The sequence below is a fragment of the Mobula hypostoma genome, chromosome 7, assembly GCF_963921235.1.
Source record: "Mobula hypostoma chromosome 7, sMobHyp1.1, whole genome shotgun sequence".
Lineage (NCBI taxonomy): Eukaryota > Metazoa > Chordata > Chondrichthyes > Myliobatiformes > Myliobatidae > Mobula > Mobula hypostoma.
The window spans coordinates 48692159-48764247 of record NC_086103.1 but is presented as its reverse complement, the minus strand read 5'-3'; positions in this window follow the sequence as shown (position 1 = coordinate 48764247).

Sequence of the window (72089 nt, the reverse complement as noted above, 5' to 3'; positions counted from 1 at the left end):
AATCTGCCTTGATGGAAAGGCACAGCAGACCTGATCAGCTTAACTCTGCTCCCTTGTCTGATGGTCTTATGGATCTGGATACGTTTACTGTTGCATTTCACTCCAGTACAAAATAAATTAAGTTTTTGCTACATTCTGCTAGCTAAAAGCACCATAAAACTGAATTTCTGGGCCCTATATTTCTGCAAGGATTGTCCACAAATGGTTATGGGATATAGGACCAGTATTAGGTTATTCAGACCTTGGCCATAACGCATGCAATCAAACATACATTGCTCTTTACAATCATCAATGTCTTAGTGCTTAACTTCATTTAAAAAAAACACAAGGTCCTCAATGTTCTACAAGTGTGAATCTCCTTTGATTTCTAGCACCTCTTCCAGGCATTGCAAGGTGACAATGGGAAGGACAGCTCAGCTCTTACAATCAAGGTCATTGATCCAAATGCTAGATTATACAGAGGAGACTTTTTTGGCAATCAGGTCTGAAATGTAGCTTTCATTGAAAGGAAGAAATAACTACATGCTAATAAATCAAATTGCAGAACTATCAATAGACTGATATCTTCCACGTATGTACCATGTCTTCTCTATTTTAAAAAAGATAATAGGAATTTTTATCCTACAAGTAAATACTGATGAGTAAAACAGACAATAGATTGTTCAGCCATTAAAGAAAAATGGAGTAAGTCTTCTAATGATGCAATTGATTTTAAACTGTTATACATCCATCATTAAGTTTACCTGGACACAAGCCATGACATTTACTCACTGATTTTCCAAGCAGTGTCTCCCTTAACTATGGCTCGAAAAGTTCATTTTAAATTTGTTTCGACTGCACTCAAGAATTGAATAGTATTCTTAACCTTGCCATCCTAAATTGCTATGGTATTTATTCTCAAGGACAACCTTTATACTGGAAGCTGAAGATGGGTAAGCATAGTGTTCATCTTCCAATTAATTAAAATATGATAATACATAGAATTTGAATACCAAGAAGGTTAAGAAAAATATTAGCACTGCTTTTCTTTTATTGGTGATTGCAAAACGAAGGCCAAATTAACTGCACTTGTGGTAACATTTTTCAATGCAATACCTATCAGAATGTATGAAGGCCAGAGAGAACAAAATCACCAAGGCTGAATGGAGTGTTCAATGTCCTACATTAATTCAAGAATGTTGAATTTCCAATGTCAACTACAGTTTTCGCGGAATCTCAGTATAACCATGTCCATCTTTCAAAAGTCTGAATAAAATGCAGTACAAATAATTTACCTCCACTTTCTAATTCACCTTATATGGTTACAACCTTCATTTTCATTTTCTTTCTCAAATTCCATTGAACCTAGCATACAAGACTCAAGGATAACCCAACTACTTCAATGGATCAATTAATATCACTATTGCAGACATTGGAAATCATTCATTTATAGAAGTATAGAAACACCCAAAAAAACAGGAACAGGACCACTTCACTATTCATTACCATCACACCCGATCATTCACTTTTTGTCCTGATGAAGGGTCTCAGCCCAAAACGTCGACTGTGCTTCTTCCTATGGATGCTGTCTGGCCTGCTGCGTTCCACCAGCATTTTGTGTGTGTTAATTCGCTTTTTGTGTCTCTTAGGAATTAAGAATTATGGATTGAATTTAATAATATGGTATTGTTTTTCTTGAAATATCTTTGAAACTTTTAAAATGGAAAAATTCCATGGTTCAGCCCTTTCTTTTCTTTTTACAGAACCCATGCATTAAAATATATATAGCCTTTAGTGCAAAGGAATGATCCCCCTCTGTGATCTATGCTTCCACACCAGAAAGTCTGCTGAATTTATCAGGTGAAGAATCACTGTTGTACATGTTGTGATGTCATTTCCTTATTCACTCCCTATTCAGGATATTGCCAAGAAAAAAAACTGCATCAGCTTGGTTCAAAGTGAGCCCATCACAGTGCCTTCTCAGCCAATCAGGTTTCCATAAGGCTGCTGACCTGCAGTTGCGTGGTGTTGAGAAGCTGATCAGGTAAGGAGCCTTCATTGTTCTTGGACTCCTCCTCTCCTACAAAGTTTATTGTTATGTTTTATAACTCCAAAGCATTAAAATAATTAAAAGGAAGAGACGGAGAGTCAGAAGTGCAAGTGTTAATTTGTACTTACTTTAACTGAGGCATGCATATATCATGTGGGAGCAAGATGACATTGCAATTCATGTATATATATATATATACACACACACACACACACACCTCATAATGAATTATTTAAACAAACGTTTAATCAACAAATATACACACACACACACACACACACACACACACACAAGATTACTCAAATATCACTGAAATATTAAATACACAACAGTTATGATTCCCATCCAACACACCCAACAAATGCATGACCACATCCCAACACCCTCCAGTTACCCACATCACCTGAGTACAATGATCAGTCAAATTCGAAATCCTTGTCTCAACCAACCCGAAACCCCCATCATCAATCCCTTAATCTGACCTTTCCCCAACCATTTGTTGACTCATTGACAAATCTCCAACTTCACCTGACAGAGAATCCTGATACATTGACAAACAAAAGAAAATTTGCAGATGCTGGAACGCCAAGCAACACACACACAATTCTGGAGGAACTCAGCAAGCCAGGCAGCATCCATAGAAAAGAGTAAACAGTAGACATTTTGGGCTGAGACCCTTCATCAGGATTTCCCTTTGATGGGAGTTCAGTGAAACCCTCTCTCACTGCTCCCCCTTTGTGATCTTTGTTTCGTTCTAATGAAGGGTCTCAGCCCGAAATATTTGACTGCTTACTCTTTTCCATAGATGCTGCATGGCCTGCTGAGTTCCTTCAACATTTTGTGTGTGTTGCTCTGATATACTGACATCCTCCCCTCTTCCAGAAGCTGATCACAGATTCATAATCAACCACCTGATGGAATCCAATTCTTGTCCCTCATCACCATCCCATTGACTTCCCCCACAGACTTGCAGCCTCTTCCCTGCAGTTCTTGGACCTTCATAAAACCATGATACTATTAAATTTACTGGTGCTTGACCTATGAACAAAGCCAATACTGAAATGTCGTGCAGTTGTCAATTACGTGTCTCTATACACTGTGCTAAATGTTTTCAATGAAAGATATCAAACTGTGCAACACAACAGTTGCCAATTCCTTTCAGAATGTTTCCCCGGTGTCGGAGAGCTGGTCGGAGGCTCGAAGTTTTCGGATGGACTCAGCGTTGGACTGTGGTCGGATGCTTCCGGGATGCTGCATCAGCAAGTTTGCGGCGCTGGAGGTTTACCACCTGCGTGAGATGATGCGACTTTCGAGAGACTTTGAGACTTCACCATGCCCATGGTCTGTTCTTATCAAATTACGGTATTGCTTTGCACTGTTGTAACTATATGTTATAATTATGTGTTTTTTGTCAGTTTTTCAGTCTTGGTTTGTCATGTGTTTCTTTGATATCATTCTGGAAAAACATTGTATCATTTCTTAATGCAAGCATTACTAAATGACAATAAAAGAGGACTGCGTGTCCTCATAATCTAAAAAACACCTGACGACTAATTAGCAGAACAGAACATCAAGTTCAGAAGAGAACAGTCATATTTTCCAATCCCACCAGATATCAATTAGTGTGGTATTTAAATACATTACACAGTCACATGAACTAAGCTTGTGGACAAAGTGAGAACGCTAATATGCACAATAAAAAAATAGATTACTGAAGACAATATACTATGCCATGGGTTTTACAAGGTACTGCAATCAGTAGTAACAATTTGCCAAAAGATAATGTTAACCACACAACCTCATATAACATCTACTTGCGTGACATATTGTGGGCTGGGAACAGAGGGATATCCAACACAAAAAACCCCAGGCACAAAGTTACCTTACATTCACAGAAGTCTGGCCCTGATATGTTGTTACTTTAATTAGACTTCATGGTATGTAACAGTGGATTAAAGATTAATCTAATGATGGCCCTGTACATGTACCCAATGCTTGAATATGAATACTTTATTTCTGCACCTTAAAGTGTTGAATTATTAATAGCTAGACAAGAGTGATAGTGTTCATTTTGAGAGAGCATACCAATTTTACTCCAGATACACAGTTAGTTCGATGTCCTAAATTTTATAACTATTGAGGTTACACAAAAAGAAAACATGGCAAACCTGCAATTTAGGTCCAGACAGTGGCCCATTTTTTGAAAGGAATACATGACGGTGAAATAGGTCTGTGCAATTTAATTTAATTCGAAACTTTTAAATAATCGCAAGCTCTTGTCCTCAAGGGACATCGAAACCAAAGTGGAAATAAATATTTCCAACTCATTGGTGCTTTTTTGCTTTCTCCATAAAACCATTCAATATAAATAATTCCATTAAGTTCACTGAACAAAATGGCATCTAAAACATTGCAACAAGCTCTTAGAGTTGATGTTTCATTATAAAGCCAATTTCCAATTCTAATGGGCCAACCTTGTTTCAATTAAATAATGAATACTGCATGCCAAGAGTAGGTAATTCTTGGAAAAATTTTCCAGTTTACTTGGTTGATGCTTAGAAGATTTTAAATTTGGTTAGAAATGTACAGTAATTTCATAAAGGGTACAGAGGGAAAGTAGCTGCATCATGGATTAGCCATTAAATAATGGAAATAGTTCAAGAAGATGAAACACCTAATAAGATTTCAATGTTCCTTTAGTGTTTATGATTTTTTCTTACTGATCAGCACTTCGGAAAAAGAGAGCTACCAAAAGTACAGAGGTGTGTAGCAACCTCAATACAATAAAGTGTCATTACAGTGTGGATCAACAAAAAAATGACACAGTCATGATTGCAAGTACCTGCAAATTTAATCAGGGAATAGAATTCAGAAAGCTTCTTACAGATGGGGAGACAAAAAGGTTTAGGAAATGAATTTTGTAGCTTCAAATTGAGGCAGCTGTTGGTGTGGTTGGTTATCAATAATGGAGCAAAGAACATCAAATATTCTGAGCAGATGAGAATCCGGGGAAATGGTGGGACCAAGAGCTGCAGGCTTAAAACATAGGAGTAGATTTAGGCCATTCAATGCCATCGGGTCTGTTCCGACTCCATCATGGCTGACTCATTATCTCTTTCAACCCCATTCTCCTGCCTTCTCCCCCATAACCGTTAACGTCCTGACTAATCAAGAAAATATCAAACTCTGCTTTAAATTCACCCAGTGACTTGGCCTCCACTGCCATCTTTGGCAATGAATTTTACAGAATCACCACCACCCGGCTAAAGAAATTCCTCCTCATCTCTGTTCTAAATGGATGTCCCTCTATTCTGAGGCTGTGCCCTCCGGTCCATAATTCTCCAGTGCTTTTTGACCAAATGGCTTATAAAACCTCAGTATTATATTCTTGCTTTTATATTCTAGTCCTCTCAAAGTGAATGCCTTCCTTACCAATGACTCAAACTGCAAGTAAAATTTCAGGGAGTTCTGCACAAGGATCCCAAGTCGCTTTGCACCTCTAATTCTTGAATTTCTTCCCTTTTAAAAAATAGTCTATGCCTTTATCCTTCAACCAAAGTGCATGACCATACATTCTATTCCATCTGCCACTTCCTTGCCCATTCTCCTAATCCGTTTGTCCTTTTACAGACTCTGCTTCCTCAGCACTACCTGCCCCACCACCTATATTTGCAACGTCCACAAATTTGGCAACAAACCCATCAATTCCATCATCCAAATCATTGACATACAACGTGAAAAGCAGTCCCAAAACTGATTCCTGCAGAACACCACTAGTCACCAGCAGCAAACCAGAGAAGTCCCCTTTATTCCCATTCTTTGTCTCCTCCTAGTCAGCCAATCTCCAGTCCATGCGAGTATCTTTCTTGAGATACTACAGGCTTTTATCTTGTTTAGCAGCCTCATGTGCAGCATCCCATCAAAGACCTTCTGAAAATCCAAGTAAACAACATCTCCTGTCTCTCCTTTGTCTATCCTGCTGGTTATTTCCTCAAAGAATTCTAACAGATTTGTCAGGCAAGATTTCCTCTTAAGAGACTTTGGAGCATTTTATCACGTGTCTCCAAGTACCCCAAAATCTCATCCTTTGGAAGTTAAAGAAAGAGCATTTGGAAACAGGCATTCCAGCCCAACTGGCTGCCAATCTGGTAAGCACAGAATCCTGCTGAGATTAATGCATGGTTGTGGGCAGCTAGATGACAAGGTGCAAAGTTTTTCTGAAGATCATTGTTGACCACATGCTGTATCTCGAATCCAAAGACATAAAATATTCCCCTGCCAAATTCTGTGTCCCCAGGTGACAATGTGGGGAGGAAGCTTCAATTTACAATCCAATAGTGCAGGAGATGTAAAGGGTAGGTCTGGAGTGGCCTTGACACCCGGGGAAGGCAGCCATCTTTTCACCAAAGCTCTTTTCATTTCCTTCAGCTGCAAGGCTTCTTGCAGGCATGGTATCTCAGCTAGACAAAGCAGCTTTATAAGAGATTGCCAGCTTTTAGAAAATTTGAGTATGCCAGCCTACCTCCTGGCAGCACACCAGACATTCTTCTTGCCTGGTCCCATCTCCATGAAACACACTAGATAGATAAAGCTCGAAGTCAGGCTTGACATCTTCTCAAGCTTTGATGCCCGACCCCAACCCATAACCGCTGGCTTGGAAATTAAGATTCACAGCATCTTAAAATCGTTAAAGCATGGAAAGGGTCTATCCATCTATGACAAGTTAAAAGCAATCAAAATGGTCCCATTCTCCACCGTTTATTCGTCCTTCACATATTTATCTACTGTCATTTCTGTAGTGACAATTCTATTGCTTCCACCACTCATTCAGATAATTAATTACATGTCATAATTACTCACTGCACTACATTCTTCCCCTTAAGTTACTGCTCATCTATGTCCAATTGTTTTAAATTTGCACCCATTGGTTCTTGACCATTTCACCAATTGGGCACCAATTAAATAATTAATTACATACATTCATTCTTGCCTGCACTAACTCATTTCTCCTTGTTTCTTTTCCATAATCACATCCCCTGTACACTCTCACTAGCAGTTGGGTTGTATGATCCATCACATTCCCCAAAAGCAGAACAAGATTGCTTTCTTACCTAAGCAGATGTACTTATCAAAGATGTTTCTCTGAGCTAAAAGATTAGCTTTCTAAGTTGCATGTACATTGAAATATACGGTGTCAAATCAAAGGAGTGAGGATTGTGTTGGGCAGCCCGTCAAGTGTAACCAGGTCTCTGGCACCAACATACCATACACCTACCTCACTAGCCCAAACTGTACATTTTTGGAATGTGGGAGGAAACCTATGCAATCACGGGGAGAATGTATGAAACTCCTCAGAGACAGCGGCAGAAATCATACCTCAATCTTACAGCAGACAGCTGTAAAGTGTTACACTAACTGCTACACCATGGAACTGCCCCAAGCTTGCTTCATAAATCCTTCCTTTCACCGTTTGTGCTACAAATGCCTCACATTGCATTAGAATAGCTTATTATTATTGCTCAATAGTTCTCTAACTTCCCCTATATCTACTTCACCCTCACTGGCCTCTGGAATACACCAGCTGTGTAACCACACAGCAATATTTTTTTTTAAATTTGATCATGTAAATTCTGTCCTTGACCACCTCCGTCCCCCCACCCCCAGAACTCCAAGTCATCCAATACTGTAAAATTCTCTTCAGTGTTGCTACACAATCTCGATTTTATTCTTTCCAATTCTTGCTAAAACATTGTGCAGCTTAGAATATTTAGCAGCCAATCTGCCCTTTCTGATCCAGATGTTGAAGCATTATAATCTAATATACTACTTCAGTCAGCAGCTCTTCGATTTATTTACTGAAAGAATTCTTTCCCACTTATAGAACAAAAGAAATGGGAGGTGTCGGTTAGTTTACCCCACAAGTTTGCTCCACCATTACATGAGATTACTTGATCCAACCTTGCCATCAGCATCACTTTCCTGCTCTATCTCCATATCCACTGCCTACAAATCCAGAGCTCGTTGTGGATAGCGTAGGGGACTGGCAAAGGACACAGCAGAATATAGATCCCTTTCAGATTTGGGCAGAGAAATGACACATAGAGTTTAACCTGGCCAAATGTTAAGAGCTGCACTTTAAGAGTACAAATGTAAGTAGTCTGTACGATTGTTAATGGCAAGACCCTTATCAGTGTTGATATGCAGAGGGATTTTGGGGTCCAAGCCAATACCTCACTGAAAGTGGCTGCACAGGCTGACAGGGTGTTAAAGACAGCAGACAGCATGCTTGAAGACATTTACCAAGATGGGGTGTATTAATGGACCTTCCCTGATAGAACTCCTCAACTCATCCTCTGCTATCTTGATGACTGCATTTGTGCTGCTCCTTAAACCCATGCTGAGCTCATCAAGTTTATCAACTTTGCCTCTAACTTCCAACCTGCCCTTAAATTCACTTTATCCATCTCAAACACTTCCCTCTCCTTTGTCGATCTCTCTATCTCCATCTTTGGAGACAAACTGTCAACCAACATCTTTTATAAACTACTGATTCCCACGGTTATATCGACTATACCTCTTCCCATCCTATTGCCTGTAAAAATGCTATCCCCTTTTCTGTTTCTTCACCCCCGCCGCATCTGTTCCCAGGATGCAGCTTTCCATTCCACGACAACAGAGATGCCCTCCTTTAAAGGATGAGGTTTCTTTCCCTCTACTATTGATGCTGCCCTCACCTGCATTTCCTCTATTTCCTGTACATTCACACTCACCCCATCTTCCCACCACCTTACCACTGATAGCTTTCTTCTTGTCATTACCTACCAGCCTATGAGCCTCCACATCCAACACACTATTCTCCGCAACTTCCGCCATCTCCAAAGGGATCCTATCGTTAAATATATCTTTACTTTCCACCCCCTCCCCACCCCCCAGCTTTCTGCAGGGATTGCTCCTTCTGCAACTCACTTGTCCATTCGTCGCTCCCCACTAATCTCCCTCCAGGCACCTACCCCTGCAAGTGGCCCAAAAGCTACACCGGCCCACACATTTCCTCCCTCATCTCCATCCAGAATGGCAAACAGTTACTCTAGGTAAGGCAACACTTCACCTGAAAATCTGCTGAGGTCGCCTATTGGGTCCAGTGCTCAAGTGGTAAATACAGATTTCTGGAAGGAAATGGACATTGTGTAGGCAGAGTGGATTAGTTTAGTTGGGCAAATGATAACTAATTTAGTTAGTTTGGTACAACATTGTAGTTCAAAGAGCCTATTCCTTTGCAGTACTGATCTATTTTCTGTGTTATAGCAAGAATTAACTCTGAATGTCCATTAATGCAAGAATCCACCCTTCCTTAAATAAGGATTCCAAAACGGTATGCAGTACTCTAGGTGTCAATATTCCTGGACTATACCATGCAAAAGTTCCATACTTTCATACTCCATACCCCTTGCAATGTAGGTCATTTCATTAAACTTTGCAAATTACTTCCTCTACCTTTTTGCCAACTGTTTACTTGGAATCCCAACTCCTTTTGTCCCCACACTTTACATTTCACTCTAGTGAAATAGCAATTTTGGTTTCATTCTTCCCTCCAAAGTGGGAAAATTCATATTTTCTCACTTACATTCCATCTTCCAAATTCTTGCCCTCTCTCTTAAGCTATCTCTATCTCTTTGCAGACTCGCTATATCCTCTTTCACATCTCGCTAACCTGCCCATCTTTGTATCGTCATATCAAGTAACAACAAGTCTAGATTTCTGCAACTATTGAAAATGAACTTATGATCTAAATTTTCTTGGTCCCACTTGGGCACCAGAGGGGTGATGGCTCACATCATGAACTATAAAGACGACCATCCTCTGCCCAATTAACACTTAAAAACAAATTTCCATTTAGAATCTTCTCTTCAATGGGAATAGGAGATTTTTGTTGAAGGCCATGGATCAGTCACTTGGATTTAAGCTCTGGAAAACCTGTTCATTATTTATTCTAAAGGGCACAGTGCTGGATGCAGTCTCAAATGGCACCAAAAATGAAAAGAATTGTTTTTTTGCATGAATGTGCTGATCACTTCTACCTGTTGCAGGTCAACAAACTGCTCACTCTTAGGTCAACTTGCATTCAGCCCTGATGGTTACAGACCTTGCTTGGCTCGGAATTTACTATTATTACCCTATAGCAGTACACAGAAACACTCATGCTGTTCCACTTTTACCTCAGTCTCTCTGCAGTACTACAAAACTTTAGCATGGGAAAAATAAAACAAATATCTCATTACTTCAGATAGGGCAAAAGATGTACCTCTTGATTTTTGCAATTTCAAAAATCTATCACCGTTTTCGTATGGAGCTGACGGTGTTTGAGCCTCCATAGACCTTGGATAAGCAGTTTCAGTGATTCACTTCCCTCTGGGTAAAGAACCTGTTCTTCATCACGTCTTGAAAGGCTGATATCTTGCTTTATCCATCCAGCCTGTGGTTCTACATGCCATGCAGTGTGCATCTATCTATTAAAACCCATAATAACATTATGTACACTAATGAGCTTGCTTCTCATTCATCAAATCTGGAAATCAAATGGCCAAGGTTACTGAATTTCTCATACAACAATACTCCCTATTTCAGGAGACAATTTGGTAAACCTTTACTGCACTCCTTAATATTGCAAGGATATCCCTCCTTGGCTTGGGAGACCGGAACAAACATAACATACCAGGCATTCGGAATAAGGTAGACGAACTCGTGGTGCAATTAGAGATTGCTCGGTATGACAGTGCGGGCACTACTGAGTCATGGCTGAAAGAAAGGCATAGTTAGGAGCTTAATATCAAAGGATGCTTTGTATTGAAAGGACAGGCAGAAAGACATTGGCGGTGGTGTGGCTCTGTTGTTAAGAGATGGAATTACATCTTTAGAAAGAGGTGACATAGGGTCAGAGAATGTTGAATCTTTGTGGTTGGAGTTAAGAAATTGCAAGGGTAAAAACACCATTGTGGGAATCATACAAAGGCCTTCAAATAGTAGCCAAGCTGTGGGGTTGAGATTGCAAAGGGAACTAGAAAAGGTATGTAACAAGGGTACTGACAGTATTGTAATGGAGAATTTCAATATGCAAGGGGATTGGGAAAATCAGGTTGGTATTGGATCGCAAGAGAGGAAATTGGTTGAATGCCTACAAGATGGCCTTTTAGAGCAGCCTGTGCTTGAACCTACTCAGGGGAAAGGCTATCTTAGATTGGGTGTTATGTAATAACCCAGATCTTATTAGGGAGCTTATTGTAAAGGAACCCTTAGGAGGCTGTAATCATAATATGATTGAATTCATATTGCAATTTGAGAGAGGGAAGCTTCACCTACGTGTATCTGTATTGCAATGGAATAAAGGGAATTGCAGAGGTGTGAGAGAGGAGCTTGCCCAGGTGGATTGGAGGAAGATACTTGCAGGGCCGATGCTAGAGCGGAGATGGCAGAAGCCTGGGATTAGTTCACAAGACTCAGGATAGATATGTCCCAGAGAGGAAGAAGTTCTCAAATGGCAGGGGTAGGCAACCATAGTTGACAAAGGAAGTTAAGAGCTACATAAAAGCCAAGCAAAGGGCATATAACGTAGCAAAAGTGAGTGGGAAGTTGGGTGATTTGGAAGATTTTAAAGTCCAACAAAAAGCAACTAGAAAAGCTATAAGAAGGGAAAAGACGAAATATGAGGGCAGACTAGCCAATAATATAAGGCAGGATACCAAAAGTTTTTTCAGTTATATAAAGAACAAAAGGGAGGTGAGAGTTGAAATTGGACCATTGGAAAATGATGCTGATGAGGCAGTAATGGGGGACAAGGAAATAGCAGATGAACTTAGTGAGTACTTTGCCACTGTCTTCACTGTGGAAGACACTGGCAGTGTGCCAGAGGTCTGTGAGTGCCAAGGAGCAGGATTGAATGCCATTGCTATTACAAAGGAAAAGGTGCTTGGCAAACTGAGGGTCTTAAGGTGGATAAGTCACTTGGACCAGATGGACTACATCCCAGAGTCCTGAGAGAGACTACTAGAGAGACAGCGGATGCATTGGTCATGATCTTTCAAGAATCATGTGATTCTGGCATGAACCCAGAGGACTGGAAGATTGCAAATGTAACTGCATTCTTTAAGAAGGGAGGAAGGCAAAAGAAAGGAAATTATAGGCCAGTTAGCTTAATCTCAGTGGTTGGGAAAGTGTTGGAGTCTATTACTAACGATGAGGCTTCTGGTTACTTGGAGACTAATGATAAGATAAGTCAAAATCAGTATGGTTTCTGTGAAGGGAAATCTTGCCTGAAATTTGTTAGAGTTCTTTGAGGAAGTAACAAGCAGGGTGGACAAAGGAGAGGCAGTGCATGTCATTTACTTGGATTTTCAGAAGGTGCCACAGATGAGGCTGCTTAACAAGGTAAAATCCTATGGCGTAACAGGAAAGATACTGGCATGGATAGAGGAATGGCTGACAGGCAGGAGGCAGCAAGTGGGAATAAAAGGGACCTTTTCTGATTGACTGCTAGTGACTAGTGGTGGTCCTCAGTGTCAGTATTGGGATCACTACTTTTCACATTGTTTGTCAGTGATTTGAATAATGGAATTGTTGGCTTCATGGAAAAGTTTGTGGATGATACGAAGACAGGTGGAGGGATGAGTAGTGCTGAGGAAACAATGCAATTGTAGCAGTACTTCGACAAATTGGAAGAACGGACAAAAAGGGGTAGATGGAATAGTGTTGGGAAGTGTATGATAATACATTTTGGCAAAAGGAACAATAGTACGGACCATCATCTAATGGGGAGAAAGTTCAAACATCAGAGGTGGCGAGGGACTTGGGAGTCCTCATGCAAGACTTGCAGAAAGTTAATTTACAGGTTGCATATGTGGTAAAGAAGGCAAATGCAATGTTGGCATTTATTTCAAGGGGAATAGAATATAAAAGCAAGGAAATAATACTGAGGCATTATAAGACATTAATCAGGTCGCACTTGGAGTATTGTCAACAGTTTTGTGCTCCATATCAGAAAGGATGTGTTGTCATTGGAGAGAGTCCAGAGGAGGTTCATGAGGATGATTCCAGGAATGAAGGGGTTAACATATGAGGAGCTTTTGGCAGCTTTGGGTCTGTACTCACTGGAATTTAGAAGAATACGTGGGGAACTCATCAAAACCTATCGAATGTTGAAAGGACTAGATAGGGTGAATATGGAGAGGATGTTTCCTGTGGTGGGGGTATCCAGAACTAGAGGGCACAGCTTCAAAATTGAGGGGGTGACCTTTTAGAACAGAGGTAAGCAGAATTCTTTTTGCCAGAGAGTAGTGAATCTGTGGAATGCTCTGCTACAGACTGCTGTGGAGGTCAGGTACTTGGGTATATTTAAGGCAGAAGTTGATCGCTTCCTGATTGGTCATGGTACCAAAGGATATGGTAAGAGGGCAGGTGTATGGGGTTGAGTGGGATCCGGGATCAGCCATGATGGAATGGCGGAGCAGACTCGATGGGCTGAATGGCCTAATTCCGCTTCTATGTCTTGTGGTCACACTATTGCCATGTATAATTTCAGAGGCAGCATGCACGGCCTCTCCGGTGAATGATATCTGTAATCTGTCAAGTAGGGGACTGTGTACAATTCTGATTTGATGGAGACGGACATGAGAGTATGGAAGAACATCTGGAAAACTTCTGAAATGCCCGCTCCGCCGCTGCTACTACTGTGTGGTAACCGGAATCTCCGGAGCAGAAGGCCCCGAATCCTTGGCTTTGCTTGTTTCAGCGGCCAGGGCTAGGTCGATGGCGCTCAGGAGGCTGTATTGGAGGGGCGGGTCGAAGGCTCAAAGTTTTCGGACGGACGGACTCAGTGTCGGCTGTGGTCGACTGCTTCCTAGGCATCGGCAAGTTGACGGTGCCTGGAGGTTTATGGCAAGGAGTTTCTCCCTTTTGTCGCCCGCTATCGGGGACTTGGGAGTCGATCGACTCGGGGACTTTGAGACTCTTTTTACTGTGCCCATGGTTTGTTCTTCATCAAATTATGGTATTGCTTTGCACTGCTGTAACTATATGTTATAATTATGTGGTTCTGTCAGTGTTAGTCTTCGGTTTGTCCTGTTTTCTGTGATATCACTCCAGAGAAATATTGTATCATTTCTTAATGCATGTATGCATTTCTAAATGACAATAAAAGAGGACTGAGTGTTCTCATAATCTAATCTAATACTGGGAAATAGCATGGAGGCAAAACATTTTATTGAATAACACAACAGTTATAATTGTCAAGTGATCAATTCCGGCTTCTATTGCTAACATCATGATGATTTTAACCTTTTATGTTTGATTCATCCTTGAAAGCAACTTAATCCATTGCTGCCCTTAGCTTTGCCATTTCATTTGACCGCAGCCAATTGGATGATAAATAGATGGGTTCCACAACCATCAGATGATAATTGGTTCCAAAACCATTTCAATTATGGAACAATGCTTATATGACCTCCTTAGCTTCCCTGCTCATTCTAAACTCCTTTGCCCTTGTTATCACTCCAATTTGCACAAAGCCAAAGTTTTGAGTGCTACTTGAATATGTAGAGAACCTTCTACAATACATGTGCACTCAGCCAAGATAAAACAAAACTCTGCGGCATATCTAACTCTTCTTGCATGTCAAGCCTTCAACCTCACTCTCTCACCACCAATTCTTTCTCTTCAGTTTTCTTCTTTTCCTGGTTACACCATCTCAATTCTACAAGAGTTTCTCAAGCTTTTCTCTATGGCTTCTTCCAAGCTGAACAGATGCACTGCTTCTGCTCTGAGTCCATTATTCAAAACTATTTGTTCCTTCATGACAATGGAGGTCTCAAACCCCCTCAGTCTTAAGGTTTTTAAAATCTATTTGCCATGTCATCTCATCATTAATACTTGAATTATTGAGTCTTCTCTAACCTTATATGTGTTCTGCACTGTGAACCATGACATTTGTTCTGAATGTGTAGAACAATCTACCACCCATTACTTCTACCTCTTTCCCATCCATATGAAAGTAACCTCTGCTCCACTGTTGCCAGTGTGACAGTGCGCAAATATTCAAAACACATTTCTTTTCTGAATTATACGTAATTTAAAGATTACCTTAAGTAATAATTTTACAGTTAGTACTCCTAAGAGAACCGCGGATGTGAAACTGAATGGTGCACTGGGATCAGAATACAGAATGATTCTGTTTGGCTCAGTGAAAAGGTTAACACTGCAATCTCATTAACATAATTTTAGTGTCCAGTGTTTAGTAGGCAGTGGGGACCAGCATTAGCTCAAGTGACCCAATGATAATAAAAGCCAAGCCATACATTAAATAGGAGGGGATCTGTAGCTGCAATTGTTTAGGGAAGTCGTTCCTCATGGTTTAGCAGTTAGCTTGAAGATGTGATGGGCTACATATGGAGGGACAGGGCACAATTACCTTTGAGAAATATTTTCTTATCCACTCCAAAGGGTTTGGTTGAAAAACTTCTCAATCCATGTCAAGCAGGAAACTTTCTGGCATCAGATGTGAACTATGTATTTCTAAAGCGCACACGCTCAAACTTTGTTCTCACAGTACGATCCAAAAACCCACAACAAGGCAGGGATCAGTGGAAGCAATGCCAGAGCAGCAAGTCAGCAACCGAGATGACATTACATTACTCAGTCTAACACACTCAGCCATCTGCTCTGAGGACCATACTTCACATGATGTATGGTTTCATTTAGTCGTGGGATCTGCATATGCACAGACACAGGGATGGAGAACTCAGGTGATTACTCCCCAAATAGAGAAATCACAAAAATCTCCAGAGGGGAAGGCCCTGAGTCCTCGCCTTTGCTTATTGCTGGCAGCCGGGGTGGGGTCGAAGCGCTCGGCAGAGGATGGTGCTCGGTGTCGGAGGGGCTGGTCAGAGGCTCGAAGTTTTCGGACGGACTCAGAGTCCGCTGCGGTCGGGTGCTTCGAATGGTGCTGCATCGGCAAGTTTGCAGCACTTGGAGGTTCATGGCAGGGAGAGTTTCTCCCTTCTGCCGTCTGCATGAGATGATGAGGCTATCGGGACTTTGAGACTTTTTTTTTACCGTGCCCATGGTCTGAGCTTTATCAAGTTATGGTATTGCTTTGCACTGTTGTAATTATATGTTATAATTATGTGGTTTTGTCAGTTTTAGTCTTGGATTGTCCTGTGTTTCTTGTGATATCATTCTGGAGGAACTTTGTATCATTTTTTAATGCATGCATTTCTAAATGACAATAAACGAGGCTGAGTGTCCTCATAATCTAATCTAAAATCCTGGAATAGATGTGAACTTGTCATATGGACTTGCTTAGTCCTTTAGGGTAAGAAATATTGCTTATATTTAACTCCAGACCCAATGAAATATGCTTGTTTTTTATTTAAAACAAAGCTGTGAAACTATTAGATTAAAACAAAATAATGAGAAAACCAGACACTGGCACTGACCTACATACCCTGTTCAGATTAAGGTAATTTCATTATCAATCCTCCACTCCTTGCAAAGTCCTCTTCGTAAATACTTGGGGGTTGATTTAGAAATTGGGAGTGCTGTTCCACAAAATACTCCACATAGTTGCACTTACAAACTTGTACCTTACAACCTGCTCCATCACAACCTACATATTTTATTTGATCAGTTTGTAGATGCAGCATGGAACAGACCACCACAGCCCTTTGAGTCGTGCAGCCCAGCAACCCACCTAGCCGCATCACGAGACAATTAATAATTACCAATTAACCTACTACCTGGCAAGCCTTTGGACTGTGGAAGGAAGCAGAGCACCCGAAGGAAATTCACGCGCACACGGGAAGGAACGTACCGACTTGCTTACAGAGGGCGTCGGAAAATTTTCCTAACATATGCTGGTGATATTAAACCTGTTTCCGATTCCGATTCTGAACTGAACTCCAAACTCTAATGCTCCAAGCTGTAATAGTGGCGTGCTAACCACTACGCTACCAAGGTGGCACAATACGTCCTGTCCCACCAGCAAGTCGCATCCACCAGGGGCAGCTGTACAACAACATTCAAATACAAGGGTACAGCCATGTGATTCCTTCAAATTTGACTTAAATACCATGAAATCTCACAACATCAGGTGAAACATGAGCAAAGTCACCTCGAATATTACCAGCTACAGTCTCTCAGTTGCTAGGGCATTATTCCTCCATGTTTAAAATTTGCATTTCTGAGCAGCAAAGGTACAGAAAATATGCTGGGTGAAAGACCAAAACTCACGACAGAACCTTGGTTTGGTAGCACATCCACTGTTCAGGCAGACATTGTCTAGAAGGACAGAGAAGCCAGACTGAATCTGTGACAGGCAGCAAATGAATCAACGAGGAAGTGCATTGTCTTGATATTCAAAGTTTTTATGTTGTTTTACGTAGTCTAGGGTAGCCTTGTGCTGTCTCACATAGTCCAGCGTAATTTTGTGTTGTTTCATGTTTCATGTGTTTCAGGATCCTACAGGAACGTTGTTTCGTTTTTACCGTGTACTGTACCAGCAGCTTATGGTCGAAATTACAATAAACTTAACTTGGAAAAAAAATCATATATTGTAGATGCATAAAAGAAGAGACAGCAGAGCCGAGCACTCAGTCCTGTCTCTGTCCTTTGTTACTTAATGTGGAACCATCATACTGCAAAACTGGATAAAGTGAGAAGGAAGAAGAACCCTAATCTAAGAATCCATGAGGTAGCAGCATCAACAACACAAGCCCATTTCTTCAGACAATGCTGAATTCTGTGTCGTGATATATCCTACACTCAACTGTTAGAAGCTGAGGGACCATTCCTGACTCAATGAACAATGCATGCATGCTTTCTGGAATACCAAAAATTAAGTTGACAACCTGGAAACATTGTACGTCATTTTAAATGTTTGAGCAGCACAACAGGGGTAAATGATTCTACCGTGCTTAAACCAAACTCTCTTGTAGTAGCCTTGCCACACTCAGGCATGCATAGTGGCAAATAATTACAAAACAATCAGGAAAAGATAAGCCAAAATCAATCCCATTGTGGTTTGGTTTCTGCCATCATCAACAAGTACGAAGGACAACATTCAAGGATTTACACCAATTCTCAGCCAGAAGCTTCAAGTAAATTTATCTGTTCCCTCCTGGAATTTTCCACCATCACAATTGCAATATTTGGCCAATTTGATTCTCCCAAGTGATACTGAGAATAGCAAATTAAGCAAACACTAAAGGACCTAAAAGCATGTGGCTGTAATGTTGAAGAGCGTCTCCCTCAAACACAAAAATCCACCCAGTGATGTGGAAAATTGCCCCAGACACATTCTGTCCACATAGAGGATAATTACAATAAACCAAAAAAACCCTGATCTTACCAATGACATACAAATCCTATGAATAATTAAAAGAAATAACTTGAATATATTGATTGATACACGTTACGTCTACTGGAATCTATTTATTTTATAATTACAGATAAACTGGGGAATTTTGCCTTGCATTTTCAAAAGCAAGGTTGGGCAGATAATGTGTTTGTACAAGGTACAAGTGGATGAGGTGGCTATCTAGATCTCTAGCATGTTATGAATATCTATCAGATCAAAATGCAGTGTATTATTAGCACGTGCAAACCCAAATATAGATCTCAACAACATTGTAAAAACATAATATTATCTTCAAAACTTAAATGGTGAAATAACACATCAACAGATTGTCCTTGACAGCATTAACACAATGGAACAATTATTTAATATATCATCACCTAAACCAGACATAGGATCTGCATAACTACAAGTAGTAAGCTGGAAAAATCCATAGGTACATGAGTCAGCAATGAAGAGAAGGATCTCGTCCAAGTGCAGGTACTCGGCACCAGTGTAGTTTGGAACAATGACTGGCATTGCATGGTGGGCTTGTTTCTGTGCTGTTGGTCTGCATGGCTCTCGCAAGCATAATATCTGCCTCACCCTTTTTACAAAAACGTCAAGCAAAATTTCACCAGTTTAACTACCTGTAACTATAAAAGAAATGGAGATTTCAGCAAACATATGCACACCAATCAATATACTCAGTTCTTTTTTTTCTTATTCATACAATGTGAATGCTACTTCAATGGATGTGAATCCAGAATGATTGAATACAATACCACTGCTGTAAAATATTTCACATTCACAGATCACATAATCATTTCAGCTGCATCAAACACAGGCGGAATTTAAATCTGAACAGCTGACTGTTTATTGGTACTTATCCGAGGGCATGTGTGCCTGCTATTTTTTTTTTTGCCTTTTTTGCATTATAAAGAGACTGTACACAATATATTGCAGTTCATAATTAAACTGCTAAATTGGAACCAAAAACAAACACGTCCATTTACCAGTTTTCAAAACACAAGATTTTATTCAATTTATTATGCAAACAGAAGTGCAAAACTGATGCAAGAAAATTACCTTTAATTGGTTGTAACAAAAATGCTGTTAATTGGATAGACATAAGGCACTTAAATGTAGCATCATGCATTCAACTGATGTGCACAAAAACCCCAATGGCCCCTAATGTCATTCCATCAATGGACCTGATCAAACATCCCATTAGTAGTGACACGATCACAAAGTGTCCTCAATTTTTTCAGCTAATGTTTATAATGATTAAAATTGTATTTATAATGTTAACTCTAACTTTCTACAGGAAAGTGATTTAAAAAAAACTATTACAAGTCTAATTCATAAAACAGATTTTGAGGAATTTTGGTGCTTTTTCTGGCAGATACTAAATTCTTATGAATTATGTCATCTTGGTGTATGCCAAAGGTTTGCATACTCTACTATCATTATTTCTTTTAATAGGTAAAAAAAAATTAATTGGGTCCAACTCATGTTTTACCTATAACGATTTGCATTTAAATAAAACAATCTACTAATTCTCTAAAACCAGTTTCCATCTTCTACAGTTTAGACATTTGTTTTAATCCTGTTGTTCAGTTTACCTTTAATATAGATAGTTTTACACTGTAACTCAGTTCCCAAAATTTTCCCAAACTGTTGTACTTCAGCGAAAGATGCAAAATGAAAACTAAAATGGTCAGTTCAAGAATCAGAAGAAGTGGCTCTGAAAGGAGAAAAGAGATTACCACAAGACATGGAAGCTATTTTAAAGATAATTTTTTTAATGTAGTACTGAGCAATTCAAGCTGCAGCTGCGAAGGTAGAAGTTGCATTAATGTTTTAAGTCAATGAACCTTTCAGCAAAACTGGAAAAGATTCAAAATGTTTCAGGTTTTAAGCAAATACACAGATAGATAAGGAGAAATATAAGGTAAGAACAAAGAGAAACTGAATGCCAAGGTGCAATGCGGACGAGACAAAATGACAAAATGCATTACAAAAGATGACAAATAAGGAAACAAGAGATGGGTCTGAAGAAGTGACTCACCACTTGGGCTTCACAGTCATTTCAGGAGGTTGTGGATACTAAAGATTACTGGGAGTCTGTGAGCCTTTAATAATACTGGAAACATAATTGGAAATTTCACAAGTAGAATTAGTGCTTGAGAAGTTAGTGAAGCTAAAAGCCAATAAGTCCCAAGGACTCAATAATTTATATCCCAGAGCTATAAAAGATAATGAATTGGGGTCATTACAATTCCTTCAAGTCTGGAAAGGTAGCAAATACGTATGTCCACTATTTAAGAAGATGAAAGAAAAAGAGCAGACTACCGACCAGCTCACCCAATATCAGTAGCAAAGAAAATTCTAGAATCTGTTTTGAAGGATATAATACAAGATATCTATGCTAATACTGGTCAATCCTATCATTCTCTTCAAGGTGTTAAGGTAGGAAAATCATGCTTGGCTAATCTAACAGAGTTCTTTGAGGATATGACTGGTTGAATAGATAAGGGAAGACCACAGGAAATGATTTCCAGAAGACTTTTGATAAGATCCCACACAAAAGGATGGCCAGTTAGGTTAAAGTACACATATTTTGGAAATATTATGCTGACTTGCAGAGAGAACTCCTTAAAAGACAGAAAGCAAAAAAAGTGGAATGTAAAAGAAGTTGGCAATCTGTGACTAATATAGCACCACAGAATTTAGTTATTCATGAGCCTTACCATTCTTTTGCCTGCTGGAACAAAATGGCATGTATTTGCTGATGATATAAAGCAAGGTGGGTTTGTGAATGGTGAGGAAGGTTTGTCAAGCCTACTTGTGGATATAATCTTCAAATAAACAGAAAACTACATGGCACAGGTAATGTAATAAAATTATAATAAAAAGGAGCAGGTCATCCAATCATTTGAAATTCTTTATGGTCATTGCATTCTATCCCAAAGCCACGTTACGAATGAACAAAATGACGCAACAAGTTTAATGGGCTCAAAAGCACAATCATGGAAGCTATCTGTTTTCCTTGCAATTCTGGTCAATACGTAAGAATCCTTCCCACCCTGAAGATATCCCCTGAACTTCTAAGCACTGTTCACATCCTGTTAGCACATGAATATTTACTTAGGATGCCTACGCAACTCTTAATGTCTGCCCTTCACAGCATTTGGCCCAAGGTACAAGAATATGCAACTGTTCTTACAAACCATTCTGTCCAACCAATTCCAAATGGAAGAACGTACAGTATTTTTGGCATAAGTTAACCTCCCAACATTTGACCTCTGACTGCTTATAAGAAATACTCTGAATTGATATAATCAATCCTCTTCAGGTTAGAAATGTGAGATGATTAAAGTCAAGTGCATCTTCGCAGACAGCATGTCATTAACCTCATTTTCCATTAAGAAGTGTAAACATACTAATTTATTTTTATGTTTCTTCAAAATAAACATTTTTGGTGTCTTATGAAATTCAGCAGTTTACATAATGGATCAACCATCTACATGATCAGAATTACACAAAGACAAGGTAAGATCAACTGCACCACATGAATCAGAATCAAGAAAACCAGTTCAGTACAAATACGGCAGTTCTCTGTAAAGGGTACTGTCATGAGCCATATTTCCTGATTTTTCTCCACTCCATTTGCTTTTGAAACTTTTAAGTCAGCCTACGTCCTAAAAAAACATAAAAAATATTTTCCTGCCTTTTTAAAAATTTTGATGATGGACTTTATATTACGAATTCCATGATTTGATGAAATGTTTTATCCCCAAACGTATTTATTAATTATTTTATACCTGAACCAGAGGGAGAACCAACATCCTTGTGGGTAGGTTTGCTAAAATCTGCCTGGGAGGGTTTAAACTAATTTGGCAGGTGAATGTAAACTGGAGTGATAGGGCCAAAGATAGGGTAGCTGGGTTAAACACAGAGGCAGTGTGTGGTGAGACTGCTAGCAAGGAGAGGCTGATGAAAGGGCAAAATTGGAGTCAACAGAATGAGTTGCAATGTTGCAATGTTAAAGGAGGACAAAATTGGAAAATGTGATGAATAAGTACTGAAGGTATTATATTTGAATGCACACAGTATACAGAGTAAAGCAGATGAACCTGCAGCAAAATTACAGATTGGCATGTATGACGTCGTGGGCATCACTCACTCCTGGCTGAAAGAAGATTACAGCTGGGAGCTTAACATCAAGGATACACATTGTATTGAAAGGACAGGCATGTTGGCCAAGGGGGTGGGGTGTCTCTGCTGGTAAAAAAAATCAAATCGTTAGAAAGAGGTTATATAGGATTGGAAGGAATAGAATTGTTATGGGTAGAGCAAAGGAACTGCAAGGATAAAAACACCCTGATGAAAGTTAAATAGAGACCTCCAAAGAGTAGTAAAGGTGCGCTGCACAAATTACAACAGGAGATATAAAACGTATATCAAAAGGGCAGTGTTACGATAGTCATGGGAGATTTCAATGTGCAGGTAGACTGGGAAAATCAGTTTGACGCTGGAACCCAGAGGAGGAATTTCCAGAATGCCTAGGAGATGGCTTTTTAGAGCAGCTCATGGGTAAGCCCACTAGGGCAGTGGTCCCCAACCTTCAAGCCGCGAAGAATGCAGCAGTGGCCAGAACGCACCCAGCGCATCTTTAAGAAAAAAGCCTAATCAATTTACTTGTTTATTTCGGCTTTTTTCTTAAAGATGTGCTGGGTACGTTCCGGTCACCGCTGCACTCTTCGCAGCCCGGTATCAGTCCACAGCCCAGAGGTTGGGGACCACTGCACTAGGGGATCAGCTGTTCTATATTGGTTGTTGTACAATGAACCGGAGTTGATTGGAGAGCTTAAGGTAAAGGAACCCTTGGGGTAACAGTGATCATAATATGATAGAATTCACCCTGCAATTTGAGAAGTAGAAGCTGAAGTCAGATGTATCGGTATTACAATGGAGTGAAGAGAATTACAGAGTTGATCAAAATTGATTGGAAGGGAATATTAGCAGGGATGATGGCAGAGCAGCAATAGCTGGAATTTCTAGGAGCAATTCAGAAGGTGCAGGATAGATTCATACCAAAGAAGCATTCTAAAGGCAGGATGACACAACTATGGCTGACAAGGGAAGTCAAAGCCAACATAAAAGCCAAAGAAATGGCATATAATAGAGCAAAAATTAGTGAGAAATTAGAGGATTAGGAAGTTTTTACAAACTAACAGAAGACAACTAAAAATGTCATAATGAAACAAAATATGGAAGATGAAGGTAACATATCAAATAATATTAAAGAGGATACAAAAAGTTTCTTCAGATATATAAAGTATAAAGGAGGGGTGAGAGTAGATATCGGACCAATGGAAAATGATGCTGGAGAGATAGTAATGGGGGAACGAGGAAATGACAGATGAACTGAAAAATTATTTTGCATCACTCTTCACTGTGGAACACACTAGTAGTATGCAGGAAGATCGAGTGAGTTAGGAGGTGGAAGTGTGTGAAGCTGCCATTACTAGGCAGGTATTTCGCAAAATGAAAGGTCTAAGATAAATAAGTCACCTGGACCAGCTGGTCTACACTCCAGGGTTCTGAAAGAGATGGCCGAAGAGACTGTGGAAGCATTACTAATGATCTTCCAAGAATCAATGGATTCTAGCATGGTTCCAGGGGACTGAGAAATTGCAAATGTCATCCCACTCTTCAAGAAGGGAGAGAGGCAGAAGAAACGAAATTATAGGCCAATTAATTTAACTTCAGTGGTTGGGAAGATGTTGGAGTCAATTGTTAAGGATGTGGTTTCAGGGTATTTGGAGGCACATGATAAAATAGGCTGGTCAGCCTGAAAAATCTGTTGGAATTCTTTGAAGAAATAACAAGCAGGATAGAGAAAGGAGAATCAGTAGATGTTTTGTACTTGGATTTTCAGAAGGCCTTTGGCAAGGTACCACATGAGGCTGCTTAACAAGTTAAGAACCCATTGTATTACAGAAAAGATACTAGCACAGGTAACACATTCACGGATTGGCAGGTGGCAAACAGAGGGAATAAAGGGAGCCTTTTCTGGTTGGCTGCCAGTGACTTTTTATGTCCCACAGGAGTGTGTTCAGATTGTTTCTTTTAACATTATATATCAATGATTTGGATGACGGAATGGACGGCTTTGTGGCCAAGTTTGCAGACGATACGAAGATAGGTAGAGATGCAGGTAATTTTGAGGAAGCAGAAATGCAACAGAAGGACTTAGATTAGGAGAATGGGCAAAGCACTGGCAGGTGTTATAGTGTCAAGAAGTGCATGGTCATGCACTTTGGTACAAGAAATAAAAGTGTGGCCTATTTACTAAAGGAGAGAAAATTCAAACCTCTGAGGTGCAAAGGGACTTGGGAGTCCTTGTGCAGGATTTCCCAAAGGTTAATTTGTAGGTTGAGTCGGTGATAACGAAGGCAATTGTAATGTTTGCATTCTCTTCAAGAGGACTAGAATATAAAAGCAAGGATACAAAGCTGAGGCTATATAAGGCACTGGTGAGTCCTCACTTGGACAATTGTGAGCAGTTTTGAGCTCCTTGTCTAAGAAAGAATGTGCTGCAACTGGAGAGGTTTCAACGGAGGTTCACAAAAGTGATTCTAGGATTGAAGGACCCTTATCATATGAGGAGTGTTTGATGCCTCTGGGCCTGTAATTCAATGGAATTCAGAAGGATGAGGGTGGGGATCTCTTTGAAACCAATTGAATGTTGAAAGGCCATGATACAGTGAATGTGGAGAAGATGTTTCCTATGATAGGGTGTCTAAGACCAGAGGACACATCCTCAGAATAAACGTACGTCCATTTAGAATGGAGATGAGGAGGATCTTCTTTCGCCAGAGAGTGGTGAATCTGTGGAATTTGTTGTCACAGGCATCTGTGAAAGCAAAGTCATGGGTATATTTAAGGCTTCTTGAATTGTCAGGGCATGAAGGCAGGAGATTGAGGCTGAGGGGGATATGGATCAACCGTGATGAAAAGGCAGAGCAGACCTGATGGGCCAAATGACCTAACTTTGCTCCAATATCTTATGATCTTAATATTTTAGCCATCTCTTTTCAATCACATCTGGCTTTCTTCTGATGAAGCAAGTTATTACTTCTCTCGTCTTCAGCCTCAGAATCAAATGCTCTTAGCTTATCATTATTATGTCTTTTGTTTCTTTTTCTGTAGTTTTGGCTTCCTAAACAGTGATCTTGACATATTAATTCTACCCAAGGTTGCACACTTTTTCATTCCTTTAATTATTATTTAAAATAGAACAAATATAAAGGTTGCAGTTCTCAACTGTAATATTATGTACAATTTACTCGTGTAGTTTTTTATGCTTTATGCTTCTGAGCATTTATTGCTCTTTATTATTACCAGAAGTAAGTTTATTTAATGGTAATCAAAAAAGATTGTAAGCACACAGAAGGACGAGGGATAAACTGAGTTAGTAATCAGGAAGGTCAGTTTATGTAGAGGGATCGGGTGGTAGTTTTGCTAATATAATGAAGACGATATGGGGCAGGTTGATCAGTTCAGTGATGAAGATTGAGGAGCCTACAATCACATAAGAGGATGGGAGCAGGTCAAGTCAATGATCTGGCAAGGAGCTTGCCATTAGTGGGATGCAGGGATTGAGAGCCCTTTCAAGGTCCTTGGTGGAACAAAGGGTTTGGCGATCTGAATCCATGTCCTGGGAAGCTCAAGTCAACTCGGAGGTTTGTTGATAACTAGGGAGTGGAAACAATTCGTACTATAGGAGATGCTGAAAGGATAAGGGCACAAATATGGATAGTAAATACAAAGAAAACACGTTTTATCCAGGAAGTGATTAATGACCATAATTCCTGTACAACTGTGCTGTTAATTATTAATGCTCTACTCTATTTTAACATCATTTTATCTACATCTGACTTTAGGTGGACAAGGGAGATTCACACCAGAATATGCCCAGCAGATGCTGGCAGAGCAGCAGAAAATAATCTAGAAATGGTGTTACTTAATTTCACCCTATCCAATAATTATTAACCACATAGAGCTAAATTACACTGCATTCCCTCTAATACCTCAGCCCTGTTGTCCAAGGAAACATCAACGGAAATAATTATTTTTATTTCTGGACTCTCTGGAACAATAATTCCACGGATTGGCAAAAATGCAATTAGTGTTTAATAAGTACTTTATGGAATAGAATATAGATAGTAAATTACATCAAAAAGATTATTCTGTAAAATTACTTTCAATTAAGACATTTTGGACAATGATGCAAAGGTTCAAATAAGTAAAAGACACATTTAATACTAAAAAGTTCTTCATGTACAGAGTAATCAATACATTAAGTTCCAAAATTAGTACTGGACCCTTATGAAATCATTTAGGAATCAATCAGGTGATGCAATGGAAATTCATTCTGGAAGGATGAACTAAGATGAAAAACTCTTTTTTCACTTGTAATTATCTTGCGAAACCTGCAGCCCATGAAATTCAAACCATCTACAGTTGAAAACCCATAGGAGATGAAAATGAAACAGAAAATGGTTGTAATTACCAGGCTTACATAAGCATTACACCTTATGGAGATGTTCTCCTAATCCCAGAAAATCACCAGCTCAGCATTAATTTAGTTATTAATAGCAAGGTGCTAAAATAAAAGGTGTATATTGTTATAGGTCATAAATTTGCATTTTAAATTCACGAAAAGTTATATTTATTTTAAGAGGCAAGAAAAAATGCTCTTAATTTCAAGTAAATAACTGAAAAGAGGTTTTAGAAAGGAAAACTAGAGATTAGAGTACCTAAATTCACTGCAGGAATATTTTGAAAAGGTAACTTATCCGAAATAAGAGCAGGTACAAATATAAAACAAAAAAACTTGCATCTCAAGTTGCATAAGGCTCTTCTGCAATAAAATCTGGCATTTAAATTTTTCCTCCTACGTACATAAGACATCTATTGTTATTTTATATTTGTAAGACTGTTATTTTCAGTGTAAGGGGGATATACAGTATATTCACTGTACACAGTTAGCCACATACCTCTTTAGTAAAATTGCTGTATAGCAGCATTGGGAAAGCCATACTTACAATGAGGCTGCAGTAGCACTGCAGTAAACAGTAAAACTGCAGGCTTGGTTTCAAAAATAACACCATATGAGATCTCTCAGATCATGGATTAAAAATTGTCAAACAGGTAAAGAACCGTTTTTCTTTGTTAAAGAAGCTTCATAGAAAAAGATGTGCCATTGGAAAAAACACACAATTTTATTATTCCCATGCATATTAACTCCCGTCATGATGATTATTCTGTAAATTATTACCAATAACCACAAGAAATTGAAGACCGAAGACAAAAGCTGTAAAGAAAGGCTTTATGAAATGAAGAACTTTATCAATTTAATTGTTTTTATTTTTCAGTTGCAGCATTTCTATAAAATAGATATCAGTAATAACAACACATGCTTGGCATATCTTTTTAATTACTGTGGTGTTCAAGACAAAATATTTCCTTTTCATAAATGTATAATGAACACACGCTATTTTTATCCTTGATGCACCACATATTTACAATAGTTTGGCATTGTACTGTCTGATGAATACTGTATACGTATACATTTTCAATGCAAATAGAAAATTCTATTATTAGTGATCAAAGGTAAACTCAGATTTATTACACTTTTCATTAAGACCATAAGACGTAGGAGCAGGGTTAGGACACTCAGCTCCACCATTCCATCACGGCTGATTTATTGCCCATCTCAACCCCATTCTCCCGCCTTCTTTCCGTAACCTTTGACACTCTTACTAATCAAAAACATACCATCCTCTGCTTTAAATATACCCAAGGACTTGGCCTCTACAGCCATCTGTGGCAATGATTCGACTTCCTCTGGCTAGAGAAACTCTTCCTCGTCTCTGTTCTAAAGGAGATGTCAGAATCAGAATTAATATCACAGGCAAACATTAGATCATGAAATTTGTTGTTTTGTGACAGCTGTACATTGCAATGCATAATGATTTAAAAACCAAATATCACAACAAGTATGTGTGTGTGTGTATATATATATATATATATATATATATATATATATACATACACACACACACACACACAATCCTATACATGAAAAATCAAATTAAGTAAGTGCAAAAAAGAGAGGGAAAGAAGTGAGACGGTATCCACGGGTTCATTGTCCATTCACAAATCTAATGGCAGAGGGGAAGAAGTTGTTCCTAAAATGTAGAGAGTGTTTCTTCAGGCTCTCTGCTTCTCCCTCTGGTCTGAGATACTCCCAATACAAGGAACACCCTCTCCACATCCACTCTATCAAGGCCTTTCAATATTCGATAAGTTTCAATGAGATCTCCCCTCTAAAATTATAGACATCTGCTTCTGAAAGAAGTTTTGTTCCCCAATAAACACAGAAGACAATATGAAACAAAATATATCCACAACACTATGAACATGGTTAAACATATGTGGTGAGGTACAGTTTTCTTCCCAACTATGCTCCAAATTAGAGAGAATAATGTGGAACACTCATAAGCAGTCAGTGAGCTGCATACAACATTACCTGGCAAATCAGAATGCAAGTCTAAACCATTTTAAGGGTTGAAATAGATTGCTGAGGGGTTAGTTAAATCACATCAGCAGCTAGTCAGAGCACACGTCCAAATTAATTATTTTAGGAATAAGTAAAATAAATCTCCAGTATAAAAATAAAAGTAGATGGAATTCACAATGGGATAAGGTACTGAGTTCACAGAGTCCCGTGAGGTTTCTCATGTTCTGGTAAACAAAACTGACCTAGAATTATAGACAGTGCAAAACGTTTAACAGTTACAAGGAACAATAAAAGCAGAAAAGAGAGCCAAAACCTGAGAAAGAGTACTTAGTAGAGGTTGTATATCATGTGAAAAAAATTCAACTTGCACAAATACAACAAAGAAAATAACAGATGTAAAAGTAAGAGACATACACTCAGTGGTCATTTTATTAGGTACACTTGTACACCTATTCGTTCATGCCAATATCTAATCAGCCAATCATTTGGCAGGAATGTAATGCATAAAGCATGCAGACATGGTCAAGAGGTTCAGCTGATGTTCAGACCAAACATGAGAACGCAGAAGAAATGTGATCTAAGTAACTCTGACTGTGAAATGATTGCTGGTCCTAGGCAATATCTCAGAAACTGCTAATCTCCTGGGATTTTCACACACAACAGACTCTAGTGTTTACAGAAAATGGTGAGGAAAAAAAATCCAGTGAGTGGCAGTTTTGTGGGTGAAAACACCTTCCTAATGAGAGAGGTTAGTGGAAATGGCCATACGGTTTCAAGCTGACAGGAAGGCGATAGTAACTCAGTGGTGTGCATATCATCATCCTTGAATGCACAACACATTGACCCTTGAAGTGAATGGGCTTCAGCAGCAAAAGACCATGAATATACACTAAGTGGTGCTTTTGTTTTGTTACAGGAGGTACCTAATAAAGCGGCAACTGAGTGTAGATGTGCAATAGGTAGATAGAATATTACCTTGAGGTATTAACTGACTTTTTCTTTCGTTTAAAGCTTTATGTAACACCTCTACACTCCCGACCTGTTGAATTAGAGACCTAAAACTCTTAATGAATGCAGACCCAGTTGATACTTACAAACACTAGCTCAAAACCTACAGTATTTATTTAAAAACGCAAAAATGAGGAAATCTGCAGATGCTGGAAATTCAAGCAACACACACAAAGAAAAATGCTGGTGAACGCAGCAGGTCAGGCAGCATCTATAGGAAGAGGTACAATCGGCGTTTTGACCTGAAACGCTGATTGTACCTCTTCCTATAGATGCTGCCTGGCCTGCTGCATTCACCAGCACTTGCTTTTTTTTCGTGAATATTTATTTAAACTGGCTTTTCACAGCTTTTTGCCTCTAATTTTTTTTTAATTTTCATGTTCGCACTTTATCCCATTGCAAAGCACTTTGAAACACATTGTATGAAAAGTGCTCTATAAATAAGTTATTATTGTTGTTTATTTTTTCTCTGCTCAAGCAAGTAACACTTGAGGTACAGGCATAGCCAAGCACACTCATTTCTCAATTGCTAGGAACTTACGGACTATTCTCGTGGTGTTTAGTGTTGTGGCTCTCTGAAGATTTACATAGATATTGCTCTGTAGCCCTAATTGTTTAATGCCCATTGTGCAGTGCTCCAGGGAAGATACCAGTTGTAGATATTATGATTGGGATGGTATATACCCTGTTCATGTTCCAAATTCTTTCAGTTTGCTTTTTTAATTCAGCATATTTCTGGTGCTTTTCACTGATTGACGCCTGTATGCCATGTGTGCTTGGAATGGCTGTATCTATAAGTAAGTTGTTCTTGCTTGTACGTATTTCAATAGCCAAGATACGGAAAGCTAACTTACTTGTACATCCACCTACTGTGTATCCTGCAGCATAATACACGCTCTCCTTACCAATCATGTAAAGAAAGAGCTGAAGCAGAGGAACCATCAGTTAGAAAGTAATATCGGGGTCAATGCCAAATATATGAAGTACATTGATGTTGAAGGCAGCTTCCCAGAGTGCATCAGATTTTGAAGGTTTGTGGAAAGATGCTGCAAGTCATTGATAAATTGTCTCCTTTTGGGAGGACGACCAACTCTGGAACTTGAATCATGGTACAATCATCACTCCTTTTAAAGATCTAATGATGTCTGGTAAGCCATAGATGCCAACCCAAGCCTTAAAATAGTGACAGATACTATGATGTCACTGGACATGACTGATCTACTCTCCTCCACTGGGCCAAATATACCTGACAGTGGAAGGGGAGACGATATTGAATTATGTTAGTCAAATACCTTGCTGTTTGATACTGGTCTATCAGAACACGTACTCTTGGAAAGCCAAAAACATTACTCCCACCTAAGTTTACATCCTGCATTATCTCCTACTTCCAACGATTAAGAATCCTTTTTTTCACAAGCCAAGATAATTCTCTCGATTGGCCCAATTCATGCTTTACTGCTAGTGCTCCCCATGTTTTTAATTTGTTACTTATCCATTGTGGAGTCCAGCCTTTTGAAACATATATCCGGGAATACTTAATTCACTATCTTGCCTAGCATGCAACTTCATCACTTAACAACCATTAGATCAAACCCATTCATCTTTATTTGTTCTCTTAATTCATTTATCATGCTGTAAATGTCTTCTGTACTTGAATGAAGGCCTAATTTTAATTTGTTAGCCGTTTTTTCCATACTTCATCTTATTCATCACAGTAACATTACCAAATATCTCTCACTTCTGTTATGCTCTCTCATCTTGACATTTCTCCTTAAATTTATAAATTTCCTGACTGTACGTTTCCACCAGGTCTTCACTGGAATCTTCATTGGGCTTGTTCGCTCTGCTGCTCCAATTCCTCTGAAATAGCTTGTTCATCAGAGCACAACATCAAATGATTCTTCCGGAGACCCTGAGGACCTGACCATTTCCAGATCTACTGAGGTACTTCAAACAAAACATAGCCATGCTCCTGACATTCTTCAGTAACAACTGTATTAGCATTTCTTGTGTTCACCCAGTATCATGGACATAAAACACAAAACATAGAAACCTACAGCACATTACAGGCCGTTCAGCCCACAATGTTGTGCCAACCATGTAACCTACTCTAGAAACTGCCTAGAATTACCCTACCACGTAGCATTCTATTTTTCTAAGCTCTATGTACCTATCTAAGAGTCTCATAAAAGACCCTATCGTATCCGCCTCCACCACTGGTGCCAGCAGTGCATTCCACACACCCACACTCTGTATCCGGCAACCCCTCTGTATCTACTTCCAAGCACCTTAAAACTACACCCCCTTATGTTAGCCATTTCAGCCCTGAGAAATGGCCTCTGGCTATCCATGTGATCAATGCCTCTCATCATCTTAAACACCTCTATCAGGTCATCTTTCATCCTTTGTCACTCCAAGGAGAAAAGGCCAAATTCTTCAACCATCATCAGTCAAGATTAATTGGGCATTTTTTAACCTGTTAAATGCCACTCCTTTTAGGCTGGTTTTAGATTTGAACAGATTATGAATGGTGGATGCCACAGCAGAACCAAGTATATCAGGCACCAAGCTGTATGAATAGTTTTTCATGGTTATAAGTCAACTGACTGTGATGAAATGAACTCCCTTGCCATTGTCAAATAATCCTGGTTGGTCTGGGTGCTCCAGTTCCCAATTACATGTTGTCAGTGGGGTCCTACTGCTAGAGTCATAGAGCATTGGCCCATCTAGCCCAGGCAAAATGTTATTCTGCCCAGTCACATTAACCCACACCTGGACCATAGCCTTCCATACCCCTCTCATCCATGTACTTATCCAAATTTCCCTTAAATGTTGAAATTGAACCTGCATCCATAATTTCTGCTAGCAGCTCGTTCTACACTCTCACCACCCTCTGAGTGAATAAGTTCTCCCTCAGGTTCCCCTTAAACATTCATCTTTCAACTCCAAAATATGCCCTCTTGTTCTAGTCTCACCAAACCTCAGTGGAAAAAGCCTGCTTGCATTTTCCCTATCTATACTCTTCCTATTTATGTACAACTATCTAATCTCCCCTTATTCTCCTAAGCTATCTGTGGATGGGTAATCAGAGGCTAAAATCCAACTACCCTCTCAAACTAGTTCTTGTAATTACAGAGAATGTTTATTTACATAACTTTCACAGCCCCCACCAAACTATGGATTAAGTTATAGCAAGGAGCAGTGTCCTGCACATGGCTGCAACAGCAGATATGTCCACAACAGAAGCCTTTAGAAACCCTGCCGGATGAGCCTCTGCTTGAATACTTATGTAGAATTTGTTCCTTTTTTCCTTCCATGACCTGGTGAGGTTTTCAAATGAAGAAAGTAGGAGGAACGAACTGCTAATGTAGTTAAGATACAAATCTAATGAAGAACAACCAACTTCTTCATTACCATGTTGATTTGAAGTCATTGAGAGTGTATCTGCACTGTGACACTGCAGCAGAAAGGGAACACGGTGAAAGGTCATAGTATTCCATATGGATACTATATTGAAGAAACTCTGATAGATAAACTAAGCATACTGATCTGAGAGTAATGCAAACTCAGAATGGGAATAGCTGGCACAGAGGAATGGCACATCGATAATTTATCATCTCCCAAGGAACAATAATGAAGCAAGAAGCAAAATGCTGCTGATGCCAAAGATACTCTATAGGACAGGGATTTCTCTGAACAGAGACAGAGAATAGTCCACAGGACAGGAGGTATCCCTGAAAAGACAAAATAAAATTCAACTTCTAGGTTGAAGTCCTTTCATCTCTGTTTCATGACAAGCTATTAATTCCAATTTGAAAAGCCATGATTCTCGTCCACAAATGCTGGATGACCTGCTGAGCAATGAAGCCACAAAATAGTTTGTGCAATTTCTATACTCATTCTTCACAACAAAACATCGAGGTTTAAAAAAATGTTTTGAGTTACTCTTTCCATGTCTAAGGGTGTATTTTGAAAATCCAATGAATTAGTATGACAATAGAGATTCATCCAGTAAAAAAAAAACTGAATTGATTACTTGTCATGGAACTCAAACATATTGGAAACTGTATCATTTCTGAGGCACTTGACTTCACTGGATATTTTTAACACTACACTAAAACTGATGAGATCAAACTACAACAAAAGTGGAGACTGTGCGATAAAATATCACCACACTGGTAAGGTACTTCAAATATCATTAAGCAATCAGGAAATTGTTATAGTTGAAATATTGTAGCATTGTACAGTGAGTCTTTCTCATAATGACTAAGGAAGCATGTACTTGATCACTATTATATAAAATATGAATCGAGGAAAAGTTGAATTCCTCAGTTATTTGCCAGACACCAAGTTCAAAAGCACAAATTTATGATGTCTGACTTTCTATTACACGTCGAGCACCTCTTATCCAAAATGATTGGGGCTGAAAGTGTTTCGGATTTTGGATTTTGGAATATTTCCATCTGTATAATGAGATATCTCGGGGATGGACCCAAATCTAAATGCAGAATCCATTTCCATTCCATATACAGCTTATAGTATACATATACCCTGAAGGTAGTTCTATAAAACACTCTTAATAATTAAAAATATTAATACCACTACCTCGGCCGTCCAGGTGGACAGGCAGTAGCTGTATGGCATCATCATCATTCCCAACTCTGAATTTATGTGCTACCATTAAGCAGTCTTGTCTTACTGTTGTTCATCACACATATGTACTGTTGAAGCCGTTCAATGGGTTAGATTTTCATCAGCAACGATCTTAGCAAACTCAATAAATTTCTCCGCTGCCTTGTGATCAGCAGACGTTTTATAGCCACAAATCTTTAAAAATTTAACACCATGACTTTTCTTAAATTGCTGTAACCAGCCTGCTGAATATTCATAATTACCTTCAATTTTCAAACCCACAAGAAAATCTGCAGATGCTGAGAATGCAAAGCAATTCACACGAAATGCTAGAGGAACTCGGCAGGTCAGGCTGGGGCCCTTCTCATCTTTTTTTTCCAGTCTTGATGAAGGACCTCAACCCAATATGTCGACTGTTTACTCTTTTCCATAGATACTGCCTGGCCTGCTGAGTCCCTCCAGTATTTTGTGTGTTACCTTCAATTTTCAATTTGTCGTGACAGATCTTTGCATGTTTCATGATCAGCATACCATTAAGCTGCACATTTCGCCCCAAAGCTGACAAATTCATTCTTTGAATACATGGTCAAGATCCTCATTTTTCACTTTATGCAGTGTTTTTCCATTTTTCATTAACTTCTGCTATTTACATATATGAGGTTATTTCTCAGAACTGTCTTTGGAGTACAGAGATCTGCACATCACCTGGGAACCTTCCCAGTGCCTTGTGGAATTTTCCATTTGTGATGTCACATTAGCACTCAAAGAAATTTCAGGTTTCAGAGGTTTTTGGAATTTGGAATTTCACATAAGGGGTGCTCAAATTGTATACTCAAAGAATAAAAAGTCACGGCTATATTGTAATTTTCAGATAATGAGGTGCATTAGAAAATGCAGTCACTGTGGAAATGTAAGAAACAGAACTACAGAATTTAAAAACGCAAACAACAGGAATTCTGCAGATGCTGGAAATTCAAGCAACACACATAAAAGTTGCTGGTGAACGCAGCAGGCCAGGCAGCATCTCTAGGAAGAGGTGCAGTTGACATTTCAGGCAGAGACCCTTCAGAATTGTTCATTTGTATACAGGCAAGCTTCACAAACCGCAACACGCTAATGGTCAATAAACTGTTAGGAAAGTTGATTGAGAGATAATGAGCAGCAGTATGTCAGAGGAGGCTTCCAGTTCATTTGGATGACAGTACTGCTATGGTTTGTAACTCCAAAACATAAAACTAATTGAAAGAGAAACAAGGGAGCCCAAGAGATGCGTGCAAACTTCGCTTTTACTTTAGCAAGGTGCCCATATATAACGTGGTGGTGTGATGATGTATGCCATTCACATACTTTTTCAGATAACCCATAATGAATTATGTAAACAAAAAATGTTTAATCAAACAATATATCTACAATATTACTCAAACATTACTGAAATATTAAATACACACAAGTACCTCAGGATCTTTCACTGCCATCTTGAGAATGTAGCTGAGGCTTTTACTCAGTAGGTATGCAAAAGTTAGCACCTTTGGCAGTACACCTGTCTTACAATTGAATACTGCATTAAGAGTAATGCGGATATTACTGATGAAGAGGCAATAAGTAACAGTTACCTAATTGGGTCACAGTCAATTACAAAGTACTGAGAGCAACCTATTTTATGTCATTTCCTGTGACTTACAGAAATTGATTTCATAAACTTGACACCTGTTTAAAACACAATAATGTGCCTGCACAAGATCTTCTGCTGTTAATGAAACTCCAGAAGCTGTCAAGATTTGATAGTGGTCATTCAATTATACAGGGCTAGCTATTCCCAAAATTTCTTGGATTTTGGGACACTAATATTATACTTGATCCATTTACCTCCAGGCATTATAGCAAGCAATTGAAAGTGGACAATACCACTCAAATTAAACGAAACTCATGAGAGTAAAAGTAATGGGCCCCTACCAACCACCCCCTACGTGGAACACACAAAGAGTTGAAACACCCATGAGAGCCATATTCATACAAAAAGCAATATAGTGATTGAATTCATTCATCTTAAATAAAGTCCAAAGTAAGTGTAGTATCAAAGTACATATATGTCACCATATATAACTCTGAGATTCACCGTCCTGCAGGCATACTCAATAAATCCATAACAGAATAATAACAATATTAGAATCAATGAAAGACCACACCAACGTCCATGTTCAATCAGTGCACAAGAGACAGCAAACGGTGCAAATGCAAAAAGAAAGGCATAATAAATAAACAAGCAATAAATATTGAGAACAAGAGATGAAGAGTCAAAAAAAGATTGTGAAATCTGTAGTTCATTAAGTCGATTTAAGAGTAACTGCTTAAAAGGAAATTACACACTGCAGATTGCAGCAAGAGTATTACAAAAGTATATTTATAATTATTGTACATAGCCCACAGAACGTCGCTGTGATCACAAGATGGGGCTATAATATCAGGTATTAAAATGGCTTTGTGGTCTTAATTTGCCTATTTCCAACTGATTACCCAGTACAAAATAAAATATGCACATGATTGGACAGAATGAAATGATGATAGCCATTTAAAATATAAACATTTTTAAAATAAATATATATTTTGCTCAGTACAGCTATAAGCCTGACTGGAACTAAACCCTAAAAGAAAGGGACTGAGGGGCCATGCACTGAGCATCACTGACAGCAATGTCTTTTTGTGGTCAGTGAGGTAGAAGATTGTAGTGTCTTGGCATGTACGTGTGATGGATGGAGTGGAGGAGAAAGGAAGTTGCATATGAGAACCAGATAGTCATCATCTTCTGGGGGAAAGATTGAGATGTCATTGAGGTTGGAAGGATCAGGCACAGTGTTGGGTTCCAGACATATAACCATATATAACCATATAACAATTACAGCACGGAAACAGGCCATCTCGGCCCTTCTAGTCCGTGCCGAACTCTTACTCTCACCTAGTCCCACTGACCTGCACTCAGCCCATAACCCTCCATTCCTTTCCTGTCCATATAGCTGTCTAATTTATATTTAAATGACAACATCGAACCTACCTCAACCACTTCTGCTGGAAGCTCGTTCCACACAGCTACCACTCTCTGAGTAAAGAAGTTCCCTCTCATGTTACCCCTAAACTTTTGCCCTTTAACTTTCAACTCATGTCCTCTTGTTTGAATTTCCCCCACTCTCAATGGAAAAAGCCTATCCATGTCAACGCTATCTATCCCCTTCATAATTTTAACTACCTCTATCAAGTCCCCCCTCAAACTTCTACGCTCGAAAGAACAAAGACCCAACTTGTTCAACCTTTCTCTGTAACTTGGGAAATGAAACCCAGGTAACATTCTAGTAAATCTTCTCTGTACTCTCTCAATTTTATTGACATCTTTCCTATAATTCGGTGACCAGAACTGTACATAATACTCCAAATTTGGCCTCACCAATGCCTTGTACAATTTCAACATTACATCCCAACTCCTATACTCAATGCTCTGATTTATAAAGGCCAGAAGACCAGAAACTTTCTTCACCACCCTATCCGCATGAGATTCCAACTTCAAGGAACTATGCACCATTATTCCGAGATCCCTCTGTTCTACTGCATTCTTCAATGCCCTACCATTTACCATGTATGTCCTATTTTGATTAGTCCTACCAAAATGGAGCACCTCACATTTATCAGCATTAAACTCCATCTGCCATCTTTCAGCCCACTCTTCTAACTGGCCTAAATCTCTCTGCAAGCTTTGAAAACCTACTTCATTATCCACAACTCCACCGATCTTAGTATCATCTGCATACTTACTAATCCAATTTACCACCCCATCATCCAGATCATTATTATATATGACAGACAACATTGGACCCAGTACAGATCCCTGAGGCACACCACTAGACACCAGCCTCCAATCTGACAAACAGTTATCCACCACTACTCTCTGGCGTCTCCCATCCAGCCACTGCTGAATCCATTTTACTGCTTCCATATTAATACCTAACGATTGAACCTTCCTAACTAACCTTCTGTGTAAACCTTGTCAAAGGTCTTACTTAAGTCCATATAGACAACATCCACTGCTTTATCCTCGTCAACTTTCCTAGTAACCTCTTCAAAAAATTCAATAAGATTTGTCAAACATGACCTTCCACGCACAAATCCATGTTGACTGTTCCTGATCAGACCCTGTCTATCCAGATAATTATATATACCATCTCCAAGAATACTATTCATCAATTTACCCACAACTGACATCAAATTCACAGGCCGATAAATGCTAGGTTTCCTCTTAGAACCCTTTTTAAACAATGGAACAACATGAGCAATACGGCAATACTCCGGCACCATCCCTGTTTCTAATGACATTTGAAATATTTCTGTCAGAGCCCCTGCTATTTTCACACTAACTTCCCTCAAGGTCCTGGGGAATATCCCATCAGGAACCTGAGACTTATCCACTTTTATATTCCTTAAAAGCACCAGTACTTCCTCTTCTTTAATCCTCATAGTTTCCATAACTACCCTACTTGTTTCCCTTACCTTACACAATTCAATATCCTTCTCCTTAGTGAATACCGAAGAAAAGAAATTGTTCCAAAATCTCCCCCATTGCTTTTGGCTCCACACATAGCCATCCACTCTGATTCTCTAAGGGACCAATTTTATCCCTCACTATCCTTTTGCTATTAATATAACTGTAGAAACCCTTTGGATTTATTTTCACCTTACTTGCCAAAGCAACGTCATAGCTTCTCTTAGCTTTTCTAATTTCTTCCTTAAGATTCTTTTTACATTCCTTATATTCCTCGAGCACCTCATTTACTCCAAGCTGCCTATATTTATTGCAGATCTCTCTCTTTTTCTGAACCAAGTTTCCAATATCCCTTGAAAACCATGGATCTCTCAAACTTTTAACCTTTCCTTTCAACCTAACAGGAACATAAAGATTCTGTACCCTCAAAATTTCACCTTTAAATGACCTCCATTTCTCTATTACATCCTTCCCATAAAACAAATTGTCCCAAACCACTCCTTCTAAAACCTTTCACATCTCCTAAAAGTTAGCCTTTCTCCAATCAAAAATCTCAACCCTGGATCCAGTCCTATCTTTCTCCATAATTACATTGAAACTAATGGCATTGTGATCACTGGACCCTAAGTGCTCCCCAACACATACCTCTGTCACCTGCCCTATCTCATTCCCTAACAGGAGATCCAACACTGCCCCTTCTCTAGTTGGTACCTCTATGTATTGCTGCAAAAACTACGCCGTACACATTTTACAAACTCCAAACCATCCAGTCCTTTTACAAAATGGGTTTCCCAGTCTATATGTGGAAAATTAAAATCTCCCACAATCACAACCTTGTGCTTACTACAAATATCTGCTATCTCCCTACAAATTTGCTCCTCCAATTCTCGTTCCCCATTAGGTGGTCTATAATGCACCCCTATATGCATTCCTACACCTTTCTCATTCCTCAATTCCACCCAAATAGCCTCCCTAGACGAGTCCTCTAATCTATCCTGCCAAAGCATCGCTGTAATATTTTCTCTGACAAGCAATGCAACACCTCCCCCTCTTGCCCTCCGAATCTATCGCACCTGAAGCAACGAAATCCAGGAATATTTAGTTGCCAATCACACACCTCCTGCAATCATGTTTCACTAACAGCTACAACATCATATTTCTAGTTATCAATCCATGCTCTAAGCTCATCCACCTTTCTTACAATGCTCCTAACATTAAAATAGATGCATTTAAGAAACTCTCCACCTCTTACTCTCTGTTTATCCCTAATGGTGCAAACAACTTTATTATCTTTTTCTTCCTTCTTCCCTACATCTTCGTTCTGACTGCTCCCATTCTCTGTCCCCTGTCTATCCTCCCTCACACACTGTCTACTTGCTTTCTCTATTTGTGAACTAACCTCCTCTCTCCTCGTCTCTTCAATTTGATTCCCACCCCCCAACCATTCTAGTTTAAAGTCTCCCCAGTAGCCTTCGCAAATCTCCCCACCAGGATATTGGTCCCCCTAGGATTCAAGTGCAACCCGTCCTTTTTGTACAGGTCACACCTGCGCCAAAAGAAGTTCCAATGATCCAGAAACTTGAATCCCTGCCCCCTGCTCCAATCCCTCAGCCACGCATTTATCCTCCACCTCATTGTATTCCTACTCTCACTGTCGCGTGGCACAGGCAGTAATCCCGAGATTACTACCTTTGCAGTCCTTTTTCTCAACTCCCTTCCTAACTCCCTATATTCTTCTTTCAGGACCTCTTCCCTTTTCCTACCTATGTCATTGGTACCTATATGTACCACGACCTCTGGCTTCTCACCCTCCCACTTCAGGATATCTCGGACGTGACCAGAAACATCCCGGACCCTGGCACCAGGGAGGCAAACTACCATCCGGGTCTCCTGACTGCGTCCACAGAATCGCCTATCTGACCCCCAACATGGCTGGGAATAAGGAGAGCAGCCACAAAAAAATGCACAGAGATTGCAGAGTTGAGGAGCCACAGATCAGGGGTTCACACAGTAAGCTAAAATTCAAACGCAGATTTGATTTAGTGCTGAGAAGAATGAAAAAGAGGCAAGCATTTCACTTATCTGGCAAGTGGCTATCCAGTCCTTTAAGACGTCATTATTTCAGAAGCATCCAACAGCAGATGCCAAGGGACAAAATGACCCAAATTGCCTTCAGTTCTCCAAGGGGTGGGTGGCACTGTAAATCACATCATTGTGGATATCCCTGACACAGAGATCTTAGTGATATAGCAAGTACAATTACGACAGAGAGCTCTTGGGCAAATTTCATGTTTGGTCTGATTTGATCAGGAAATAGCTGCAAGTAAAATTTATTCTAGGTTGAATTGATTTTAAATTGCACAGCTTTGGAAAAAAAAAGACAGCACTATATTGTCCAATTTGTAGACAACCTTTCACAATGATGTATAAATTTACTGGATGAATGACTCCGAACTGAGAAAAAAAAAGTCTTAAAATTGCACCTTTCTTTCCTCCAAAATTTATCTTTAATTTAATATGATGTAATCATTTAATATTATGGAGCTTAGGCATGCAAACCTAGTTCAGAATTACCTTCAAGGTTTTTTGGTTGAATTCCAGAAGAAATACCAAATAAATATACAAATAAATAAAATGTATCACTGTTTACATTGAAAACGAAAGCCCCGACTGAGGCAAATGACTAATTCTGAGACAAACTTAGCCTAATAGCAAGAAAATAATACTTCCACCAAACTGGTTATAAACTCTTCCAATGCCAAACACAAGTTTAAAAATAAACAAAAGTAACAATTGCTTTGTACTTTCAATAAACAGCACTATTTTTAATTATGAGCTCTTAGGAATTGGAGATAAAATTTGTAAGAACAAAGAAGCTGCAAACAGTAATGAACACTTTAAAAGTTATTTTTTGAATCTGAATGTACCTTTAAGAATCACATACACCATGCTTTCCCTTTGAATTGCTGTCCCCGTCTGTTATTAGAAGAGTGAAAACTACCTTCAGTAATGCGCACCTGTAGCTCTATCACATTACTTGATCCGCTACAGTGCTGATGAGAATAGGATGTTCCTCTTGAGGAAATAACGAGGTTGTAATCAAGTGCAAGGAAGAATGAAAACTGTTCTCTGGAGAGCATTGATGGCAACCAGAGAAGATACAAATTACTTTGGAAAGGTGGTGTATTTCAAGAGCATTGCTCTGTGCATGAGACAAGTGGAGATATTATGAGAGAAACCAATGTCACTAAGTCTCAGGAAAGGGCACAGATGAGAGTAATAGGCCATACATGCCAATAGGAAATCAACATTGTACATTTGGGCTCAGGCATGAACCATGGACAAGATCTCCTTTCATCAACAATACTGCAGAAAAACATTTTAACCTAATGGCTTCAAAAACGTTTGAGAGCAACAAGTTTGCAATCAGGGACTGAAAGGAACTTTGCTGTTGATTCCATTGTCAGATAAAGTCACTGACTAAAAAGATAAAACTTCCAAACTTTTACTTACCACATTAATAAGCTAAAGCATTAAGTAGTGATTATTGAATTCGACTTGACTACGTCACTCAGATTGAGGAATTGTGTATTTCAGAGAATCATGCTTTGGGGAACAAAGAAATCCAATAGCCATTCAAGCTTCATACTGTTGGCCCAATTGGGATGGTAGGCTTAAGAAGCACCAAGGGGTTAAGTGCTTACAGATACAGTTGACCAAGACTGCTGGCTGCAATTCAAACAGGATGATCAGGCAGTCTGTTCCCCTACCGAAGAAAGTGAGGGGAAGTATAACTTGTTGGAACAGTGCAGTGTAGTTGGAAGGAGAGACGATGGATCAAGATAGAGTTAGCAACCCACCATTGCCATTACAGATCATGTGCAAAAAAACCTATCTGAAGTGGAGACTACAGCCTGGGTAGAAGGCAAACCAAGGAACTAAATGTGAGACTCTTCAAGGACGAAGCCAGAAATTGGGGTAGTGCATATAATACAGTATATACACACCAACAAGCTTCTAAAAAGATCAAATGATACAGAGTTATTAAATTATATAATGGTGATATTCCCAGAATTAGAATTGTCATGCAACCTTTGGGATGTTAAAAATACCCTAAGAATTTTTTTCAAGACCAAGAGGTTTTCGGTATTAAGGTATCAGGTAGCTAGTGCTGAAGACATGTCACTACAGGACACCAAGTAAAGAAAATGCTGCATTTAAAGTGAGAGCTGAGTGCATGGGCAGAATGTGGTAGGAGTGTCAGCAGAAGCCACCAACAAAAAGACAAATCAGAAGAGCAAATCATCCACTGAGCAGGAAGAATGGGCTGTGGTGAGATGTCCTAAAATGAAGCATAAGCCACATGGAGTAGACAAATTCAGAATTCCACTTGGACAGTGATTTTACTTTACTAGAACATTGGCAACACACCCCAATCTCATTAGAGATGTCAGTACTTGTCTGGTTGACATAAAGCAGCCAATGCACAGGCATATCAGGATCAGGGTTCGACCATTGCTAGAATCCAAAGATGAGGTGGAAGGTAAATATAGGATGGTGTCTGTCCACTTCAATCAATACGGACAATGTTCTGAAAACAGCTTGGTGTCTACTGACTTCCTATTGTGCCCAAGGATTCTGAAATGGGCTGCATCGAGCTGGATAGGTTGAGGAAGGATTGTGTTGATATTCGTATGTGTTTAGAAGCAACATATAATTGTAGCTAATGTAATATTAATGGTGCTTTGGGCTTATAATTAACATTCAGAAAATCTATGCAACAGCGTATATTGTAATAACTAATGTACCGAATGCAAAAATTGTTAAGCATAAAGCAAATTGAAGAGGAGATCCATTTAGATTCTCAGTACCAGGAACATTAATATCTGAGCAACACACACAAAATGCTAGAGGAACTCAGCAGGCCAGGCAGCATCTATGGAAATAAGTACAGTCAACGTTTCAGCCGAAACAGTATGGCAGGACTGAAGGAAAAACATTGATCAGAAACGTCAACTGTACTTTTTTCCATAGATCCTGCCCAGCCTGCTGAGTTCCTCCATGATTTTGTGTGTGTTGCTCAGATTTCCAGTATCTGCAGATTTTCTCTTGTTTGTGATATTAATATCAGATGTTTTCAATAGATTAAGTTTAGTCTTTGCAGTAGAGCCTTTAGTTGAAATGATTAAAACATTAAGATTTAATTGTATACATATATATAAATATTTGATTGATACTTTTACTTTAATCTAATATTAGTGATTGTCAGTATAAACTTACTTTAATTTTTCTCTAAAACAAAGGCTGTGCAATATCTGCCAAGATGTTTTTGGTGCCTTTAAGAATTCTGTGAAAACTGTGGTATGACTTTTGATACACTGTAATTGCTTGAGTGTCGACTGCCTTCAGTAAGAAATTTACTAATCGGCTGTACGACAGAGCACACAGCCCACAATTTTTATTTCAATATTCAGGATATATATCCATGAACACGAGAAAGGTCCATATCAAAAATATTTATCTCTGATACCAGCTTGCTTCTAAGCCCTGAACACAGATTCCCACTGGATAGAAAGTCTAAGTCATCCTGACCAGTGGCGATTTTGCCACATTTCTGGCCATGAACCAGAAGAAATGTTAACTTTTAGAAAGTATTGACAGAAAAAAAAACTCAGATTCAGTTTATAATTCTTACTGTGAATGCGAATCAAGTGGAAAACTTAGCACAGTACTGTTCAGGGTCTCCTGTTAATTGAAGGTGCTACTTGCATATAACCAATGGATCAGTGGGGTGCGATATTCACAGAACTCAAGGGTATACAATACTGTAAATATCCCTGCTAGACAACTATTATGTAGAGAGGATCAGGGACTATTTGAAAAGAAATACACAAGAATAAATACAAGAAATAAATGTTAAACACAAATTTTGGTGAGATTGCTAGATGGAACAGTAAGAGTTTGTTGCAAATAGAAGTTGCAGGGGTGAAATAATAAGCTGGTCAGTCCGAAATAATAACTCACACACATTTGACTCACAAGGTGACTATTGCGCCTATTGTTTTCACACTGAGCACACAGAACATTATTCAGCCAGATCCTACTTGCTAGTTCTCTATCCATAACCCTGTAGGGCGCAGTAATCATAAGCACAAGAAATTCTGCAGATGCTGAAAGGGTTTGGCCCAAGACATCAACATTTTTCCCCCCTTCATGGATGCCGTCCGACTTGCTGAGTTCCTCCAAGATTCTGCATGTGCTGCTCAGGATGCAGTAATTCTTGTTTTAACCCAGGTTTGTTTTTTAGATGTAATAATGCCTTCTCCCTCCAATCCAGCTATTCAAAGGTGAAAAGATTGTAACTAAATCCCTATAATTCTCTACCAAATCTACATCCCTTTGTTAATTGACCTGTCTGTTAAGATTGAATACCACTTAAAGCTTCTTTTAGTTTTAGACACCCCGAATAAATTTATTTTCATCTTTGCCAATCTCAACTTCTAACAAAAATCCTCCCTAATAACCTGGTTGTATACCTCTCCCTTATTCAATGCTTCACATCCTCTAGGCAGTTGGGTAGCTGGAACTGCACTGAGAACTCCAGCTATGACCTAATTGGTTTAGCCTACGAGCTTTTATATATTTCAATGTTTTACTCAATTTTGGTACTATCAGTAAACACATTAATTAATACTCCTCTACTTGATCTATATTATTCTTGTATGCCATTAAGCACAACATATCTGGCACTGAGGTCCAGAGAACACATCATTAAACAGTCCACTATTACCTTTGTTTTAGGCTGCCATGTTCCCAAAAGATTCTCTTCAATAATTCACCCTGTGAATTACCTTGCTTAAATCCAAATTAAACCACACTAGCTACCTCACACTCCTGAATTCTTCTTGTTATCACTACAAATTAATTCAATCCTTAATCAATCATCTTGTGCCTTAATTAAACTATATCTTTTTAATTTATGGTTTATATTGGCCCTCAGGGTGTCTTTCCAATAATTTTCCCACCAGGATCATTATGTTGACTGGAATTATTGTGGCCTGTCCTTCAATGTGTTAGCGAACTTCCAATCCCGTCACATGCCTGTAACCTAAGATGATGATCAGTGCCTCTTCTAGTTCCTCCCTTGTTCTTCATTTTGTCTGAACATGGTGGTTTATTCACTTTTAAAGATGCTTGACCACTTCCCCCATACTATATAATGTATATAGACTGTTATTTGTAATATACAAGACACATATACATATACTGTACATATACACATACACACTAGAAACTTTCTCCTGAAATATTCTTTGTATACGCCCCTCTTCTATGAAAACAGATGAAGTGATCCTCCGAATACAAACATTTTTTATATCCACATTCAAGTTCCTTTTTTTTAAAAAAACATCTAGGGCACACTCTTCTTTCATTTAAGCACTTCGGAAAGTATCAGAAGAGCCTTTCTTTTCTTTACACACAATCACTTTCACATTGCCCGCTAAGTTTTTTCTTAATTTCAGCTCTAAAATCGCTATAGTGTTTTTAGCTTTCTGCAGTGTTGATCTCTTGGTATCTATCGAGCCTTAGTTTTTGGCCTCACCTTTATGTACGCTTTTTAACATCTAGCAATAGTGGGGGTGGGGGGGGTACATTAGCGAACAGGAAAATGAAGGAGGCTAATTGGTATGTCTAGGATATTCTACCTTACTTGCATATACTTTATTTGTTTAGAAATTTCAACATCTCATCTGTCAAAGACTCCCACTCCTCCAAAACCTAATTACCTTGAAACGTCGACTGCGCCTCTTCCTATAGATGCTGCCTGGCCTGCTGCGTTCACCAGTAACTTTGATGTGTGTTGCTTGAATTTCCAGCATCTGCAGAATTCCTGTTGTTTACCTTCAGGCAACTGTTTCTTGCCCATTTCTGCCAAATCATATTGCAGCCTAGTAGAACTGGCCTTAGTCCAACTAAGAATCATTTGCTTCCGGTTTCTCTTTGCTCTTTCCCCATATCAATACTAAATTACGATCACCAAGTTTAAAATGTTCTCCTGTTGGTACTCTATGTATCTGTCCGGCTTCATGCCCTGGTGATGTACAAGAATGTTAACTGCTTTTTACTTTTAGGTACTCTATGACTGAAGTCCCAAGAAAGTGACAAGAATTGAATTTGTATAGTATTAGTTGAAGAGTGAATACGGACCTGACGACTGAAAGAACAGTCTATTCCTCTTTTGAGTAGCAAATGAGATCTTTGGCATGCTCACAACATGTAGAAAAGATGACAATTTAATATCTCATTCAAAGAAAAACACAAGTAATAATGAAGAATTTTCTTCAAGCACCATTTGTCCAGTTTAAAAGCAAGATAATGATGTTAGAAATAAACTAGAAAAAAAAGGAAATTCTTAGATTAAGCATGGAAAAAGAAAATAATTTACACTTCAGGTTGATATCCTCTCATCAGAATTCTGCCTATTTCTGTGCTTGAACTAGAAACTGCAACCTCCAAGTTTGAAATGAGAACTAACAGCTTGAATTGATGTTACTATTGTTGGGCACCTTCGCTTTTTCCGCAACAAGCAGGATTTTCCGGTGGCTAACCATTTTAATTCCACTCCTCATGCCTATTCCGACATGTCGATCCATGGCCTCCTCTACTGCCACAATCCGGCCACTCTCAGGATGGAGGAACAACACCTCATATATTACCTGGGTTTCCTCCAACCTGATGGGGTGAATATCAATTTCTATAATTCCACCCCCCCCCTCTTTTTCTATTCTCCATTCTGACTCTCCTCTTCTCCTCACCTGCCTATCTCCTTCCTCTCCTATCAGATTCCTTCTTCAGACCTTTAACACCTCCCAGCTTCTCACTTCATCCCCCCACGCTGCCCCCCCCCCCCCCCCCCCCCGGCTCAACTACCTTTCCCCTCACCTGGCTTCAAGCATCACCTTCCAGCTTGTACTCCTGCTTCTACTGGCTTCTTTCTTCCTCCTTTTCAGTCCTGATGAAGGGGCTTGGGCCAGAACAATTGCTCTTTATTCCTCTCCGTAGATGCTGCCTGACCTCTGAGTTTCTCCAACATTTTGTACATGTTTCTCTGGATTTCCAGCATCTGCAGAAATTCGTCTTTACTGCCATTTTGCCGTATTCCTTTTTATTTCTCATCTTATTTTGTTTAATGACAATCTCACAATGATAATCAAGTGCACAATTAGCTTGAGCTCAAGTATTGGGGAGAATAATCCAAGGCAATTACAAAAGCAAATTTGATCAAGATTTTGGAAGGGAAAATCAAACAAAAGCTCTCAGGGACTGAAAATAAAAGTTTTACTCCTTCCCACAGACTGGGACAGGGAAAATTGCCTTGTACAGAGTTAAAAGCTTGCAGGATACATATAAGTAGTCAAGACAACCCAGCAATTCTTGATTTCATGTTACGCAGCAAAAAACTCAATTACTTAATGCTGAAAATAACAGTGTTATGTAATTGGATTTCTAACTGACAGTGATCAGCAAACTGAAGAGAGGTGTAGATAGTGGAGACGGACAGCTTCAAGGAAGAAAAAGCTTTTTAAAAAAAAAGACAGCTGTCACTCATGAACTTTGCTCCTATGACAGCTGATATACTTCATTTTCCTGAAATGCAGATAAAACTTTTGAGTTTTATTCTGTAGGTAACATTGCTGACATCGTCTGACAAAACAACTTTTCTGGTTTTTTTTAAATCAGATTTTAAGTAATATTTCTCAATGATCTTGCAAGTGAAATTGCCTTCAGAATATCTTTCTGTTTATACTTTTACAACAATTCATCCGGGACTTTACTCTTCACTTCCTACCCTACATGAAGTCGTAAACATGGGTGCCACTAGTTCACCATTTGTTCGCACGTTAACATCAAGATCTTTGTTTCTCAGTAACTCCTACCATGCTCTCTGTTGATTCAACTTCTGCAAGTTTTTTTGTCTCATGACCGTATCTGTATCCAGCAACACTGTTAGCACTCCACAAGTGTAATGCTCCCGATCCAAATCCCTTCCCCAACCTGCCTAAACAAAAACATGCAAGTCTCCGTTATCTATTCCTCACCAATACAACAACATCCTGTCCTTGCTCCCAACTGCAGCATTCCCATTACACCCACTAAATTCTGAACTTCAAGGTCATCTCCAACTCCCCTACCCATCAATCTCGAACATGATACCCTGAAGCACACTTCATCTCAACGGTAAAAGAAACTGTGACTGTGTAACAATATACATCTGGTCTGCTGAACTACAGATCAATGAAGTCATTTGCAACCATGTCTGCACCAGGTTTTTATGCGCTATTTGACGTGCGTGAATTAAGTGCAATTTAATAATATCAAAAAGTGTCCCAAATATGACACATGCAATTCTGTACATTGCTTCTCTTGTTTGTCAGCAATTTAAAATAAATTTCCATATTTTCCTCCTCACTGATGCATCAGTTCAAGGCTGAGCTGTCAGCAAAGCTACTTTGTAGAACGAATTTAGGGCTTACAATACATTACTTTCACTGTCTGCTTTACATCATAATAACCATCTCTGGACATGTTGTTTAAGGTACGATCTGACCAGAACTACCTAGAGCTTTATGAAGACTTCTTTTCATAAACTGTTGCTACAGAAACATTCTGCTTTTGGTTTTACTGATTACACTTAACGACAAAGAATTTGCTTCCTGAATACTTTTGGCTGTATATTATGGATTTTGGGTTGCTGATCATGAACATCACCATGAAATTTCCTTATCACACACCATTAAAATCAGCTATATTTGTTAATATAGGTGATTTCATCAACAGAATTCAAGTCAGAATAGCTGATGTCAAGATTAAGGAAGTCATTTTTTTTGGTCCACAAATCAAACAGTCCATTAGTGACAGACAATTCAAAGAACTTCTAGTGGGACCGGAAAAAATCACACGGAAGGCATTCAAGGATATTGTTCAAAATTTTCATGGCAACTACAGAACACCAAACTACATGCAGGCCAGTTGACAACATGCTACAAGCATACAAAACCATGAAGTGCAACATGTCACTAAAGATTCATTTTCTGCACTCCCATTTAGAATTTCTCCCTGCAAATCCTGGCTCTGTAATGGAGAAACAATATCAGGGCAACTGGAATCTACAAATGCTGGCTGATTATTGTTTGACACTTAAAGCAAGAAACCTCAGACACTGAGTACAAACAAAAATCATCAAAAAATATTTTTAGCTCAGTTGAACTATTGCAAAGCATTAGCACCGTTATTCAATTATAAGCATTATATTCAATAAAACTAATTTCTTGTTTCTTCAAATTCCTACATGATACAAGTAGTGTGAAATTATATTTTGTGTTCAGCTTCAAGCAGTCTATCATAAACAAAAAAAATCTGAGAAAGCAACAGCTTTGAAAAAAATATTGTTGTCCAGTGTTACTACAGTACTGTTGGTTTTAGACGTTAACATGTAGTGCAGCAACATTGATGGATCTTTATCAAATTCATTACGTTTTCTAACATCATCTCCAACTCGTTCAGTCTTTCATCATCTCAAATCTATCATCTTGTTCATCTGAGGTCCAGTCATAAATGAGTAGAACTGATCTCTACATATTAGAAAGTGCAAAATCAGCCTTTTGTCCCTTACACAAATTCCACCCTTAACTATTAACTTCCTGTTTAATAACTTGGCCTGAACCAGAATTTATGAAACTTCATAGCCTATGACCTCATATTTGCTGCATAATCAAGATTGTCTACTTCTATTTTATAACACATTCTGCCTTTGCTCCTGAAACCAATGTACACTGTATCTTTAGAGTTAACCTCCCTGATGCTTTCCTGGCTGGCCGTTCACCTTCTTAAACTAGAACATACACAGACTGTTGCATTCGATATCCTGTGGTCTGTATCCTAACTCACTTCTTTCCACTCACCAACTGACCCTTGTGTTTGCTGATTTATATCAAGTCCCAGGATTACACCATCTTGTCTTTCAAATGTCTCCAATGCTTCTGCAGCTTTCTCCAGCCCAACACAACCTTTAGATTTTCATGTTCTTGAGATTGTTACCCCCAAGTCCAGTTCCCTACACTTCCTAAACGTTAATTATTTCAATATTGCCATGCTTTCCTTCCTTCCTTAGGCCTGAGGCCCCGTGTTTCCTCACTCCTCTACATTCATTTTTTCCTTTAAAGCATAATGCATTCTTGTCCTCACATGGCTAAGTATCCATTTTGTTTAACACTGATTCTGTGAAGCACCTTGTGTAATTTTGCTGTATAAACGAACAGCATAAAATGCAAGTTTTGACTGTTGCACATGCGTTAGCCCTTTTCATTTTCCTGTACCTCCATTCAATTGTATCTGAAGCTGGCCTGACCAACGACATACTTCTCTAACATGTCTACAATTTCCCATTTGATTCCGCTGTTCCAAGCACTCTCCTGAAAAATACAATGATTATACTCTTCATCCCAAAAAAGAGCTGGGTGATCCATTTTGCACTGCCTACGTGCAGGCACATTTCTTCTAAAAAATGGAGGCCAAAACTGTATACCAGTGTTCTGTAATGTTGCATCAAACCTACCCTATATTAGTACTATTTATATCTTACAATGAAGACCAGATGTTCTGAGTGAATGTCCATTCCAGAGATGCGAACAAAAACTCCAAGCTGATACTCCAGTCTTGAAGAAATCTTTCAGATCCTACTCAGATGAATGGAAAAGAACCCATGATATTTTCAACCAATATCACAAAAAAACCACAAATTATCTGATTACTTTCACCTTGCTGCCTGTGGGACCTTGCTCTCTGCAAATTGCCTGCCATGGGTATCTTACGCTACAGCAGGTGACAGCAATGTACTTCGCTGTGTATAAAGCACTTTGTGAAATTTAAAGGTTCAAATCAAATCTGAGTTTAATTATCATTCAACCATACACGGATATAGCCGAACATGTCCCGTAAATTTATGGTACAGTTCTCGGAAGCCCAGAGAAAAACATTCCACCTATTAAACACTGGAGGGCAGCACTAATGGGAGAGGTCAGCTCCCAACCACGCATGGACACCACATTACAAGATAGGTTTTTATAAGCACATTCTTTTCTTTCCTTGCAAATGTTACATAAAGGACCCAAATTAAAATAAAACAGCTTTCCACGCTTGGCTACTGGTAAATTGAAAGACTTTTTTTATTAATACTGCGTAGATATTGACAGTATACATCGTTTACTTCTTCCAAGCACATAAATTAATCACAATCTTTCAAGCTAAGCAATGACTATCTACTACATTAATATGAGATTAACCCGCTTTTCTGCATTTCTGAACAAAATTAAGATAAAATATACAAGACAGTCTGATTGTAATTCTTGAATTAAATTGTTTCTTCATGGTCATTCAATTAACAATTCTCTTATCCTTAGGAATATGGCAAGGATAAAAAGTTAGTTATACATCATACTGTGCTGTATCATTCAGAAAGTCAGGACTTGAAAGTTCTTGTAATGATGTTAGGTTGTTTAGAAATGACTCAAAGGGTGAGCCAATTTCAGTGCCTCAATAAATCCCAGACACAAACATAAATCTTAATCCATTACTCCCATGCTGGCAATAATCCAATCCAGTCAAGCAAAATGCTAATCTTGTCTGAAAGTGCCCAGAGTGAAATTAGTTTGGCCAATCTCAAGCCAATTCCCGGTAGATGCAAAACTATGAAGAACAATTCACATGAACTCTTCTATTCAATAATATTAACATGAAGGAAATAAATGGAAGATATGGATTCCTGCACCTAATGAATTGCTACTTCAAGCACATCGCTCCTGAAAACTCTATTTGTCACTGGAAATTTTGGAAGGAATTGCGATCAGAAATGCACAGGGGATCTTATGATTAGAGGCCCAAAATTCTGCAGATGCTGGAATCTGGAATAAAAAAAGAATTGCTGGAAGATCCAGCAGACCAAACAGCACCATGAGAGAAAAGGGGTTGTGTCGATGTTTATGGTCGAACGCCTGCATTAAAATTGGTGGGCTTGCAGTTGGGGAGAAATAAAGGGAAAATGCTCCCTATATAGATGTGCAGAAGAAGGGTTGGAGAGAAGCTGGTAGGTGATAGGTGGAGCCAGATGAGAAGGGGAATGATGGTAGATGGATCTGAGTGGGAGCCAGTGGAATGTGGATATGGAAATGGTGGACAGGTAGCAACAGGAAAGGAATATAAGATGTGGGTTATCTAAAACTGGAAAGCTTAATGTAAATTCCTTTTTATGACTGGAGCTAGTTTTAATATTGCCTTGACACCAAAATAAAAAATAACTTCATTTACATCAAAAGTAAACTTCTGTCTTCTGGCAATTTGCTGGTGTCACACATAATGCAGTGTGCAACTAGCACAGATTATACCTGTTTTGAACTTAGACCTGCATATGTGGTTACTCACTGTAATAATGGGCTGAATCTGCTGGTGCTGAAGTACTACTGTTTGCTGGAGAAAAGCTGCTTTTCACCATGACCCGTAACCTAAGCACTGTAAGAAAGAACAGTCAACCGGTGAATAAGTTTACATTTTTTAAAACAGTTTTTATAATATAAAATACAGTAATTTCTTTTTCCAAATACCTCTAGATGTAATATGTATTGACACAGTCTTATCCTCAGTACAAATCACCAAAGTTTATTCAAATATTTCAACATTATTGACCCATTAATATAAATACTATGTACACATTTCATTGGCTGAAAAGTGCATTGGATAAAGATCTTCCAGTGGCCATTCTTACATGAATGTGCCAAAGAGTTACAGAACAGACAACTAATGTTCATATGAAAAAGGACAAATTACTTTATACCTGGAAACAGTTGTGCATCCATAAAAATATAGGATAGGATTATTGTGCACTTGTCAGCAATAGTGTTGGCCATGGTTCTGCCACTGTAAACTTCATTCATGCTCAAACCACTGGTACAGCAGCACATGAAATAATTCTTTTAATTCATAGGTTCAGTATTTAGGATGTGGAATGTGCTAATAGTGTAAGCATATTGTGCCCTTCAGTAAACCTCATGGACAAGGTGACAATAAACTGCCAACTTGCACCATGACTGTCTGGTGAAAGGATAGCCTAGATAAGTTTTGGCCATTGCACACTAGTGTTGGAAAGAATGAATGTCCCGGTTGGTCTTAAAATTTCTGTGTTGCATAAGCTTTGTTCAACCAAGTAAGCACAGAATATAACTATGTTCCTAACTTGAACCTTTGAGATGGTGGAAAATATCGAGAACATCAAAGGAGTGACCTCAATGCAAAATAACTATCGCCTGACTAGCTAGTGTAATTGCAGAATTTGTGTGAACTGGATGATCCACTTGGGATTCTCATCAACGATGACAACAAAATGTAGATAGTGATGGTAATGACATGCAATAAATATCAAGGATAGGCAGTTAGATTTATTAGTTGAGGATGAGAACTATCCATCAGATTTGTGCTCAGAAAGTTGTGTGCATTTTAGACCACACCTGAATATGGTCTAGGTCCTGCTGCTTGTGAACTTGGACTGAGTAATTTGCCAACACTACGTAAATAGAACAGAACAGTGTGTTATCATCAGAGATCTCAATTTCTGACCTTACTACGGAAGGAAGGTTATTGATGTTGGAGCCAAGTGCCATTGGGATTTGGAATCTGCACTAAGGAACTCCTACAGTCATGTCCTAAGGCTTGGATGATTAACAATCAAAGCTATTTGCATTTATGAGGTGTCACTCAAATAACTGGAACGTCTTCCTCTTGATGACCGTAGACTAGTTTTACCCAAGCTCCATTATGACACATCAGGATAATTATGCCATGATGTCATGCAGGTAGAGCAGGCAGTGACGAAAGCTAATGGCATGCTGGCCTTCATAACAAGGGGAATTGAGTATAAGAGCAAAGAGGTCCTTCTGCAGTTGCACAGGGTCCTGGTGAGACCACACCTGGAATATTGTGCACAGTTCTGGTCTCCAAATTTGAGGAAGGACATTCTAGCTATTGAGGGAGTGCAGCGTAGGTTCACGAGGTTAATTCCTGGGATGGCGGGACCGTCATATGTTGAAAGATTGGAGCGACTGGGGTTGTATACACTGGCATTTAGAAGGATGAAAGGGGATCTGATTGAAACATATAAGATTATTAAGGGATTGGACACACTAGAGGCAGGAAACATGTTCCCGATGTTGGGTGAGTCCAGAACCAGAGGCCACAGTTTAAGAATAAGGGGTAGACGATTTAGAACAGAGTTGAGAAAAAACTTTTTCACACAGAGGGTTGTGGTTCTGTGGAATGCTCTGCCTCAGAAGGCAGTGGAGGCCAATTCTCTGGATTCTTTCAAAAAAGAGTTAGTTAGAGCTCTTAAGGACAGCGGAGTGAAGAGATATGGTGAGAAGGCAGGAAAAGGGTACTGATTGTGGATGATCAGCCATGATCACAGTGAATGATGGTGCTGGCTCGAAGGGCTGAATAGCCTACTCCTGCACCTATTGTCTATTGTCTATGTCAAGAGCAACAATTCTCATCTCACCTGTAGAATAGAACTCTGATATACTTCAGTCCACATTTGTGATGAGAACCTTATTGACAATGGGGAGAAGACCAGAGAATGGGGTTGAGGAGGGAAAAAGGATCAGCCATGATTGAGTGGTGGAGCAGACTCGACGGCCCAGATGGCCTAATTCTGTCCCTAGGTCTTATGGAAAACAAATGGACATTGGTGAGCTGTCTATTGGGAACTAGAGTAGGTATTGTTCACTAGTATATGTGACATCCCTTTTCATCACTTTGCTAATAATTGTAGAAAGTCTAATTGTGTAAATTGTTTTTGTTTTGTGTGGACAGGACATACTTGGACAATTTTCTGCACTGCTGGGTAAATGTGCAACTCTCTTGGAAGTACTTGATTAGTAGCAATAGCTATTCTTGAAGTCCAAATCTTCAGCAAGGCAGGCAGGGTGCTGACTACTCCCATAGTCTATGCAGCATCTAATGCTTTCAGGCATTTTTTAAACACACAAACAGCAATTCAAACTTACTGAAAGCCTGAAGACAACTTCTGTGATGGAAGAAATCTTGAGGAAGCAGCGATGGATCATTTTGTGTATGCAGGTTTGGGGGCAGGAGGCTGGGACGGAGGAAATGCAGGAGAGTGTTGGTTGCTGATGATTACAACCTGGAGTCACGATGAGGGAAGGCTGAGGGGAAAAGACAAGGGTGTCTCAGGGGAGATAATGGACATCAGGGAGGATGGTGCAACAGAAAAAGAAATGGTAAGAATAGAAATTAACACAGTGGGGTTCCAGCCAGAATTATGCCTTTATATCACTGGTGCTCAGTCCATTTTCAGAAGAAGAAGAACATAAAGAGTATCTCATGAGGAATTATATCAATTGCTATGCATTTGACACAGAAATCATGATGTGTAGAAGTGGATTTAAAGCAGAAGTGCATGGTCAAATTTCCAGAGTGGTGCCATTTAAACCAGAAATGGGTGCATTTGCATTCAATGCCTGAAAATGGTTACATTTTTAGCCATTGAATTTCCTGGTTAATGTATACACAGTTGAATTATTTCTTATTGAAATTATAACAACTATAGACAAAAATATAAACATTAGATGTTTGGGTTCCTAAGGCAGCACTTTCCAGACCCAAAACCACTACCATCTAGAAGGGCGAGAACACCAGATACATGTACCCAGGAACACCGCCACTTGGAAATCCACCACCAGGTCACTGATTTGGAAACACATCACCATTCCTTCATTGTTGCTGGATCAAAATCATGGAATTCCCTCCCTAACAGTACTGTGGGTGTACCTGCACCTCAGGGACAGCAGCGGTTCAAGAAGGCAGCTCATCACCACCTTCTCAAAGGGCAACTAGGGATGGGCAATAAATGCTGGCTTAGCTGGCAATGCCCACATCCCATAAATGAATGAATAAAAAAATAACACTTGTACTCCTATTTTATTTCATGATTTTTGCTAGAAATTCCTGTTTTATTTCTGAAACATTATAAAGCTGGTATTTGGTGCTCCCGTATTGCCTCTTTAGACCATAGGTAGCATCTGAAAATGAAAACAAGATTATGTTTGAGAATGCTTGTATGTACGATTTGGGCAACCTCCCATTTTCTTTTTGAACCTCAGGCATCAACTGGCATTTAAATTTACAAAATTATGGGAGATCTTCACCCTTAAAAGAGACGCTCTCCATGGCAGCTCCGACAGGTGATGAATCTAGGCTATATCATATTGGTCATGATACCCCTCAATCCATGTAGTTCATGGGGAGTCCAAAAGTTGAGCATTAACCTGCTGGTATTCCCTGGCATAATGCAGGTGAATGTGCCCTGTCCTGCACAAATTTCACAGTGCTCAGCTGCATTCAAGGTTAGGGCATCAACCCCATTACAAAATGGAGGCCTGCCCACCATTACCTGGGACCAGGTTGCCATTTCCCAGGGATGTTAAGATGTCACTCAAAAGTAAAATGTTGTCCGTCACCTACAAAGTGATGATATTCATCAGCTTCCTTCTCTATTCAAGCAGAGGAAGGCCAAGCAAGCAGACTGCTGTTCAGCAACAATGGAAACAGGCCACCAGCAAGCTCGCCGTCTTTACCAAAGACATGGAAAAACCACACATTTAGGTACTTCTCCAGGTGCAACAAGCCACTGGTCAAGGAGATCTGCAGGTGTTGACAGCAAAAGCAAGAGTCAATTCCAGTACAAACTGCGTCACAGCAAATTGCAATATTGTCTCCTGAGAGATCTGTTGATATTCTGGTGATGTGACATTACCACCATACTTTATGATTGTTAACCTCAGCACAGTGATATCACAGTTAAAGATGCTGTCTTACAGCTCCAGAGAACTGAATCTGGAGCTACAGTATTTATGAGTTTGCACATTCTCCCAGTAATCACAGGGATTCCCATCGGTTTCCTCCCACATACCATAGATGTGACCATAGGTTAATTGGCCATTGTTCTTCAAGGCTATCATTGAAGTAGCACATGTGCCTCTAGCCTCTCGGATAATAGCATAATGGAATGATGCTTCTGCAGCTCCATGAAGGACCATCGTTGTCCATTAGGCACATGAGATAAGTGGCCCACTAAGAAACACAATGCAAGTGCAAATGTTTCAATACAATTGACTGAATTGTCTAAAAGCATATTCTAGGGAACCCTAAAGCTGTATATTGAATTTTCCTCTTATAATCCAAGTATCCCTTAGAGCAGAAGTTCCCAACCTTTTTTAATCCATGGACGAATAACATTAGGCAAAGGGTCTATGCACGACAGGTTGAGAACCCCTGCCTTACAGTATGCAGCATTATGCTTAAATTCATAAACATCAAGTGTTTCCTGGACCTGGGAGGTCCATTTCATAACTGCTGAAAAGTAGCAATGTATGAAAATTACTGCTTTCAGGTGCACATCTGATGCTGAAAATGAGAGTGCTTCATGATCAAATTTCAAGACATCATTCTTTTAATTTGTTTTTGAATCTAGTTGCCATTTCAAGGCCAGCATTTAATGCCCATCCTTCGCTGCCCATGAAATGGTGGCAATGAAGCATGGCCTTGAATGATTGCAGCCTTTGGATGCTGTTAGGTAATGTTCCAGGATTGAAACCCAGTGATGACACATTTCCAATTCAAAGGAACCTGTGGGTGTATTGTGCCTATGCACCCGCTGTCTTTGCTGCTGGTGCTGGGAAACAAATCTCAGAATGGCCTGCCATGTATTTTGTAAATGGTATGCACTGTGACAGTCATGGAGGTAACGAGGGCGATTGATGGGATAGCAAACCAGTAGAATGTTTTGTCCTGGATAATCTCAAGCTTCTTGAGAATTGCTGGATCTGCAAGAAATGATTCAAGCAAGAGGAAAGTATTCATTGACACTCCTGACATGCCTTGCAGATGGTGGAAAGACTGTAGTATCAGGAGACGTGTCTTTCCCACAGGAAACCCAGCCAGTGCCTTGCTCATAGCCATAAATTATGACTGGGCAGGTGAGTTTTTAATAAATGGTTACTTTCAGGTTCTTTAACCTGGATGACTCTGCAATGGTATTTTGCTTGGTCACTGCCTGAAAATTCTCTGGTCCAATTGCTACTTGCTCCTTATCAAAATGTCACCAATGTTCCCTAGACTTTGTAACATGAAGGCATGAGCTGCTTCACTGGCTAAGAAGTTATGCATTGAACCAAACAGTATGTCATAAGGAAGCAGTCCCACATTTGTTTTTACAACAGAAGGAAGATCATCAATGAAGCAGCTGAAGATTATTGGATCTATAATGTTGAAGAATTATCGTCATGACATCCTAGGTCTAGGAAATTTAAACTCTGACAATAACAACCATCTTCATTGTGTGAGCTATCACTTAAAAAAAAAGGAGTGTTTCACAGTAATGTCCATTCACTTCCATTTCACCTGGAGGTCACACTTGGTCAAATGCTTCCTTCACATATTAAGAGTGTGTTCTTTTGTTGGCCTCTAATCATCATGCCATGAAATCCAAATTACCTACACAAGACAGCAAATACACCTGCCCTAGATCTCTCCATCACTAATTGCCAAAGTGACATCAACTAATTCAAGTTCAGAACTCCTCATTCCTCCCGAAATCTTACCCCCTCAGAAAGCATTGCCCTCCACTCTCTCCACACCAATCCCAACTTTGTTATCAAACCGGCAGACAAACAGGGTGTTGTTGTAGTTTGACGGACTGACCTCTACCTTGCTGAGGCCAAGCAGCAATTCTCAGTCACCTCCTCTTACCTACCCCTTGAATAGAACCCCACTCTGGATCTTCAGAAAATTGTCTCTGACACCACTCACATCATCAACTCTGGAGAACTCCCACCCACTGCCAACTTACAGTTCTCTTACCCTGTACTGCTTGTTTCTTCCTCCTATCCAAGATCCACAAACTTGACTGTCTGTGTTGGCCTATTGTCTCTGCCTGTTCCTGCCCCACTGAACACGTGTCCTCAAACCTCGATTCCATTTCATCCCCCTCGGTTCAGTGTACATCTATGACAATTCATATGCACTTGATCTCCTCAATGACTTTCAATTTCCTGGTCCTGACCACCTCATTTTCACCACAGATGTCCAGTCCCTATACACTTCTATCTCCCATCAAAAAAAGCTCTCCGCTTCTTTCTCAATAAAAGAACGAACCCGTTCCCATCCACCACCACCCTCCACCATCTAGTAGAACTGGTCTTCACCCATAACAATTGTTCCTTCTGCTCCTCCCACTTTCTCCAGACTCAAGGAGTAGCCATGGGCATCTGCAGTGGCCGCAGCTATGCCTGCCTTTTCACTTGTTACGTACAACAGTCCATGTTCCAAGCCTTCCCTGGTAATGCTTCCCAACTCTTCCTTCACTACACTGACAACTGCATTGATGCTGCTTCATGCACCCATACGGAGCTCATAACATCATCTACTTTGCCCCCAACTTCCATCCTGCCTTTAAGTTCACTTGGTCCATTTTTGACAATCCCCCTCCTTTTTCTTGATCATTCTGTCTCCACCTCTGGAGGCAACTATCTACCAACATCTTTTAGAAACTGATTCCCACAGCTATCTTGACTGTACTTCCTTCCACATTGTCTTCTGTAAAGATGCTATTCCCTTTTCTCAGTTCCTTCTCCTCCACTACATCTGTTCCTAGGATGAGGCATTCCTTTCCAGGACATCAGAGAAGTCTTCCTTCTTCAAAGAATGGTGTTTCCCTTCCTCTACTATTGACGCTGCCCTCACCTGCATCTCCCCCATTTCCCGAACATCCACACTCACCCCATCTTCATGCTGCCTTAACAGGGACAGAGTTCCTTTTGTCCTCACCTACTACCCCATGAGCATCCACATCCAACACATAATTCTCCATACGTTCTGCCATCTCCAAAGGGATTCTGCCACTAAACACATCTTTACATCACCCCTGCCACTCCCCTCCCCTCCCCGCAAGCAGCCAAAATACTACTTCTGTCAATTTACCTCCTTCCTTATCTCCATATAAGGCCCCAAATAGTCCTTCCAGGTAAAGCAAGACTTCAGCAGCAAATCTGGCAAGGTTGCCTATTGTATCCAGTGCTCCCAACGTGGCCTCCACCAACATGGGTAAGATCTGTTGTAAACTGGGGGTCCACTTCAACAAGCAACTCCACTCCATCTGTCAAAGCAGAATTTCCCAGTGGCCAACCATTTTTATTCCTATTCCCATTCCCATAACGGCACGCCAATCCATGGCCTCCTCTTGTGCTATGATGAGGCCCCTCTCAGGATACAGGAGCAATATCTTGTATCCCGCCTGGGTAGGCTCCAACCTGATGGCATGAACATCCATTTCTCATTCCTGTATTCTTTTTTTTCTCTCCCATCCATCTTCTTATATTCCCCACTTTGGCCTCTTACCTCTTCTCAACTGTCTATCACCTCCTCCTGGTGCTCCTCCTTCTTCCCTTTCTCTCATCATCCACTCTCCTATCAGATTCCTCCTTCTCCAGCCCTATACATTTTCCACCCACATGGCTTCATCTATCACCTTCTAGATATCCCTCCTCCCCATCTTCCACCATTTTTCCAAGCATCTCCCCCCTTCCTTTGCAGTCCTGAAAAAGGGTCTCAGTCCAAAACGTCAACTGCTTATTCCAGTTGCTGCCCGTCCTGCTGAGCATTTTTGTGTGTTCCTTTGGATTTCCAGCATCTGCAGAATTTCTTGTTTATTAAGCACATTTTATTCTATATGAACTTGTGAAGTTCAATTAAGGAGTTTAAAAAATAGCAAATAGTTGAATATGCAAAAGCAGCAATTGTGCAGTGGTCACAGAAATTAACATCATAATAAGAAAAAAACAGAAAATGCTCAGTATTTGCAACATTGGATTTCCAGCGTCTGCAATTTCTTGATTACGCCAAGGTGTTCAACCCTCCCATGAAGGTCATGAAGTTATGCATTTGATTGTAAATTCCACATTTCTTCTGTTTTTTTAAGGCAAAATGTCAAGGTGCAGAATCTCTTTGATCTCCTATGCTAAACACAAAATATGTATAGGGTAATCCTTTTCTGAAATTCAAATAGATTGTGCACTCTGTCTGGGCAATTAAGAGAAACATGATATTTAAATTTAGTTGGAAGTTAAAAACAGAATTATGAACATTTCATAACAACAAAATTAACTCTATAATCAATTTAGTTCAAACTTTTACTTCCACATCGATAACACGACGAGTTAGTCTACCTATTCTGCATTTAATATTTAAGTAATATCATAAAAATACTACTTGATTAAGCACTCTGTTGCTTAAATAATTCATTACGGGCTATTTGTAAAAGTATGTGATTGGCACACGTTATCACTCACCAAGTCATAAGTGCATGCCACACAAAAAGGAAAGTGAAAGTCAGCAAATGTATCTCCCGGCTCCATGATTTTCTTCCAATTAGTTTTATGTTTGGAGTTACAAAACATAAAGTGGCGAGAAGTAAGATTTAAAACATACCCGCGATGACTACAAGTGCAGTGAGACATTCACGTTTAAAATAAAGGGGAGCACGCACATCTTTGGGAAGAGACAGAGTCAGTCGAGTTTTTTAAAAAAGGCAAAAAACAGATGAATTCATGGGTTCATATACAGTGAGTACCAGGAGATAATAATCATAAATTAAAAGAGCAGAAATGGTTTGCTATATTTGATTGCACAAAAGTTAACTGGATATTGTGTACTGAGTGAATTGAGCAATAACTTGAAGCAAATGAAATAATCAATGGAAAGCGAGTGCAAGTTTTTCTGAATTGCATTGGGTGGAAAATCATATAGACTGCTTAAAGGTTTAACTGCTCCAACCAAACCAGACAAAATGAGTCTTGTGGATATCACGAAAGTAGTGTAGGAACACTTAGAGCCAAAACCATTGCTGATTGCTTTCGGTTTCAGAAGTGGAATCGAAGGAGAGTCAATTTCAGTTTATGTAGCTGAATGGAAGAAATTATCTCAGCATTGCCAGTACAGTAGTGGGCATAATGATGCACTCAAATTATTTAGTTTATGGAATCTTACAAGAAAGCATTCAAACAATCTCCTAACTAAACCACAGTTTGCATTTTGTTGTTTGATTGTTGGGGTTTTTTGTATTGCTATTTTTACGCTCTATTCTTGGTTGGTGCGGCTGTAACGAAACCAAATTTCCCTCGGGATTAATAAAGTATGTCTATCTATCTATCTATCTATCTACAACACACATTTTAAAAGAGCCATTGAAATCGCTATATCAATAGAAATAGTAGAGACTCATTTGTGTTGCAGTCAGGAATGAAAGCGAGTGTAAACTAAATTGCAACACCTAAACAGAAAGCTGCTTGGTTGAACAAATTGTGTTACCATTGTGCCAGGCTCTCACATATACTAGACCCATGCAGGTTTAAAGGCAAAGCTTGCAGAAAATGCTACAAGCAGGACAAATACTAAGCGCATACAGGGCAGACAACAATAAGTAGACCGCACTGGAAAGACATAAAGATAACAATTCAAGTTCCCGTTTCAAAGAGAGCACCAATCTGCATGTTATTGATGGAAAATCTGATTATCACAAAAGTGACATTGTGATAATGTAGTCTTGAGATTTATATTATGAAAACTAACAAGAAACATGCAATATACCTTACACCAGAAATAAACAGCAAATTAATAAAATGGAATTGGACACTGGATCCACTGTTTCTGTCATTCCACAAAGAGAGTTTGTACGGCATTTCAAAGATACTACGCAGACACCTGTGAATATCCAATGAAAAATCTCTACTGGAGAAAATGATTTCTGTTGGAATAATATTTGTTACAGTGAGATACAACGACCAACAAGCCACATTGGCCTTGCATGTGGTAAAAACAGAAGAATCAACATTGTGAGGTCATGAGTGACTACAACTTGATTGGAGAACCAGTTGCATGCTACATCCCCTGCAAGAGAGTCAACTGAAAGTGACTTAAAGGTATTGGATGATGCCTCAGCAGTGTTCAAGGACAGCATTGGAAAAACTCAAGCATATCAAGGGTAAAATAGTGTTAAATGAAAATGCCACACCCAAGTTTTACAAAGCCCATCCGGTTCCTTATACCATCTGTGATATAGCAGACAGTGAGCTAGATCACATGGAGGCTGAAGAAATTCTTTCCAAGGTTGAGTGGAAACCATGGGCAATGCCAGTGGTCCCAGTAGCTATGACAAATGGGTCTGATCTGTGGAGATTTTAAAGTCACTATCAACTCAATACTGACAGATCAATACCCTCTGCCCAGGATAAAGGATATCTTTGCAAACTTTTCTGGAGGGAAACACTTCAGCAAAGTGGACTTAGCCAAGGCCTACCTACAGATGGAGATGGAGGAAGAGTCCAAAGTGTTTCTCACCATAAACACTCACAAGGGGCTTTATCGCTATAATAGGCTTATTTTTGGAGTAACATCTGCACCTGCATTCTGACAGAAAGCTATGGGCCAGGTGCTGTAAGGCTGCCCAAGCACTCAGTGTTACCTGGGTGACATCATTGTTATCGGTAAGAATGACAAGGGACATCTCCAAAATCTTAAGACAGTGTTTCAAAGCTGAGAAGATAATGGGCTCAGCGGATAATGCAACAAATGCCAATTCTTTAAACCAGTTCTTCACTGAGAATGCCAATTTGTTACAATGCCACACCTCTGACACAGAAGTATTAAATGCGTGCTCAGAAAATTCAAGCAGTGGTAGATGTCCCAGCGTCTAGTTTGGGGTGTAAAACGCTTCAATCAGTACTTGTATAGGAGAGAGCTCACTCTCGTCCCTGATCATCAACCACTGGTCTCCATTTTCAATCCATAGATGGGCGTTCCAGTAATAGCAGCAGGGATTCAGAGATGGACTCTTTTTCTCGGAGGACACAAGTACAAGATCGAATTCAAGAGGACAACTTATCATGGAAAAGCTGACAGATTGTCCCGTTTACCCTTGGAAAAGGAAATACCTGAAAAATTTACAAAAGTGGACGTTCCTCTATGCATTCTCCCTATTAAGGCAGAGATGATGCAAAGGGAAACCAGAAAGGACCCACATTGACCCAGGTCTACATGACAATACAAAATGGCCGGAAAGTCCAGCAGAAATTCCACTTCCCCTATTTTTAACCAGTGCTAGGGTGAACTTGCTCTTGATGAAGATTGCCTTATATGGGGATTGAGAGTTGCTGTACCATCCAACCTGAGAGCTAAAGTGCTGGAGGAGCTATATGCCAGTCACCGAGGTGTGGTCAAAATGAAAGGGTTGGCTTGAAGCTTTGTCTGGTGGCCTGGAATAGATCAGCAGATTGAGCAACTTGCTATGCACTGTTTGGGATGCCAACATGTTCAAAAGATGCCAAGAGCAGCGTCTTTCCATCTCTGGAAATGGTCTAGATTGCCCTGGTGGAGTATTCATGTGGATTCTGCTGGACCATTCAGGGCACAAATTTCTTGGTAGTAATGGGTACAGCTACAAAGTGGCCAGAAGTGTTCCCAATAGCCTCCACTATAGCCTCGCACACTACTTATATGTTGAGAAGCGTCCTCTCAAGGACTGGTGTTCCAGAACACTTAGTCAGTAACAATCAATTGCAATTTGTGGTGGAATAGTTTCAGTCATTAGACATAATACATCTGCACTGTACCACCCAGCTACAAATAGCTAGGCAGAAATGTTTGTCCAGCGTCTAAAGAACGCGCTGTGAGCAATGTCAGCAGATCACACTACACTGACACTGAATCTGAAGCTCACCAATGTCCTCCTTGCATATCACAATGCAGCTCACTCCACAACTGGCAACTCACCAGTTATGCTGTTCCTGGTCGTCCCTTGCACTCAGGTTCGGATCTTCCCAAACCCAATCTCAGAAGGAGTATACAGGACAAACAGCTGGGGCAAATAGAGGTTTGAGGTTTCCCTCCTGAACAAGCAGAACTGATGAGGGACTACAGAGCTGATCAAAGGAGGGTACTTGGAGATAACTGGACAAACTTGCACCACCCTCCTACACAGTGGAGATTGTGTCTGATGTCATCTGGAGATGACACATCGATCAGCTGAGGACAGCAGAGTCATCTGTTGGAGAAGAAAGGTGTCCGGAGCTGTCAGAACCACTTCCTACAGTCCCAGAGTCAACTCTATAATCATCACGGAGGTAGCCCCTGAACCTGATATGCATTCTGTATTGCACTGGGGTTTGTAGCTAAGTAGGGAGGAATGTTGCGTTATTAAAATTTCAGTAATATTTAAGTAATATTGTAAATACTTTGCTTGATTAAGCATTCTTTGTTGTTTAAATAATTAATTACAGGTTATATGTAAAAGTATGTGAATGGCATACGTCATCATGCCACCACATCATAAATGCGTGCCTCACTACAAGTAAAACAAAACTAAGCACACGTGTCTCCTGGCTCCATGTTTTCCTTTCAGTTAATTTTGTGTTTTGGAGTTACAAAACATAACACTACCAAATAAATTTTAAAAACCAAGAAATTAGGCTGGATTATACTAATTTTCTATATTGTATATTGTTGTGTTGGGCACGTGGCCAAGTGTTTAAAGTGTTCGTCTAGTGATCTGAAGGTCGCTAATTTGAGCCTCAGCTGTGGCAGCATGTTTGTGTCCTTGAGCAAGGCACTTAATCACACATTGCTCTAGTGTCTGTTCAAGGAGTGGCGCCCCACACAGACTTCCAATCTGTGCATTGTAAGGCATGAAAATGCCCGTTGCAGGCCTCTCATGGTCTGAGTCGACGTCCCCTCCCTCCCCCTCTATATTGTATACTGATCCTGAAAAGGACATAATTAGGATGCAGTATATACATATTTGTTCCATGCCTTGTTAATGCTGCACTTTGTATTGGTTTGGAGTGCCTATTTAAAGGCAAGGGTAATCATTATGCATTTAGGAACCCAGCATCTACTTACAGAATGTGTTCCCAACCGACTACAGTGCTGTAGTCAATCTTCTGAAGTACAACTGCCCAACAGTAATTGTTGGAGGAAAGGAGGATGTTAGTGGTTTCCATTATCACAGTAAGAAAATGGGAAAATACCAATGTCAAAGTAAAACTACAGTCGGTCACTTATACCTATCCTATCCTCTAGAACAGGGATTCCCAAACTTCTTTTCTGCCAAGGACCCCTAACATTAACTGAGGGGTCCGTAGACTCTAGTTTGGGAACCCCTGTTCTAGAATCACTTTAGAGCATGGTGGAACCAGCCTGCCTGTTGTGGTTTTTCTGCTTCTCCAACTTTGGGAATTGTGGTATCTTTGCCTTGTAATCTTCCACACCCAGTGGTACATGGGCACCATAGAATACAGGCACAAACTAACTGCTAAAGTCATTCCTTCAAATTTAGATTTGTTCAATTCAAAACACAATATAAATAGCCAATATCATTTGGATGCAACTCTGGTTCAAAAGAATTGACTGAATCAGGCAACTTTGAGTACAATGAATTAAATTTCAATTGACAATGGCACTTATATGAATTATATTACAGATCCAACAGAATGTGACCAAAGGAAACACACGAAAAGTATTCCATGACCAAATGTACTAATATGGTACTATGCCAGGGAAACACTCAATGGTATGTTGTGGGCTTGAGCTTTATGGACCCTAGAGGGCACAGCATCTCCACATTGTACTCCATATGTAGAACGCCAGTACAATTTGGCAATATTCCCATTTCTTGACCAAGTAACATTAACTTTGGAAAACAACAGGGCATACCTAACATTTAGAAAACAACAATCACCATGCATTCCTGCCTTAGGTCATACTGCAGCTTTATTTCTGTATGCTATGTGCTTATCCCTATGGCAGTAAGTGATAAAGGCTAGTCAGGAGGAGATGTGTGGTGCAAGAGGGTAAGCAAGCACCAGCAAGCAGGTAAACAATTTTTGAATTATAAAGATGAGTAAAAGTATGGTTTGGAAAAGGTTTTAAGGCCATTTCTGGAGCAGACAACAGCATATTGCCCATGTTTCTCATAGAAATGAAATCAAAGTCCAAAGTATGCATAATTCAGATTCACCAGCAGAAATAGGTCAAACATTCATGCTGCCCAGAGGAAGGTGACCCAATTAAATATAGAGGCCAATGATTCAATGTTATTGGACTGAGAAGTCAAACTTCTGACAATACCTGTTCCGCTTAGTTAAACTGGACATGAATTAAAGAGCAAGTCAGGAAGCCTTGGTATTCAGTGATAGTTTTTATTTTTAAATGTACTCCGGTGGATTTCATAAAATGAAAGACCAAAATTATGAATTTATTGGTGGTTGTTGTTTTTTGAGGGACTAGGAAAAAGGTGACTTTTGTATTGAAGATAAAAATTTTGGGCAACAACTCCAAATCCCAATAGGAGTATACAAATCAATTGTACTCACGTAGGAAATGAATTAGGACAACACTGATGTCTAACGATAAATAGCTTGATTAAAGAATCCCTGATATAGAGTATTACAATAAGAATATAACCGTTCACAACCACAGCAGATTTTTCTTTTGCATTAGACCTCTGTTGCTTTTCTTATCTACTTTAAGGAAAAATGTGTCTTCACTAATATTTAACACATTTCTTTTCCTATGATTCAATAGCTCGGGCCACCCAGAGGGCAAATCACACATTTTTACATAGTGGGCACCCTTGCAACTGTACAGATCAGTATCAGGTCAGTTCTCAGTCTATTCTGTAGAGAAAAGAGCTGCTTGTTTTTCAACCTTGCAGCGGAGATACCCTTTTAGGCCAGTCCCCAAAAAAACATGCCATTCTTGATGCACTGCCACCCAGGTCAAAAAGCTTCTCTTCTTTAGTCAGCCTCTCTTTCAACAATATATGGCTTTTAAAATCACAATTCAGAGTTCCTTGTCTTTATTTGTCCTTTCTGCTCCCCAGTGAGGAGTGATTATTTGTTAAGAATCTAGGTTACTTAACCAAGATTTCTCAATACAGGTACAATATGAACCACACATTTCCAGAGATAAACTTTAATACTGGATTAAAGCAGAAACAAATTTTACAAGGGTATGCTTCAGTTAAAGCATATGTAAAATATCCTTAATTACCTCCTGCATAAACTTGTCCCTTCAAACACAACTTAAACTACAATTAAAGCAACTGGTTTGCGGATAAATTTGCAAATCATTGCTTCACCCAATGTTCCTTGCAGCATATAGAATACAGTTTGAATTACTAATGTAGTACATTTCTGCAATTTCCAGCCTCACAATACACCTTATATGGAATGAGCAATATATTAACTACATCTTTTAATTCAGTCTGATCTACTGTACTTCAAAGATCTCACTGAAGCTTCACAGATTTGAATGTTCAAGTGATTTTTAAACCATGCAACTGCTGAACCACACCAAACGTTCTTACAGTACTATCAAAACAAAATTATTCTCCATTAAGCAGAACATTCACACCTACCCATTACTCTAATACCGGTTTATACTTCAGAAAGACATAGGTTTGACTACTTACACTGTTAAATTGGTGAGGTGGTGCAGAAAACCAGCTGCATCGCCATTCCAGGACCTTTGTTCTGCTCCGACATGACATCCTGGCAATCATCTTGTGCGGTGATGTCGACAGTCTGGACAAAAGCTCAATGACGACATATGAACGAACGATGACACTGAAGAAGTTCAGCATACAATATTTTGTGCCAAATTTTGGCGTAGAATCCAAACTTCACTTTGTATTTACTTTTTGCAAAAATTCAATAAAACGTATCAAAGAACCATTTCAAATAAAGCTGATTTTGGTAGGATTTTGTTTTTTTTTAAAAAAACATGGAAATTAAGAAAAATATTTCTAAAGATCCATAGTTTCCAAAATTTCTGTTTTATCTTCTGCATCATATTTCCTATAGGAAAGACATCAATAAGCTTGAAAGAGAGCAGCAAAAATTTACATGGATGCTGCCAGGACTGGAGGACCTGAGATACAGAAGGTTGAATAGATTATATTCCCCAGAGCACAGAAGAATGAGGGGAGATCTTATAGCGGTACACAGAATTGAGGGATATGGATGGGGTGAATGCATACAAGCTTTTTTCCCTTCAGGATGGGTGAGACTAGAACTAGAGGTCATAGGTTTAGGATGAAAGATGAAATATTTAAGGGGATTTTGAGGAGAAACTTCATGCACGTGATAGCATGAGTGTGGAACAAGCTGCCCACAGAAGTGGTAGAGGTGGGTTTAACTATAATATTCAAGAGAAGTTTGGCTAGGAATATGGATGAGAAAGGTAGGGCGTGCCAAGGTCCAGGTGTGGGTGGATGGGCACAGGATGAAAACCAGGCCGGCATGGATGACACGCACCGAAGAGACTGTTTCTGTATGGTTGTGTTTTGTGACTCTACCATACTATTCATGGTCAGCTTACTCCGCTGAAAAAAGAGCAAATATATAAAGATTCAGAGATGTTTTGTGTGTTGATGTTTATCAAGAGAATAATTTCTGTGAACAAAGAGTGATACATACATTCAAGCTGACATCCATGAATTGCAGCCATACTTTTCTATTAATGAGGCAAGCTCCAGAAATATCTGGGAATAGCATCTTATAAAGCCATTATTAATGTGCCAGGTAAAGAATTCATGGAACAGAAATCATACTTAACTCTGCAATGAGAAAAATTACTCAATTATAATTTCTGTCTCTTATCAGACTATAGCTGCATATCATGCTCCAGTTTCCAGTGTCTGCAGTCTTTTGCATCTCCATAGTTGCACACCTTGCTTGTTCTATGATTTCATTGTTATATAACCTCTTTGTAACAGAAATAGATAAATAATATTCAGATTCTAGAGGTAGCATCACCTTTGTACAGTAATAGAAGAGGCAATAATTATGTACATACTAACTGGACCATATACAGATTTCCACTAGGGATCTGATATGAATTATTAACATATCAATAATCTTTTCCAGAGACTTCCTTGTAGTTCTTGTGTGTTCCTGTCCGAGCATGCAGTTTCAAACCAAACGCAAGAGATGCCCTTTTCACAAAAAATTCTGATAAATAATTCTCAGTCACCACGCATGTTATTTTGAACAGTGGCATGATAAGATTCCATGGCCAATTGTGGGTAATAGGTATTAATATGTATGATAGCATAATTGGTGTTACACACCAAATTGATCATTAATAAATAGAAGCATTTGTGATTAATGAATTGAAGAAGTAGTCGCATCAGACCAAAAGGCCACATTTGCTCTACCAATTGATCCATGCACCTGTGAAAACCTTGCCAATATACAGAATTGTATGAGTATATCTCTATTGAAATATTTCATAGATATGGCAGTAAAATGCAAGGTTTATCTTACTTCCTTTAGACAGAGAGAGAGTGCGCCCTGACCAAAAAAAAAGGATTACCTGGAAAGACTCGGGGCAAAATATTTCAGGCAGATGTCACTTGCATTACTGCAATGCAGTTCTAATGCAAATGCCAGCTAATACTCTTTCGTCAGCAGACACCTTACAACAGCCTTGAAAGAGAGGGTTGACATGAAATAGTCTTAAAAGATACTCAGTGGCATACGAATCCTATGTCTGGGTCTTACTCTAAGCAGTATCTTCTTGATTCATGAACCTTCAATAAAACCACATCCACATTTCACAATTTTACACAACAGGAAATGTATTCTAACTATTAAGGTAATATATCCACTGCAGAAAGTTACTTTGCTCACAACACTATCAGTAAATGAAACATTCTATGCAACTTAAAATAAAAAAATTGCCTAAT